At 43.7% G+C, this 59,787-nt stretch overlaps 3 protein-coding genes and 1 non-coding gene across 11 annotated transcripts; 2 read left to right on the top strand and 2 right to left on the bottom strand.

The window, feature by feature from the left end:
* Nucleotides 1-691: 691 nt before the first annotated feature.
* On the bottom strand, nucleotides 692-26,030 carry LOC140899227 (protein CutA homolog). 7 transcript variants are annotated; one of them, XM_073314312.1, is made up of 7 exons: nucleotides 25,704-26,030; nucleotides 22,594-22,991; nucleotides 19,831-19,979; nucleotides 11,689-11,748; nucleotides 9,126-9,171; nucleotides 8,086-8,135; nucleotides 692-1,468 (listed from the first exon to the last, which is right to left on the bottom strand). In XM_073314312.1, the coding sequence occupies exons 2-7, from the start codon at nucleotides 22,675-22,677 to the stop codon at nucleotides 1,426-1,428; spliced, it is 432 nt and encodes a 143-aa protein (XP_073170413.1). In that variant the 5' UTR covers nucleotides 22,678-22,991; nucleotides 25,704-26,030; the 3' UTR covers nucleotides 692-1,425. The 7 variants fall into 7 exon arrangements, with proteins under 7 accessions (XP_073170413.1, XP_073170406.1, XP_073170408.1 ...); XM_073314305.1 differs by having other exon boundaries at nucleotides 692-1,451; XM_073314307.1 differs by lacking the exon at nucleotides 25,704-26,030 and adding an exon at nucleotides 25,374-25,650 and having other exon boundaries at nucleotides 692-1,451; nucleotides 22,594-23,613.
* LOC140899447 (U6 spliceosomal RNA) lies at nucleotides 12,445-12,548 on the top strand. The gene has a single exon (XR_012155332.1). It is a non-coding gene; the product is annotated as a U6 spliceosomal RNA (small nuclear RNA).
* Nucleotides 26,031-26,187: 157 nt separating the features above from the next.
* PSMD5 (proteasome 26S subunit, non-ATPase 5) lies at nucleotides 26,188-38,351 on the top strand. Of its 2 annotated transcripts, XM_073313745.1 has the most exons (10): nucleotides 26,188-26,393; nucleotides 27,487-27,631; nucleotides 27,896-28,009; nucleotides 28,561-28,689; nucleotides 31,172-31,281; nucleotides 31,840-31,982; nucleotides 33,366-33,557; nucleotides 34,417-34,526; nucleotides 35,269-35,409; nucleotides 35,944-38,351. In XM_073313745.1, exons 1-10 carry the CDS (start codon nucleotides 26,221-26,223, stop codon nucleotides 36,199-36,201), a joined length of 1,515 nt encoding a protein of 504 aa, XP_073169846.1. In that variant the 5' UTR covers nucleotides 26,188-26,220; the 3' UTR covers nucleotides 36,202-38,351. The 2 variants fall into 2 exon arrangements, with proteins under 2 accessions (XP_073169846.1, XP_073169847.1); XM_073313746.1 differs by lacking the exon at nucleotides 27,896-28,009.
* A 3,303-nt stretch (nucleotides 38,352-41,654) lies between these two features.
* Nucleotides 41,655-42,761, bottom strand: B3GALT9 (beta-1,3-galactosyltransferase 9). Its single transcript, XM_073313747.1, has one exon. It carries the CDS (start codon nucleotides 42,756-42,758, stop codon nucleotides 41,655-41,657), a length of 1,104 nt encoding a protein of 367 aa, XP_073169848.1. The 5' UTR covers nucleotides 42,759-42,761.
* Nucleotides 42,762-59,787: the final 17,026 nt, after the last annotated feature.

Genomic DNA, 59,787 nt, shown 5'->3' with positions numbered 1-59,787 from the left:
ACTTGACACGGGCCAAGATTTCTTTATTGGCCAAGTTACCTACGCTGCACCAAATAAAGAAACAACATACACGGTGAAAAGGCAGTTTGGTTATTAAAATTCTTGAGCAGATGACCTCAGGGGTTATTAAACACACACACTGGGCATTCTAAAAGCTCCGTCAGTGTCAATATACTTTTCCTAGTACCTGTTTTCTAATAACAAAGGTGAAAGTGTCATTCTTCACTGCTACAAACTGCTCTGAGGTTTCCTTTCTTTGTTCATTACTTTATTAGTTGGGCTGGTAGGATGCTGGATCTCCGTTAGTAACTATGAGTCACTGAACATGGATAGCTAACACTGGGCATTTTTAATAAGTTGGAACAGAATACGTTGTCTTTAAAGATAGCATTACTTTAGCTAACGTGTCCCCTGGGGGCATTTTTCAACTGATCACATACATTGAAATGAACTTACCTATGGAGCTAAGACCCTCCTTTGCTTTTTTGGGGTATTTAGTTGGCTGGTTCATACATTTTTTCTATATTCCCACCCAGGAAAGTTTTATTTTGGAGCTAAGTGGGCATATGAAGGACGGAGAGAGCATATTTGCAAGCTATGTATCCTGCTTAGAGGAATTATTTCTCCACCAGTGACATGCTGCCATCTCTGGGTGAAATGCGTAAATTGCACAACTATTCAGGCTAGGATATAAAGAATTAAGAATTTTATTAAGATGATAAAATAAAAAGAAAACGGTACAGAGTTTAAGCGTAGAAGTTTCTGGTTACCCAGGAATAAGGTACAGATTATCAAGGGGTGCAAAATTAGGTTTAGGATTGGATGGCGTAAGGTATACATAATCTGCCATATCCCCAAGTGGGGGTAAAAGGTTAATGGGTGAAAGTACAGACATTGAGATATGGGGGTATGTTATTCATATAATGGCTATGTTCAGGTGTGGAGTATAATGAGTGGATACGATGATGAGGATGGATTACCCTCATTTGGTGAGATTTAATGTTCAGTGAGTTTATGGTTCCAGTTCATATGGTCCAATGGAAAAAGTCTCTTGGTCCCTTTCTCATAGTTGATGCATGATGTCGTTCTGGCTCACACCTCCTGGTACTGTCAGTGGCTGGGGATGTGTTCGATGTAGACGTCCCTGGACCATCGGATGGTGTCCGAGACCATAAGGCGCCGCATGAGCCGTGCGTAGCGTCGACCGATCCCACAGGTCAGCAGCACACGCTCGTTGCAGGAGTCCCCGACGATAAGGCGTCCATCTGCACCTCGTAGCCCTTTGCTCTCAGGGTGTCGGCCAGGGGGGTGTACTTTTCCAGTTTACGAGCTTGGGCTTCGCAAAAGGCCGGGGTCCTGTTCTCAAAGGAGACCGTGACGTCGACGAGGATGATCTTTTTCTGGGCCTCGGCGGTGACGACAATGTCAGGTCGCAGCTGGCTGTCGGTACACTAATATCCAATTTATTCTACAGGGGGTATTGAGGGAGCCAGAATGTAACAACCAGTTTATTCTAGCAATAAACAGCTGATTAACCTAGGGTTAATCCTACTGTGGCGATAAAGGTAGCTAGAAATTTTTTTTTCAATATGGCATTTTAAAGAGTGTCCATGTATTTGCAGCCAACAGCTCATGAATACATACTTTTGAAATAAAAATAATATACAGGAGTCCAACAGAAGCAGCCGGAGGCATTAGGAAACCCGATGGAACCCATACTGGAATTTGGCTCGGACACTTGGGCTAGAACAAAAAGGGTCGTGGGCTCTTTAATTACAAGTGGTCAGGACCGTGGTTTTATGATTCATCTGAATAGCAGCAGCCCAGCTGTCCCACTATCACTATGAGGGCACATTGACTCAGAGGATGGCATACCACCCGCTGAATTCCCAGCATCGCTCCCCGGGGCGCCAAGGGGCTCTTGGTAGTTCTGTGACCCAGCGTGACCCTGCTTAGCGGTGTGATATCTGACAGGATTCCAGCGGTGCAAGGGGCTGTAGCCAGTATTACTAAATATGCTGTTTGTTTGTGTATTTTCTAGCTGTAAAACAAAGGCCAGCGTGGAAAGACCTGGTTCTCAGCTTGGGGGAATTCAATGTTTATAATCAACAATGACGTGGCATATCCTATTAAAAGAAACAAAAGCCCTGTTTCCTTGTGGTGTGTGAGCTAGAATTCTGTCAGCTGATGAAAAGGAGCAGATTAGAGATGCATTTTTTTCCTATCCTGGATTATCATACTGTATCCTGCATGCTTTATGCATGCAGCATTTTGGAGATGAGGCCTCTGATTTACAGCAGCACTCATGCGCTTTGTACTGTAACGGGATTAGTCTGCATAGCTCTGGTCCAAGAGGCTAAGAAATGTGGAAAGTCCTTTAAACTAGACCATTAGGCAAGAGGACCTTAAAGGGAGCACTGAACTGAACGGAGCTGAGGTATTTTAACCATTAAAGAGCCAGCATTTCACTCTGAGTTTAAAGAGTAAGCTCACACCCAGTTTGGACCCCAGGAGCTGGGGGAGACAGAATTACTCGAGTTTATTTCAGACTGTTTTGTGCTTTTCTTTAACATGTACCTAGGGCACAGGGCAGAGGGCAACTCTTTACAGAGCAGGGATGTAGTTTTGTCCTGAGCTGCTGGCTTGACAGCCCTGGAGTCTGACATCCTCCCGGGCTTTAGAACAGCGGCAGTGGAGGGAGCAGCAATCAGGGCCTCTTGCTCAGGATCGAGGCACCAGCAGAACTGTTCAATCTCCATAGTCCAGTCCATCCTTGACATGCTGTGAGGCTGGCCTGCTGTGTGAATGTGCCATGAGCTCTTCCACTACGTCGCTGCAAAGCTCCTATGTCAGCTAAGTGCCCCAGAGCGTTTCCTCACAGTCAGACTATTAAATGTTTCAGAGTAACAGCCGTGTTAGTCTGTATTCGCAAAAAGAAAAGGAGGACTTGTGGCACCTTAGAGACTAACCAATTTATTAGAGCATAAGCTTTCGTGAGCTACAGCTCACTTCCTCAGATGCATATCGTGGAAACTGTAGCAGGCTTTATATATACACAGAGAATATGAAACAATACCTATTCCCACCCCACTGTCCTGCTGGTAATAGCTTATCTAAAGTGATCATCAGGTGGGCCATTTCCAGCACAAATCCAGGTTTTCTCACCCTCCACCCCCCCACACAAATTCACTCTCCTGCTGGTGATAGCCCATCCAAAGTGACAACTCTTTACACAATGTGCATGACAATCAAGCTGGGCTATTTCCTGCACAAAACCAGGAAATAGCCCAGCTTGATTGTCATGCACATTGTGTAAAGAGTTGTCACTTTGGATGGGCTATCACCAGCAGGAGAGTGAATTTGTGTGGAGGGTGAGAAAACCTGGATTTGTGCTGGAAATGGCCCACCTGATGATCACTTTAGATAAGCTATTACCAGCAGGACAGTGGGGTGGGAATAGGTATTGTTTCATATTCTCTGTGTATATATAAAGCCTGCTGCAGTTTCCACGATATGCATCTGAGGAAGTGAGCTGTAGCTCACGAAAGCTTATGCTCTAATAAATTGGTTAGTCTCTAAGGTGCCACAAGTCCTCCTTTTCTTTTTGAGACTATTAAATGACTCACCCGTTAAAATCTCCCTGCCCTAGGACATTTTATTTCACCATGAAATTCTAAGGCAATTTGCAGGGTTCACGGTACAAATCTGACAAGGTATAGATAGACCTTTGGCTGTGATGTCAAACAGCGATCCTGCTCACTTGTGCTCATTAAACAGCTAATGGCTCCTTTTTTGCAGGAGCAGGGGTGTTATCTAAGTGCTCTGCCAGTATCCCACTAATTGCATTTTGCACTGGAATGTTCACAGGACCTAAAAAATAAACTGATACTAGAAAACAAATAGACCTGGCCAATCTGCCCTTCAACCCCACTAATAATCTCTCTCCCATTTTCAGGTTGCTGGCCATTTCTCTGCAAATTAGCTTTAATTCCGCAGTTTAGCACATCCAGGGCCCATTTAAAACCACAGCAAATTGCCAGAGAAATCTCGAGTGACACCATTTGGTAGGAGCTGTTGCAGGTGATAATGAGCACAGGGAGAGTGATGTCACTACTCCTGGGCACATCTCTCAATTAATTTCAGACCGTGCAAGTTTCCTCCCCCGACTTGCTCTAATATGTTTTTGGCTTCAAGGGAGTGAAGCCCTTCAGGCTCCACACACTTTACTCCAGCTCTGAGCGGGGGATAGCTCTCCTTCAGTGTCTAGAGCCAGGCTTCATTTAAAGTGCTCTTGGACTGGCAGATGCATGCAGCGGTGGTTCCAGTGGTCAGGCATTCTCCAGCGCTGCATCCTTTGCCTCAGCCCTGATAGCATCTGCCAAACAATTCCAGCAAGGCCAGCCCGGTTCTGCTTCCTTAGGGTTAATCTGATTTTAAACACAGCTTCAAGTGACCCAATTTCTGCTCTCATTACAGACCCCTTCCCCTTCCTATTGGCCCCTTGCTCCCTCAGTTTTATCATCCCATGAACTGTCCTCCCACCCCACAGCACGCTGAGGTCTTTGTGTGCTAACTGAATACTTTACATTCAGGGCAGAGACATCAACTGACACCCTGCAAAGTGCTACACCTACCAGCGGCACCACAGGCCTGAGCCAAAGCCCCCTGATGCCAATGGAGAGACTCTCATTGGCTTCAATCGGCTTTAGATCAGCCCCTGCGTGAATTAATAAACCGCTGGCAGAACTGACCAATGGGAGCAAGAGCAGGCCCAGGCTGTAGTTGTCACCCACAGCCAACATTTTGGCAGTACACTGTCCAAGAGTCCTCATCCTTCTCAAAGGGACCCCTCTTTCCTGGTGGCTTCACTGCAAACATTGGCCCACATACTCGAGGGCAAAGCGTGCTGCAGAATCCACCCCCTCCCGCACACACATTTCCCCGGAAGATCAATGTCAGAGCAGGACTGCCCCTCTCGGCCCAACTGGCCTTTTCGTAACCACAAAAGTCTAAGAGCAAACCAGGCATCAGGAGTAAGAAACGCGTCTGTTTCAGACGCATCAATTACTACATAGTGCTCCATAATTTACAAGCCTGTGCCTCTGTTTGCAGTGTTACAGGCTGCCAAGGGAGAAAAAGCGTTTGCTTTAGTCAGAGGGAAGCTTTTGTTGGGACCAGGTATGTCAGTTTGTCTCCTTAGCCTGGCAATGTTGGCACAGGCCTGCACTGGATCCCTGCTGCCTTTAGGCATCCCTATACGCTCTGGGGAGCATTAACTCTTTGTGCTCTTCCCAGAAGCAGTAGGCTATTGTCAGCTGCGTCCCCCAGTCCCACCCCAGTGGGTCCTTGTTTGCGCTGCCCGGGATCCTTTCACAAATGCTCAGTGGGCCACACTCTGAATGGCTGGCTGTTGGTAAACTGCCTCGGCTGCCCTGTCAGGATACAAAGCAACATGTTGCTGCAAATGGTGCTGCACAGCAGGAGATGATGTGAGCTGGTGCATCATGGGATGTTTTGCTGCATCCTGATTTATGTTCATTTGGGCAAGGGGGCAGAGGGCTCGGCAGGACCTTCCCCATCTTTGGTTCCCCTGCTTTGCCGCAACCCTTCTTCAGGGGGCAGACAGACCAATGGTCACCTCTGCTCACCGTCACTGGGGCTGCGTATGCTTCCTCTGCAGTGCAGCCAACCCCTGACAGCCTGTGGACTGGAACTCTGGTCCTTCTCCGTGGATTGTGTTGCTGGGGCCCTGTCATGTGCATTTTCACCCTCTGGTCCTATAAATAGCCAGAGTCTCCCTAGGAGCTCACATCCCACCACACACACCTTTGCAAACTCCACTGTTCACAACTTTGGAACTATTCTTAGACAACATGTGCCCTTTCTCTGCTTCGGGCTCTACTTACGATGTGTAGCTAAATGCTCAGTAGAACTTAGGTTTACACAAATGAGGAGTGTCCGTTAAACTGTATTTCAAGTAGGAGGCAAATTCCAAATCCCAGGCACTTGTGCTACCTACATTCCCTTGGGGTTTTATCACCCTCGGTATGTATGCACCAGTCCCGCCTGCAGTGAGAGAAGACTAGAGCGCCAAAGCAAATGTCCTCTACCCCTGACAGGAAGGAAACGCTGGGTATGTCTGGAGAAGGACAGAATGGTGCATTCCAGCTAGTCATCGGAGACACCTTCTTCAATCCATTTTAAATAGAGGGGGTTTCCTTGGTCTATAGGCAGGCTGATAAATTCAGGAATCTCAAAAGGATGCAGGGATCTAAAATGGAAAACACACACAGCCCCCCAATGGGAGTGGATCAATTCTGCTGTAGGAACAAGCTCAATTTTACTTACAGCCCCAAGAAACGTGAAGCTTTCAGTTCACAGGAGCACCTTTCAAGAAGGGCCTCCAGAGCTTTGCCTCTGACTTCAAAGCAGTTCCGTGGCCCTTCTCTTCAGATCATGTAGATTCAAAATCCATGAGCTTTTTGCTGTGAGTTTGGGGTTTAAGTAAACACAGCATCACAGGGTGACTGGCCCCTTTAAATGAAGGTGGTCCAGCGCCTTTATGCAAGTACAGCTGTTGCCAGTTTGACCAAGAAAGTGGAAGGGGCAGCACCTGTGGGAGGTCCCTGATGGAAGCAATGGTAGGTGGGTAGCAGGTGGACTGCCTGCAGAGCGGTTTGCCAATTGATCTCTCCAAACCGGAGGAAAGGCCAGAGGGCTGGAAAGGACTGAAGGCAGGAGAGCAGCAGCGGGAGTTGCCTGCTGGCTTCCAAGCTGAAGCCAAGCACCAGGGAAGGCTGAAGGCAGGCAATCAGCGGAGCGGCTGACGTCTGCACGTTGGAGAGCTGGAAACAGAAGAGAAGGGGCCGAGGGCCAGGGGAGCAGTGGAAGGGCCTACCTGCTGGTCTTTCTGAGATGAGAGGTTAATGGAACCAGGGAGTGGCGGATGCTCCCCTGATGAAGAGGAACTCCCAGCAGAGAAGCTGAGGGCGGGTAGGCTCCTACTGGGAAGAGTGGAGTGGCACTCCTGCTGGAAGGACTGGGGTGGCCATGCTGGTAGGACAAGAGACGACTGAAGAAGAGCCTGGTGTGGTGGAAGATGCTGGACTATGGTATGTGTTACACTGATGGGCTAGATGTTGGGGGATTCTAAGGACTATATGCAGTGGGTATGATAAATGGATGTGTTTTGCGATGGATTATTTGCACTAGGTTTTGTAACAAATCAGCCCCAAGGAGGGGTGTTATTGAGGTAAGAGGGTCTGTTGCAGAGTCCCTAGGGCCCCAAGAAGGGAGAAGTGGGACAGTACCACTTCCCTTCTTGGGGCTGGCAGGGAAGAGAGGGAATCATTCACACATAGGAATTGCCAGACTGGATCAGACCAGTGGCCCATCTAGCCTGGCATCCTGTCTCCAACCATGGCCAGTATCAGATGCTTCAGAGAAAGATGCAAGAAACCCTGAAGTAGGCAGTTATAGGGTAACCTGCTTTAAGGCAAAGTTTCCTTCTTATCCCCCCATTGTTAGAGGTTGACTTAATCCCTGAAGCATCAGGGTTGATATCCTCTCCAAAGCTCTTATTTATTTACTATGATGACTCTCGATATTCTTGTTATCCATATCAGTGGCTCCATATAATTGAATCTTGATAATTCAGTGATATCTTGGGACCGTGAGTTCCACAGGCTAATTTTTCATGTTGTGAGAAAAATATTTCCTTCAAAGGTATGACTAAGAGCAAACAACTCTGTTTCACCTAGTTTTGCACTGATTCTGTGAATTGCCTATGGCTACAACACAAAAGCTGAACATCTGTCCATGTTGGTGAACCTTAGAGAGTTTTTTTTGAGGTATGTGGACTCCATTTCAACCAGAAACCAGCTGGGTTTTACTTAGTTTTTCATTTTAGTGTGAGCTTTGAATTGATATGGTGTCTGTGATATTTGGCACATGCAGAAGCAGTCCACGAGCTAAACGACTACACATGGGTGTTGGGAGGAAGTAACTGTCCTCTGACTGGTTGAGTTAGAGATGGCAAATTTAGTTTAGGGGGAAAATATCATTTGCAACAGGCAGGAGCCTCACCTGATGTAGTCTGATAATTCACTTATTTTTGACGTCCTTGTTTTCACTAGCTGTAAAAGAAAAAGAAATGAAGTAAAGAGAAATGTAACCCGGGACAGCTGAATTGTTCTCACACCCGATGCGTCCACACTAGTGCTGACAGTATCTACTTTAGTTCTCTTGAGGGAATTAAAGTCACTTAGGAAGTCTCATACCAATATTATGGCATATGCAAATTATTCAGATAACTTTGAGCTAGGGAGATGTCTGAAATACACCAGCACCTTCTGCAGCAGGATGTCTGGCAAATCACTTAATCCTTTTGTGCTTCAGTTTCCCATCTGAGAGACAGTGTGGCTTAGTGGCTAGTGAACTGGACTGGGACTCAGGAGACCTTGGTTCTGTTCCCAGCTTTTTCCATTGGCCTGCTGGGTGACTTTGGACAAGTCACTTCACTGCTCTGTGCCTCAGTTTCCCATCAGTAAAATGGGGGTAATGACAATTACTTCATTTTGTAGAGTGCTTTGAGATCTACTGATGAAAAGCATCATAAAAGAGCTCGGTGTTGTGTGTAAAATGTAATTCCCCTGCCTTGTCTGTTTAGACTGCAAACTCTTCAGAGGAGGGACTCGCTCATTCTGTCTGGAAAGTGCCCAGCACAATGGGGCTGGTGCTTCTAGCCACATACACGCAGGAAAAATGTTGGCTTGACAGCCTCGCTGAGTAAACTAAACGTTGACCCCTCCTTGCCTGCTGCTGTGCCCTGACCTGAATGGAACCTTCCCGAAGTGAGAGTCCAGCCTACTGTGGCTCATTGAGGCCAGGGTCTCTCTGCTGGGGGTTTCTGTGATGCGGACCCCTGTCCTCAAGGAACTGGAGAGAGAACCTCCAAATCCATTTCACACAGTGCTCAGACGGTACCAATTCTTGGCCACTACTGCCCTGAGCTGGAGCTGTCCCCGCAAATCCTCATAATAGTTGAATTAATCGTAGGTGAGTGTCAGAAATGGGACCCCTCTTAAAAACGTGTCTCTACTAGATACACAGGACCAGACACTTACTAGAAGTATTTCAGTGGCTTCTTCTATTTCTCCTTCCCAAAAATACCTAGATGTAAAAGAAGAAGAAAAAAGAAATATAGTAAATGACTGCAGCCCCATTTATACTGACTCGGCATTAAAATCCATTTAAGACAGCGAAGTGCTTTGAGATCTGCTGAAGGAAAATACTCTGTAAGAGCTAGGTATTATTATTGTGTTTTGATTTTTGCCTGTTCAGTGCATGCTACAAGGTCACATTTCTTTATTTTGTTCTGTGTCGTTCTAGAAATGTCACGTTTTCAAATCATTTGCTAGGGATTTGACTGAATAGGGGGAGTCACGAACTCGGCAGATTGCTTGCTGAAAGCTTTCTCCTGTACTCAGTAAGGCCCTGGTCCAGCACAGGTGGACCCTTGCAGCCATGTGGAGCCCCACCGAGGTCAGTGGTGCTCTGTGCTGGCCCAGGGGTCTGCCCAAGCAGAGCGCATTGCAAGTTTGGGAACGAAGTCTGGCTGTTTGGACACGGTAGGGAATGAACGCCTTGGATGAAATTTATGGGCAAAGAGGCTCGCTTCCCAAGCACACTAATGGGCTTTGTAAGCATGTACTAAGGGTAGAGAGTTCAGGGGTAGATTGTCTGCCTGAGCCTCGTGTCTGCAGAGCGAGGAGAAATCTGGCAGCCTGTTGCTGATCCAAGCATGGGGAGAGCCACTGAGGTACCAGGCAACTGTAAGCATTTTAAATGACTTTCATGTCAGAACCCCCTTTGGATGTGACAATCTCAAAAGCAATCACTGCATTTATGAAAAATGAACATTTATCACCCTAGGCAATGTCCGGCTGTTTGCCTGGGACTAGGGCTACACAGGGGAGATGAGGGCTCATCTGTAATGTTGGAGTGGCCGGAGCTACCATGGGTCAGGATTGAGGTGCCCCAGCAGAACTGGGCGGGGGGAAAGATTAGTAGGGGAATCTGAACGTCAGGAATGAGGGGAGTGGGCAGAGCTATGCTGGGGTGTGGACCGACAAGGGAACAGCAAAGTCTGTTGCCAGGGCTGTTTGGGGGGCCCAGGACTGGAATAACGGGGGATGCTATAGGCCAGCAGCTCTGTGTACAGCACATTGCATGGCACCTGCCCATACTAACCAGGGCTATATCGGTGTCTCTTGTAGGAAATCTAGAAAGGAAGTAAAATGATTGCTTGATAGCTGGCTGAACCCTACGTGTTGGCGGCTGGGGAATAACTCTCTGCAGAAATGGCTTTCACCAGGTAAATGATCCCAGCCCCTCTTCTTTCTCACTGACTGACAAAGAGCAAATCTCCTTGATCGCACTCGTGCCCTTTTAGAACAATTCTCTTGGCAGAATGCTGCCATCGTGCCACCCATGTGCCTGGAGCCTCAAGCCAGGAGTCATCTGGAGGCGTCAGAGAGGTTAGTGATCAGCAGCTAGGGGCTCAGTTGGCCTGGGAAGGAGGAGGCTAAAACAGCTGTGTGCGCATATGTGTGACCTGGATCCAGCCTTACACGGATTATCACACATCATTCCAAAAACAGAGAGGAGCTATTCACAGGATGGGTCTGCAGGAGTCGAGTTCAATGGCATCACCCCGATTGAGACTGCCCAGCAAGAGATCGACGTCGGAACAGAGACTCCTCCTGAGATGGGGCTGGTGAGCCCAGGGCTACCGAGGGGTTAGTGGAGTGGGAGAAATGTTAGAGAATTGCACTACTTGGACCAGCTCTGCTTGGAGCGCTGTTGTTCGGCTCTACCAGCCAGCTTAGGAACGGGTGGGTAGGGCCCCAGATAGATTTGTGGCTGGTGGGGAGCTGCGTGGTGCATTTGGGGCCTGATCCAGAGCCCACAGAAGTCTGCCTTGGAGTGGATGGCTTCATTGGGCTTTGGGGCAGGCCCTCAGAGAGGAAGGATGTTCCTGTGGCTAAGGCACTGGAAATGGAAGATCTTTGTGCCAGTCCTGGCTCTGTGTGTGTGACCATGCACTAGTCACCACACCTTTCCATGCTTCAGTTTCCCAGCTGTGAAATGAGGTTATTAATACGCCCCCCCCGCCATTTCTCGAGCTTCATTCTGTAATGACAAGGTTTCCGATCTGTGGGTGGAAGGCCCGGGATGCCTGTGAGTATTGGGGCCAAAGGCTGCCCCTTCCTACCGTCTGAAGACCTCAATTAATATTATAAGTTTAGGTCTCATGAAAGAAGCAACCCACATTACATCATGGTGAAAGACACTAAAATCTTCTTTGTGAAGACTTCTATTCCTAAGTAACCAATAAACAAATGGCCACAGGCAGGCATGTCTTCCATCCACCCCCTATTCTTAATATGCTTAATGCACTGTGGTAGTACAGGGGTCACTCTTATAATCTCCCTGTCTAGCAATTGGAAAGCAGTTCAGCCTTCTACAAATAATTTGGTCTCCCAATTGCATGGTTTCATTGGCCTAATCCTGAGAAGTCCTGAGCCAGTTGTGGGTGCATCAGCACCTCTTGGGTTTGCTATTCCTGGCTTAGGCTTCCATTTGCAGACAAGTATGTCCTTTTGAGGAACGTTCAGTGCAACTCACATAGACGAGGCCTTCGGCAGGATATTCACGCAGGCAGCCAGCTTTTTATCCATAATGGCCCTAAACAGAACAGACAAGGTGAGTCTGTAAATACACGGTGCTTCCTCCACTCCTAGCACCCTCCTCCACCTTGTGCTGGGAAGTTAACCTTGAGCTGTTTCCTCCAGTGACAAGCCTTGACATCAGGCACGAGTTATGATTGTTTAATCAGTTTCCAGCAGAGATTAGCTCAGCCTGGCTCCTACTGGCTCAGCCAGGGGGAGGGTCCCTCCAGGTTGCTGCTGATAGACCCTGAAGATTCCAGCCTCAGTGCTGGCCTGGGGAAAAATGCAGGACTTGTATGACACAGATGGCACTCTCAAACGTTAGCTAATGAAACCTTGCACCATCCCCATGATGTATCAGTCTTATCCCCATTTTACAAGTGGGGAAACTGAGGCTGAGATTAAGAAATGGAGCTGGGATTAGAACAAAGGCGTCCCTGACTCCCAGTCATAAACTCACACCATGAGACTCTGCTTCCTGCATACACAGCAGACTAAAAATCATCAAATGTACTAAAGGTTTAACAACATCGGCCTTTTCATACCAGAAAGTTATTAGAAATCTGAAACCCAAATCCATTCCTTCCTGAAATTTTCCTCCTTTGGTTGTGGACTAGTTTGTTATTGCAGGGCTGCCAGCACGTTACATCTGGGCTGCCAGCAGAAGTGAGCAGAGAAGCAACTGTGGGGGAGGGTAGGAAGAGGGCTAGGAGTACTAGGTCAAATGTTGTGCCTAAAATTGGAATGATACAGAGAAGATTAACATGGCCCCTGCGCAAGGATGACATGCAAATTCGTGAAGCGTTCCATATTAAAAAACAAAACAAAACAAAACACCTCACCAGTGTCTCTTCGCTTTTGGAGAGACCATCAAGCTTGTTTCTTTTGCACCTTCTGCCCTCAAAATTGTGGTAAATGTTTTTTGAAGGCATGGCCCTTTTAGACTTGTAATTTGTTTTCCTTTAACTCTGGCCTGTGTTTTGTACTTAGCGCTATGGCAATGAAAACATTAAACTCCTAGCAATTACACTTGAGTCAAAAATATGACCTCAAAGTTCCGGACGAGGAGGCAGGAGTGACTAAAGAATGAAAGAATAAATCCACCCAGCTGTAGGAATTAACCCTCAGTGGGTTTGAAGGTTAAACCAACCCTGATGTTTGTACACTATTAGCTACTTCAAACAAAATAAAACAAACCTGTTTTGGCTCTGAGCAGGTTAAAAATATCACCCTTACATCCAGATTATGATATATCCTAGGTGGGTTTATGAAACAACCTATATCCCCTAGTGAATCTTTTATCCTTAAAGGAGGATTTCATGTCACAAGCTGTGAAAATACCATGTGTAGATTGAGGACTGTACAACATCACAGGGTGACCTGCCCCAAATGCAACCTAAATCAGCACAGATAGTAACTAACACGTCAGCTGTCTGAAGACGTCCAGGCCACAGTACCAGTATGCAATTTATGTAACGGGTTCAAATCTGGCACCTAACCCATAAAGCAAAGCTATTTAAATAGCCTGGGTTCTCATCTGGATTTTCATAAGCTTCTTTTCACATCTTTATTATTAGACCTGCTTTGTCTGTCTACACAGTCCGCAGCCAGATCCACGAGACAATGGAGGTGGCTTGTACCACCCTCCCTGCCGCAATGCAGGACCACAGACTGGCCTCTCCTCTAGTAGCAGGAAGGAAAAGAGACAGACTGGTGGATGGGGGAGAAAAGCAGCTCCACTGCCTTCTTCCCACAGACGCTGGGAAATCCCCTCCGTGGCACAGCATCGGGCACTGCGGAGGCGAGACACCAGCGTGCAGTTGCTCTCCAGGCCATGCTTCTCTTGGGTCTAGGCTGGTTCCCAGCAGTTACTTCTCCTCTGTGGCTACAAACTCCTGGAGGAACAGGTTGGGTGCAACCACTGCCAAAGAGAGTATGGCAGCACAGCCTTCTGAGGGAGCCATGCCCCAAGGACAGTCAAATAACCTTACCTCTTCCCCAGTGGAACAACATGGGGGAGACTATGAGCAGGTGACCCCAGGATCTGAGTTTTTAGCCTGAATCTCACGCAGCATAGAGTATCTTGCAAGGGGAAAAATGATGCGATCCAGTGACTGGCTGAAACTGACTCAGTGTTGCTATTTAGGTCAAGGTCATATTGTCTTATCTTACTAAGTGATTTGAAGAAGCAGTAACATACTACAGAAGGGGGGACAGTTTTCAAAAGATGCTGCTGATTGCTATAATAATACTTAGCCTTGTTCTCCTCAAGGTGCTTTAAAATACTAATTAATCCTCTTAACCATTTAAAGTAGTTAAGAATTTATCCTTCCTATCTCAAATTTACAGAGGAGGAAGTTGCCCCTGAGAGATTACATGACATACCCCAAACCACACAGGGAGACGCTATTGGAGCTGGGATTAGAACAGAGGAGTTCCTGGGAACTACTCCAGTATTCAGGTGACACCTCTGAAATAGGTGACCATTTCCCAGTAAGTTATATTGCTTTTGTGGAGTCCTCTGCAATAATGCTGAAGGCTAACTTTGGCTCTAATCTAACGAGGAATGTCCCCTGGATTGCAAAAATCTCTTTTAAAACAAAAGAGAGACACAATTTTTATGCAAGATGTTATATTTCACCTTGTTGCAGCAATCAGTTGGCCAGCAGACAGAGCACAAATTAATAAATACCATCCCTGACACAAGTAAGGATGTAAACAAAGCAAAGGTATATTGACTTATGTGCCAAAATACACTGGAGCAGGAAAGTGAAAATCCATTTTTGCCATATGAAAAAGGAAAAACAGGAGGACAAGGTCTGTATCAGCCTTCTAACAGAAAATTGCAAATAGCAGAGAAAGCATAATAATAAGAAACTTCTGATGCTGTCCCTTTAAGGAAACTATTTATGTCCTTCCTGCAGAGATTTGATCCAGAATTCTTGCTACAAATTAGCAGGTTAGAAATTGGTCCCTGTGGAGCACAGACTGAGACAGGGAATGCAATATAACTTCTTGTGAAATGGTATCCATTAGGGAGCCATTTAAACTGTGGCTCATGCACATCTAATGTTTAATGTTCAGTATTTATGCATCCATAAATAGCCATAAAAAGCTTTTCTAGGCGATAATCTGTGTCCAGACCGCATGACACAATTTTTGATGCTTGATTTTCGCAATTGCTGATGAATGTTTAAGTGTTGGTGACTGGCACAAACCAAGAACACTTGGAGATGGAAACATTTCAGAAGACAAAGGGCATTTAAAAATGCATGTTACATAGCAAAATGTTTTGCTTCTTTACAACCCCTCCCCTCCCACAAAAACCTATCCAAAGGCTTAGGTTCCAGCTTTAAAGTGGCTCATTCTAGTTGCAAATGTGTTGTTTAGTTACTTGACAATGTGATTACTGCTTAAAAGAAAACAAAATGTTACACTTTTTATAGATCCTACACAGAAACTAAGCTGTGCACATGCTCTATACCGCTGGGAAGAGCTGGACATAGAGCTAGCTCTTTGAACCTGTATTTCTTTGCTGTTAAACCAGGCTAAGGTTTGAACACAAACAAAGATTTTTTATCTGAATTATGGGCCTGATCCAAACCCCAGGGGTCTTTCATTAACTTCAATGGGCTTTGGTTCAGGCCTTCTTCTAGCTGGCATATTTTATAGCAGTAAAAATTCTAAATGTACACTGATCTATAAGTTATTTTTGTCTACTGCAGGTATTCTATTAACCTCTAAGTTGTATTTTGGTAGCACTACTATTACATTAGCACTGCCCTATCTGTCTGGCACCCTAAGGGACATAGAACAAAGTTTAATGGCAAAAGTTGACAGTGATGGCGATTCCTGGAGATGAGCAGTTTCTGGAGCAAACTTGTATGGCAGCTTGACTGGAAGAGGGGAAAAAATACAGCACAGAAGCATGAGGATATGGTGACATTAACACTTCAGCAGGAACAGATTCTGAGCTGAGGATTTTAATGGCGGAAAGCCAAGCTAACTAGCCCCTTGCAACTGACAGGAAGCGGTTCCTAGTTTGACAGCTATAACATGTCCAGATGTTGGGGACACTGGGGCATGGCCACTAGGTAACTCGGGGGGATGGAAGACCACGAGTGTCGATGAAGCCCCCTCGCACTAGGCCCCGGTGTCCTTGGCCCCCCCTCCTGCCTGGAGGCACTCGCAGCAGCTCTGCGTACTAGGCCCAAGTGTCCTTGGCCCCCCTGCCTGGAGGCACACACAGCAGTTATGCTGAGAATCTGCAACAGTATGTTGCAGAGTCAGACTGCCTGAAACTAAGCAAGGCCAAACAGGGGAGATATGAAAGAACAATGCTGAATAAAGCAGCTTTATGTATAGTTTAACAAATGATACAGGGAATCAGGGAACTAGCTGGGAACTGGATTGGCTGGCTATATGGATACTTGGGGCAGCTTGCTATTGGACAAGTATGCTGGGAAAAAGGATGTATAAAAGCCTGTGTAACTTCCTGCTCTGTTGTGCAGGATTTGAGATTTTATTCTCCCTGTACCTTTTTGCAGCTGCAAATAAACTTTTCTGCTTTTCCACCCCGTTGTGATTATTGGGTGTAGCACACCGGGTAACGAACCAACTCAAGCTGTTGTTCAGCCTCTCTGCACTGGGTGCCGGCAACACAGACATTCCAATTCCTCCATGTCTATTTTAAAAGAGAGATGAGCTGAAAGGATGGTTCCCTAATTATTGGAAGAGGCTCCTTACTGAAAGGGACATGACAATCGCTCAGATATGTTAATTTCAGATTACTACCAGATAACTTGGAAAGTATACTTTTAATTGGTATTAAATGGAGAGGAAAACTGTATAAAGCATGCATGCCACCTCAGCAAGCAGAGGATGGAGAAAGAAGGGATATTAGGGGAAACCACTGTCTTCAGATTCAGTGATGTACAGACAAGCTCTTAGTTTCAACTGTAAACCCCTACTACTTGTAACATGATCTATACAGCTAATGAGAAAACATAGGTTTTTCCCATGGAAAATCTCAACTTTTTGTTGAAAACCTGAACATTTGTAGCCCAAAACAGCCAACAACTAAAGTTTATAGCCAAAGTCCAAAAATGTTCAGGTTTTTGTTTTTGTTTTTTTTTTTGACAAAAAAAAATATTATTATTTTGAGGAAAGCAGATACTTCCTGGGGAAATTTTCATTTTGTCAAACCCAATTTTCCATCAAGAAATGTTTTGACACAAATTTTTCAACCAGTCCTAATGATCTACTAGAGGTGTGAGAGTTTAGGAGGAAAATCAGACATTTTTTTTTCTAAAAGTCTTGGGTCTGAGATTAAGGTCAATAGGGATTATAGTGGTGAGACACAATCAGAACCACATAGAGAATGTGGCTGATACATTACAAGAAAAAAGTTATCAAGCTGATGCAGGTGAAGCATGCCAGATTGAGAGCCCTGGAGACTGCAGCCCTCAGTTAATCCACACAACAGGTAAAGTACCAGGATAAAAAATAAGAGACCAACTTTCAGGCTGCCATGACCACTAACTGATTGGAAGCAAGGAAGAAACATCACCTATGAGAGGTTTACGGGAATCCTTCTACCTTCCTCCAAAGCAGCTGGTATTGGCCACTGTGGGAGACAGAGTATGGGGCTGTATGGCTCCTGGGTCTGATCCTGCAAGGCAGTTCTTATGTGAAAGGGACTGTTCTCTAAAGAGTACCAACAGTGTCCTATGCATTTTACCAATGAGCAGGAGGTCACTGCTGTGCAGAGCTTATAATAATCACTTAATACTGAGGTGTTGTGAGACTTCAAGTTTTTAAAGCACCACAGAAGTGCAAAGTACAATTCCTGGGATATTGTTTGGTCCCCCCCCCGATTAACTGAGATGTAGGGAACACACGAACCCTGTGGGAACTGCAAATATTAATAACAAGGTGAAGATGGGTGGCTGAAAATGGCTGTATACTTCATGCTGGCTTTGGGCTAGATATTTCATGTGTATTTCTGTGTCCCAGCATTAGCGCACATTTGTCTTCATGCTCTAGACAGATGAAATATGAATAAGCAGAACGGTAAAGAAAGATGTGCACCGATACAAGGCAAAACTGGGGGCAGATGGAATATTCAGCTGTAACCCAGTCTTCTCTTCATAAAAGATAATGATCAGCCTGAAATATTTTTGGTTTAGATTATTTGTGAGGTCACCCTCAGAATGCTACAGGGCCTGATCATGCCCTCTGGACCCACAAAACTCAACTTTCCAAATCAGACACAGGCAGAGAAGCAAAATCTCCATTTTGTAAAGACTGGGAGACTTCTACTAAGTATCAATTTTAATAGCAATGCAGGGCACTCAGGTTATAACTTGCTCTAACTGGTGTGCCCCCAAAAGGTATTTGTTTACAGCTGAGCTGTCCTTGAAATCTGAAACCCTTTTCTGCCTTTACAAACACCAATGAAAATACTTGCAAGTGGAGTCTGGGAATAAGTACCTCAGTGAGCAATCTAGGAGAAGGATAAAGACATCCATACTAGCAGCTAAAGGGTTTTGGAAAATAAGCTTTCATCCACAGAGCCATTATCACTTAATCCAAATTCCTCTGAGCTCAACTTTAATTCATTAATACCAAGAAAAATGTGAGCAAAATACATGTAAATCTCAGCAATGGGCATGAACTCCAGGGAGTGATTTATTTCCTCTCCCTTCCCTGGAAGAGAAGGAACAAAGACAGAGAATGTTTGCGGAGCTGCTAATGTGTAGCATTTTCAGAGACTAAATGGTCCTCTCACCAGTAATGCACAGTTATTCTTTTTGTCATACACATGAAGTGGTAACACACTTGATACAGTTGCAGTATTAAGGGTGACACAAAATGCCTTTTGGTAGCCCATTCTTTCCTGAATAGCTGTTTGGGAACACTCTGTTATTAGGGAAGAGAGGCAGAGTTTTTGGCAAGCAGAGAGTTAGCAAGGAACAGAGCTCATAGGAGGTGTTGCAGGAAACTTAACGGTCCACTATAAACATTTCCAGTATTCTGAACAGAGCAGCTATTTAGCCATGTAGCTAGGAATTTTTGAAGTGTTCATCATACAAATCTATGGTATATTAAAAATAAAAAAGATCTAGATGTATTTGAAGCCTTTGCAAAATACATTAGAGTAGGGAGGGGCATTGAGTGGCAGATTTTGTCTCCCCCCTACCCCCCTTTTTTTTGGCCTGGTTTTGTTTTCTTTTCTTTATTTTATTTTATTTATCTTAGGCTTTTATACTGCCATCCATCACTGTAGCATCTGGGCACTTTCTACATAAAGTCAATAGCAATAGCAAAGTCCCTAGTGGACTTCATAGCAGTCTCTGACACTTTATCCTTTCTAGGGTAGCATCTCTGCTTGGGCTATTTTTGTTGGTTTCTGTTTTGGGTTGGTTGGTTAACTGTTACAGGATTTTTTTTTCTGGAGGAGTGTTTGGATAGTTAGGGTGTCAGTGTTGTAAGTGTCATTCTTGCTATGGTGATAAGGCTTTTTGAAAGATGAAAGTTTGGTAACATTTCCTCATGCTCGGGATTGACCTAATCTCACCTGAGAAGTTTGTTCCATAGCCAGATCCCCTTGACCCAGAAAAATTTGCTCTCCACCCTCATGCAGTGTTGCTGAGCTGTGTGATCTGCATTGTCTCAAAGGAGTTCAGCTGTCATGGTGGTTGCTTGATCCATGAATTGCCTTGAGAATTAGGACTGAGGCCTTAAACTGGCATCTGAAACAGACTGGGAGCCAGTGCAGGAATCTGAGAAGAGGCTTGATGTGCTCACATTAGCCTAGGCCTCGAAGGAGGCAGGCAGCTGTATTCTGCACCAGCTAGATAGATATTTTTTTTTTTACAATCTTCCTTTAGAAGGTTGAGTTCCTACTCTACGGAGCTGTTTGTGGGAGAGAGTTAATGCATGAGTGGGAGAGAAAGAGGGTGTCATGTGGAGAAAATGGGAGAAACCCTCCTCCTCCTCAGAAATAACTACTGTAAATGAAACAAAAAACCCATTACTTCATGACAGCCAGCCTTTGAATTATTCAAGCACAACAACAATGAAAGTGACACTGTACCTTGCAATATCCTTTGCAACTTGTTCATTGGGACAGTTAATGAAAGCAATGGAATGGGTTCCCGAGATATAGCTGCCAGTGACTGCAGAGTGCAGCTGAAGACCTAGACTCTTCAGCACGGGGTACATCAGTAAAGACAGAGTTATTACCTAAAGAATGCAAAATACAACAGTCAGAATGCCAGGTCAAGTGTGTCCCTCAAATTTAGGTTGTATTTTAAAGAAACCCCAAGCATGTACAGTATGTATGATCCAAAAATAAAGTATCCATTCTTTGTGTTGCCAGTATTACAATAAAGCTTATTATTGTAGTTCAGAGAAACAATGTTTAAAACAAATAAACATTCCCCAGCAGTGGGTCCAGTCCAACATTAGAGCAGTGGGTTTAGTGCATAAATGGGTCAGTTTCAGAGTCTGGAACAGAACCTAGGAGTCTGGGGCCAGCTGCTTCAGCAAGCATCATGCTCAAAACTTGCATGTACAAAAATATCCACTGGACAATCATAAAAACCATTTCTATTTTTTTTAAAAAACAAGAATAATAAAGTACTTCATTGGTGGGATAAATTACATTCCATCCTTTAAACAAAACCAAGAACAAGCTGAACTGACCTTCAGTATAAACTATTATTTCAGACTTAACACTGAAGGGAAGTAAAGCTCTAAGAGTGGGCCGTTAATATACAAATAAGACAACAATGTATAGTTTGGTTGGCTGATCAGACTATTTGTTTTATGAGAAATTGCACAGTAGAGATTGAAGATAATCAGATTTTTATGCAAGCCTGGTATCCAATTTATTGCAAAAGGAATTGCTGCCTTTCTGTCTCCATTATGGACAAGTACAGCAAAAACATATTTACAGAAGGAAATCATAAATCACTCATACAGTCTTTGCATACGATGGTTGTTATAGGCACTGATTTAAAAGCACCCAAACTGAAACCCAACAGTGTCCACTGTTATCTCAGCTGTGTATTTAATTTTCTAGGTCAAATTCATCCCTGGAATAACTACATCTGATTATAGAGCTACTCCATGGATGAATTTGGTTGTGTGCACACTAAGATTAAAGGAACGTTGCCAACTTACATTTAACTCAGAAAAAGAGACAATTCTGGCATGGGTATTTGCCAAAGTAGAGTAGTGTTTCTATTCCGCTTATTAGGGGAGAAATATATGCTCCCTTCTGTTCAGCATGGCAATCATGAGCCTTCATGAAAGTTATATGTACATCTTATGAGGCTGTCCCAGTGAGCAACATTTGTAAATAAAGAGTAGTACAATGTTTACAATCCTCCTGTTTTTCCCCCAGACAAGAAGTGAGAAATCTGATGCAACAACACAACTGTTGTTTCCTCAGGTTTGTCCAACAAGTGAAGGCCAAACTGGATTGAAACCTTTGGATTTGAAAACTTCTGGGTTGTTAATCTGAATACACCCAAAGCGGTCAATATTTAAAGTGACTTAGATTCAAAAACCACAGCTGTGAGATCCTAAATTCAGTGAGATCACTGAAAAATATGCAATTTTGTTGGTGTTGTGTTGGTCCCAGGATATTAAAGAGACAAGAGGGGTGAGGTAATATCTATTATTGGATCAACTTGTGTTGGTGAGAGACAAGCTTTTGGGCTACACAGAACTCTTCTTCACGTTTGTGTAGCTCAAAAACTTGTCTCTCTCACCAACAGAAGTTGGTCCAATAAATGATATTACCTCACCCACCTTGTCTCTCTAGTATCTTGGGACCCATGGGGCTACACCAACACTCCATGTAATCACTGAAAAATGTGAGACTGGAAAGTTCTGTGTAGCCCAAAAGCTTGTATAACCTAAGTGATGAGATTTTGCAAAATTGCGAATGTCCTGGATTTTGCAAAATCTCATCACTTAGGTTATGCAAAACAAAACCTAGGACTGGTTTTGAGCTGGGTTTCAAATCCCTGTATTCAGTGTTTTTGATAAACAACTCTAGTGTTGACGCATCACTAAAAATGAAACCATCATGGCAGCCTTGAGTAGAGCAAGGATTCCTCAACAATGGTGAAAGAAACTTTTTAAAATTACCTTCCAAACAAATGAGAAGTCTGAAAATGTTCACATGGGAATATTTTCCATGTGTGTGTTTCTTTTCTCAGGTCAATTTTTTGTAAGTCTGTCTGGCCCCTCAGTCTCTACATCTGCATCTCAGTAATCACCCACTAGATTAGATGTCTGGGCATCAGGAATTTATCTATATACAGACTGGCATTTGCATGGGTCTTTTTTCTAAATACTGAAAGCGTAAGTTGTCCTGGGATCTGCATTGTCCCAAGACAGAGAATTTTGTACTCTGCTAAGTGCATCTTTGCAGCTTTCCCACAGATGGGGAGAAGTTTGCTGGAAAATGCACTCAGCTGTGTGCAATTAGTGTCCCGGAAAAATCAATCTGTTATGAAGTACCCAACAAAACAGGAACGAACACATTGACTCGTTTACACTCTGCTCTGCAGCATGTGAGGAGTTGAACGGGGCCTGAGGGGGGGTGTTCAGGTGAGATGCCTCTTGCTCACAGATTCATCTTCCCCCAAGCAGCTCCCCCGGTCTCCTTGCCTGCCATGCTGAGCAGCTGCGTGCCCCAGGGACCAGCGGAAACGATCATTCAAAGTGACATCGCCTTGGCCCGGGCACTGTCCCATACAGTCTCTGCAACCTGCCTGGGCTCACAGCCCTCTGCAGCCCTCCAGGGGTTCACAGCCTGTTGCATCCAAGGGATCCATCTTACCAGCAGCAAAGTGAAGCATCCCGGACGGGTGCAGCTCTGGGCGGCCGGCAGCTGGCAGCGCTGAGTTAGCCAGTCCATCTTCATCCTGCAGTCCAGGGCCAAGGCCGGTGCTGCCAGCCCGTCCCTCCGCCTGCTCAGCCCCAGAGCGCTGCTGGGACCGGTGGCCGCGGCACCAAGGCGGGTCTGGCCGGGAGGGGTGTTTGCAATGGTCACGGAAACTCCTCCTCCTGCTGCTGCTGCCAGGAGGGGCCGGTGCCCGGCTCGTGGGCTACCTGCCGCCCGACCGGGCAAGGCGAGGGCACAGAGCCGCAGGAGCCGCTCTCAGGCAGCCCGAAGGTAGAGCTGGGATTTGCTCGCTTGCGGGAAGGGATCGTGTGCTGCCCGGTCTGTTCCTCGCTCTGCAGAATGCATTACGGGGCCCCCATGTTAGGGCGACTGGATTTCCCAAAGGGAAAACTGGACACCGCCTGGGGCTAGGCTGAGGCCCCGCTCCTTGCCCAGGGCTCGTCCCCGCCTCTCCCGGAGCACGGCTGCCCCTTCCCACCCGGGATTGGCGTCGCTGCTCACCTGAGCCCTGCCTGCCCCACACCCGAGCCCTGCCTCCCCCACCCAGCGGGGCTGGCATCCCTGCTACCCCCCATTCCATTTGTGCTCTTTGAGCAAGTTGGCAAGAGCAAACAGGACAAATGCCCACTTTCCCCAAAAAGTTGGGACGGCCTGGACAGGGTTTATAAAAGGGACTGCCCCCGCCCAAATGGGAGGGATGCTCACCCTACTTAGTGTGGGCCGGGGGCCGCTGGCTCAGGGAATCCTAGAACTGGAAGAGACCTCGAGAGGTCATCTAATCCAGTCCCCTGAATGGTACTGAGGGTGCAAGGGCAGATGTATGCTGCCATTCTTAGACACAGAAGAATCTGATTCCTGGGGAAGCTTTTGATTTGTAGTTTTAGAGACAGATCCCTCATCTTTGGTCATTGGAGACTCCACAGTACTTGCCCTGAGTCTTGGCTACAGTCCATGCTGGGAATAATAAATTGGTTAGTCTCTAAGGTGCCACTAGTACTCCTTTTCTTCCTGCTGGGAAAAGACATTCTGCCCCTTTAAAAATTCCTTTCTGTGGTTTATGTGAGTCACGCTTCCCTGACACTACTCACGTGAGTAAATCAATCCAGGGTTGGATAGTTAATTAATCCTCCAAACGCTCTTGTAATGAAAGTAAGTATTATTATTATTCCATTTAAAAGATGGGGAACTTGACACTGTGACGTTCACTGGACTTGGCCAAAGCCTATTATGCCCATCACTGTGATATCTGAATGTGAGCAGAACTAGGATGTTTTTAGCTCCCGCCTCCCAGAATAAGATATTTGAATATGAAGGAAACAATGTGCTCAAAGTGCACAAACCTAAGAAGCATTTAGAAAGAAAGTCTCTCTAGCTTTTAATGACGTCGTTACCTGTTGACAACCCTGGAGGTTTTAAAAGTTATTTCATGTTACCAATCTCACACACTGTATATCTGCAACCTTTCAGTCAGTTGGGACAATACATCTAGCCTGAATTGTTCCACGTTTATCTCTAGCCAGCTTCACTTTCTCCTTCCCAGGCACAAGCATCAGAAAATGTTTTGGATTTCACGCTGCAAGGGATTGTTTGACATTTAAAAAAAAATAACGTTAAAAGTAATTGAATTTGATTTAAAAAAAAACCTTTCTAATAATAGTTGGCTCTGTAAAACTTTTTTTTCTTAAACACAAAGCTGATTGGAAGAAGCACGTAGTTGTGGCTAAAGGGCAGGAAGTAAACTCTGAGTTCTCCCAGCTCTGCCACTGAATTGCTGGGTGTCCTTGGACAAGTCACTTAACATATGTGTGTGTTTTCTCCATCTGTACACACATATGTTAAGTGACTTGTCCAAGGACACCCAGCAAGTTGGATTCTGGAGCTTAATTTATGAATATTTTAAAGCATTTTGACATCTTCAGATAGCAGGTGCTATAAAAGTGAAAAGTAGTATTAGGCATTTCAGGCCTAAAACTTTTTGACAATGTCCCTTTAAGAATTCAACTGTTCATGAATAGAGACAGTCACACTATCTCAAACCTGCATTATGTTACTGTCAGGTCTCTCAAGCGACTAGAAAATGTATTAATCAGCAGATCATTGCAAACTTCTTAGCACAGCGGTCTAAGTCTAGCTTTAGACCAAAACTTTCTACAATTATAGTACTGTACTGCTAACTATCTCATTCCCGGGCAAAGGATGAGGGCCAGGTTACTCTGCTATTGTTAGTGACCTTTTAGAGATATTTAATATCCTAGATCATTCAAAACCCTTTACAAAATGGAAACATTCAGGTATCCTCTAAGCTTCATTTGCCTGGCCTATTCCTCCTAGATTGAAAGAGGACACATTTTCCTCTTACTCCGACCTCCCCTGCAGGCACAGACCATCCTCAGCACAACGGTACTGTCAGACTTGCAGGGCACACATGTGATAAGGGAGTGTGGAGAGCCTGGATAAGGAAAGTCCGTACCCCTGCACATCACTTTGCAATGGTGCCTAGGACAAGCAAGGCCAATGGGTCTACAACTGCGTAACTCTACTACTCAATCCCCCCCCTCCTCCCCCCAAACAGAGGGCAAGGGAGCAGCTGCGCTGATACTCCACAGTATGGAGGGAGAATTCCCTTCTCCCCCGCCACCCCCAGCCGTGGAGTTTTCCTGCACAGCCGCCGGCTTCGTTATCATCTAATTAGCTCAGCAGCGGATAGATATTACCTTCATTTTACATTCATCAGCACTTATTTGTTTACTGCCCTTGCGCGAAGTGTAAAGAACTGAGTTGAAACAAAAGGCAGCCGGTCTGGCCCCGTGCCTTAAGCGAGATGCGCGGGTCGCGGAGAGCTCGCCTGTCCGAGGCCAGCTGAGGCCCTGGGTGGGGATGGCGCCCCACAGCTCTGCCCGCGCGGCGAGGGAGGCTTGCGGGAAGGAGCGGGCTGGGGAGGCTGCTCCCTGGATACCCAGCGCCCTCGTGTTCGGGTTTATTTTGTGTTTGACGGAGGCAACGCCGAGCAAGGGGGTTACTGGGGCTAAGGGCCTGACTCGTACCGTGGAGGATTAGCAGCGCGGGGCTGGCGTGGTTCAGCCTCCCGAGAAGCCACGGCGGGGCGTTGTGTGACCCCCCCCCCGGCAGCGGCTGCCCGGAGGGTGGGGCACCCGGCCGCAGCCTGGGGTTGGGCCGCTCCCTGGGGCCCGGGCTCGGAGGGGCCCCCCTGCAGCCACCCCTGGGAAGGGGCCAGCACGGCGTGGCGTCACTAACACCCCACAGTGACTGGGGGGGGGGGGGCGGCGAGACGTCTTCGCACGGCCCGGCCCGGCCACCTCCGTCGCCACCCTGGCCCCAGCGGACCACTTCGCCCTGGGCCTGGCCAGGAGGCCACGGGGCGGACTTGCCAGACTAGTCCCGCCCCTCGCCTGACAGCAGCCAACCAGCGAGCGGCGGGAGCCCGCCATTTTGTTTGCAATTGGGCGGACGCGAAAGGAGCCTCTTAGTTACGCCCAGCGTGGTTGCTCGGGGAGTTCTCGCGATACTACTAGTCCCTCCCTCCCGCGGTTGGGTCCCAAGATGGCGGCGGAGGCGCTGGAGCTCCTCGCCCGGGTCTCCCGGCTGGAGGAGCCGCTGGAGGAGCTGCGGGCCTTGCGGGTGGCGGTGCAGGCCCTGCCGCTGAGCGCCCTGCGGGAGCGGGCGCCCGACATCCGCCTCGGAAGCCTCTTCGCTCTGCTCAACGTGAACGACAGGTTCGCGGGGGCGGGGGCGGCCTGGGCGATGGGGGCACCCGGAGGAGGGGCCTGGCGTTCGGGGTGGGCGATGCGGCATCACTGAGGTACGGGGGGCACCTCAGGCTGCCTCCCTGGACCTGGGGCGCTGTGTGGTGGGTGGGGGCGGGGCGGCGCTGTGGGGCAGCGGGGGTCATGGCGGGGGGCGGGGGGGCGCCATGCGAGGTAGGGACCAGGCTGCTGTGACACATGCTGTTGCCGTGGGGGGTGTGTGTGTGTGTGTGCTCTGCTCTGCTCCTCGCTGTCGTGCAGCCTGAGGTGCTGGGTGTCCCTGTGGGATAGGGTCCCACTGCCACAGCCCTGGGATCCTGGGGCTCCCTCTGTTCATGGCTCTGTCCCTGAATCATTGTTTGGCCTGTGGCAAATCTCTTCTCTCTGCCATGGTTTCTCCATCTGTAAAATGGGGACGATACTCCATAAGGAGGTTGGGATTTGGGTTTTTTTTGGGTGGTTATTTGTAAAGCTCATGGAAGGTGCTATTTATTTACCGTGATATAAACTGCGGCAGTTATGGCTGCCAGGAAATAGAATCGGAGCAGTACAAAGTTGTTTTGCAAGTGCATAGGCCTGTAGTAGTAGTAAAATCTAGATTACGCTGCAAAATTTAGAATGGTGACAAAGCTTAGTTGGTGGCAAATAGTTTCAGAGTTGTTGCTCTTTGCCTTAAATTATTAAATTCTGTGGATGGGTAATTCTTTAGCTAATGCTGAGGTCCCCAAACTGTGGGGTGTGCCCCCCTAAGGGGGCATGGCTGAGGCCTGGGCCAGCCCCCATGGGGAGTGCCCTTTGCCGGCTCTGACTCCCAGCCCTGTGCCTGGGGCCCTGTCTGTTGGCCCCATGCCTAGGGCCCCAGTGAGGGCTCTACTCCCAGTCCTGTCCCCAGCTGTGGCCCTAGCCTTGGCCCCCTTACCCCATCCATGTCATTCCCCCCCCCCCCGAGCTGCGGTCCCGCTCCCGGGGTGTCTGTGTGCGGACAGGGGTAAGAGGGGGTGTGACTCTGAAATGTTTTGGGGACCACTGAGCTAAGGGGTGTTTTTCCTTCCCTTTCAAACAGAGAACAGGTTGCTTTATGTGTTTCTATCTTGGAGCGGTTTCTTCAGGCAGTGGATCCATTGTATGTAATTCAAAACTTCAGAGAAGAACTTCAAAAAGGACTCTTTCATCCTGATGATTCAGTTAAACTTCTTACGATAGCCCAGGTATGGATTGTAACTCCTATATTCAAATAGTAAATAGTAGGGTAGATCTTTGACCGGTCTTGGCTAGTTTTAATCTGTTACCACTTTTTTATATTACAGTTTAATTCTTTACCTCCCAGTACCAAAGTAGGACAAAAGCACCATATTGCTACTTGTATATAGATTCTAGTTAGAAATCTTACATAGACTTGCTGAAATTTTTCATGTTGAGGTTTTGCATCTGGTGGAAACAGACTAATACTATATGTTCAACTGAATTTTTAGGTTGGAAGAATAGTTGAAAATTCAGATGCTGTAAGAGAAATTCTCAATAATCCTGAATTATTAAGGCAAATCATTTATTGCATTGGTGGAGAGAAAATAGCTGTAGCTAAAGAGGTAAGTGTTGCAAACAATAAAAGCTTTTTTCTTTTTCACACTAATAGAAAGGTTCAAAGCATTTTATGTTGTATCTATAGTGTCTGAATTAGCAGCCTTGATTATTCTTGGATAATAGAGAAGTGGGGGGTTGGATAGCTCAGGAAACCTGGATCAGCCTTGGGGTAAAACTTCCAAAAGCATCTAAGTGTCTTAGGCTCTGAAGTCACTCTGTGTAAAATCTTCTAACACACCCATGTTGTTGCCATCTGGTAACTCTCGTCTGTGAAGTGAATTGATGGGGTCTCTTGTCTGATTCCTAAAGGATTTGTTCACATCACAGAAACCAGCATAACTAGCACTCTTGCCGGTCTCAGCAGAGAGACCAATAATTTTCAGTCTTCTCCCATTGATAAAGCATAGCTCTAGCTGTCTTATGTATTATTTAACCTATTGGAAAAGAACAATTCAACTGACTCTTCTGATCTTGCTTTTTCATTCTACAATTGGTTCTGCTACGGGGTGTGTGTGTATTTGTCTGTATTACCACAAACCACTGCCTTTATTTGTAGGCTATCAAATCACTGTCGAGAATAGCACAGACTCAAGATGGGCTGGAGGCTTTATTTGCAAGCAGTTTTTTGGTTGACTTGAAAAATGTCATGGCAACAAGTGATGTTGTGCGATACAGAGTATATGAGGTAAGAGCAATGTAGTTCTTGATGTTTAAGTTACAGGGCACCACGACTCTAGTACATTGTAATTCGGAATGGGGTGTTTGTGAGAGGGAACATATCTGTCATTTTTAACTGATTTGCAAACTTCGTACATTTCTGGAGGGAAGAAAGATGGGGTGAGGGTGGGAAAGGAGCACACCATAATTCTTTATGAAATTATGAATCAGTTTTCTTCTCTCCCCTCCCTCCCCAGCCAAAAAAAAAACCAAAAAAACCCCTCAAAGGCTTTTGAAATGGGGTGGGCTGAAGGTCTGAAGGATATTTATGGGCTGTTCTCTATTATATTTTGTTTTTAAATTATGGTGGATGAGGGCCCAGAGCCTAGGATGGACATTTATAGATATTACTATAAATCAAATAAAGACAGGTGCATCTCTTAAAAAAAAAAAAAAAAAACTATATGGGGAGTGCTGATGGTGAATCACTACCATGGGTTAACATGTGAAGCCCTGGTGGAAATGAGTTCGGGGGGTGGGGTGGGGGCAGGCATGTATTTAAGATGGTGAGAGCTAGACACTATGGCTGTCAAGTGACTAAAAACATTAATTGCACTGTTAAACAACAATAGAATACCATTTATTTAAATATTTTTGGATGTTTTCTACATTTTCAAATATATTGACTTCAGTTACAACACCATACAAAGTGTACAGTGCTCACTTTATTTTTGATTACAAATATTTGCACTGTAAAAAAACAAAAATAGTATTTTTCAATTCACCTAATGCAAGTACTGTTGTGCAATCTCTTTATCATGAAAGCTGAATTTACAAATGTAGAATTATGTACAAAAAATAACTGCATTCAAAAATAAAACCAGTGTAAAACTTTGGAACATACAAGTCCACTCAGTCCTACTTCAGCCAATCGCTCAGACAAACGAGTTTGGTTACAATTTGCAGGAGATAATGCTGCTCACATCTTGTTTACAATGTCACCTGAAAGTGAGAACAGGCGGTTGCATGGCACTGTTGTAGCTGGCATCACAAGATATTTATGTGCCAGATGTGCTAAAGATTCATATGTCCCTTCGTGCTTCAACCACCATTCCAGAATACATGTGTCAATGCTGATGATGGGTTCTGCTCAATATCAGTTCAAAGCAGAGTGGACCAACGCATATTCATTTTCATTGTCTGAGTCATATGCCTCCAGCAGAAGGTTGGGTGGTTTGGGTTCTGTAGTTTCCGCATTGGAGTGTTTCTCTTTAAAGACTTCTGAAGCATTCTCTACACCTCCGTCCCTCTCAGATTTTGGAAGGCACTTCAGATTCTTAAACATTGGGTCGAGTGCTGTATATATCCTTAGAAATCTCACATTGACAAAACGCAAAAGGTACCAATCTGTTGTGAAAGTGTTCTTAAAATGAACATGTCCAGCATCGTCCAAGATTGCTATAACATGAAATATATGGCAGAATGTGAGTAAAACTGAATAGGAGACATACAATTCTCCCCCCAAGGAGTTCAGTCACAAATTTAATGAACGCATTATTTTTTTCACAAGCATAATCAGCATAGAAGCATGTCCTCTGGAATAGTAGCTAAAGATTCATATGCCCCTTCATGCTTCAGCCATCTGGCACGTAAATACCTTACAGTGCTGGCTACAGAAGTTCCATGCAAACGCCTGTTCTCACTTTCAGGTGACGTAAATAAGCTGTCAGCCGTATCCCCCGTAAATGTAAACAGACTTGTTTGTCTTAGCAATTGGCTGAACAAGAAGTAGGACTCAGTGGACCTGTAGGCTCTAAAGTTTTACATTGTTTTGTTTTTGAGTGCAGTTATGTAACAAAAAATAATTTACATTTGTAAGTTACTTTCACGATAGAGAGATTGCACTACGGTACTTGTATGAGGTGAACTGAAAGATACTATTATTTTTACAGTGCAAATATTTGCAATAAAAATAATATAAAGTGAGCACTGTACACTTAGTATTTGGTGTTGTAATAGAAATCAATATATTTGAAAATGTAGAAAAACATGCAAAAATGTTTAATTTCAATTGGTATTCTATTGTTTAACAATGTGATCGCAATTTTTTTGAGTTAATTGTGTGAGTTAACTGTGATTAATCGACAGCCCTACTAGATACATTAGAGTAGGTGTATAGCTTCAGGTATGTGGGTGGCAAAGGAGCAGTCACAAAGCTTAAAATGTGTGAGGAAGAGAAAGGAATGGAGAGGCTGGCATTTTTCGCAGAGCAAAGGGAACAAAGCAGGATGCAAGAAGAAATCAAAAACATACTGCAATCTGAAAACTTATTAGTGAAATAAGCTTTTAAAGCAAGATGGGGGTTAATTAGTAATGTTTTCAGGCAAAAATTCTGTTTGAAATATGTAACATATAGGTCTGTATAACTTTATAATCATAATGTGGTATGCAAGCACTCAGTCTTACACAAATGCTTTTATACACCTGCCCTTCCTGTGCTTACTTTTTAGTTAATTGTTGAGATTTCTTCGGTGTCTGCAGATTCTTTGAATTACTGTGCGAACAGTGGACTAATATCTGAGCTAATTGAAGAACTGACTGGAGATGATGTGCTGGTCAGGTATGTTGACAGTGAGATTAAGTACAATCTGCTTTTGAAAACAAATTGTTTTCCAGACAAGGATCCATAAAAAAATATTTAAAAGGCATTGGATTACAACTGTATTCTAATTGGCGAGGGGGAAGAGGGAATCATAACTCTGTTCAAGTTTGTTTTTGTACTGCTAGACAAACACAAGAGGCTATACTGGAGAGAATTAAACACTAACAAAATATTGGTTTAACTAAATTTGAAAGTAAAGTTGATTCTGATTCAGGATTGGGGTCTCACTTTGATTAGCTTAGTTTGATCATTTAATCAGAGATGCATGCAGGGCCTCACCCCACACAAATCAGGTCAATTATTTTTAAAAATTTAGTTGGAAGAAAATTTTAAAAATTTTTTTCTTTGGGTACTATTGCAATATAAATATTAGGAGCATGTTACCTTTAAAATGATAACTTTGAAATATTAAAACATATTTTCTTTATCAATCTTTTGAGATTATCTAGATATTTAGGTTACTTTAAAAAGGATATGAAATAGGCCAGGTGAGCATTTATTCTTTATCTTCTGTAGAGCTACCAGTATAGAGATGGTGACCTCATTGGCATACACTAAGCATGGACGTCAATATCTTGCGCAGCAAGGAATCATTGATAAAATTTCCAATATAATCATTGGGGCAGATTCTGATCCTTTCTCAGGCTTCTATTTGCCAGGTGATGTTATGCATTGATTGTTTCCAGTATTGGGTAATGTTGTCCACCTCTAATGAACTGTTAAACTAAGGGCTTTGAGCTTTTTGTCCTGAGAGGAAATGTGTATTTTTGAAAGTAAGAATGTTATAAATGTATATGTACCTGAAATGTTTATGAATGGTCTAAAACATGATTGCCTTCTTTACATAAGGTCACTGGGAAAAGATAAAAGTTACAGGGTCGCTGTCAGGTATAGTAGGCACACAGTTGAAGCATTGCTGTTGTCTTGCTAAACAAGATATTAAAAGGACCCCAACAACTTGAAACCTAGTCAGTTTAAAAAATGTAAATTCAAAGAAGTTTGAGGTACTCTACTGCCCAGATATGTCTGAAAAACCACAAAAACTAGATTATATTTTTACTATTTTTTAAAATGTAAGTTTCCCCTCTGTTGCTGTATGAAACGCCTGCACAAGCGGGAGAAACTCTGCATCTTATAAAACTTTAGTGTACAGTCAAACACCCCTACCCCCAAACAAACACAAACCCTACCCATACGTTTTCTCTAATATTTCAGTTATAGTAATCTGAAGTGTTACTTGCAGTAAAAGGTCTTTTAAAAAATCTTCTGGTAGAAATCATTTTGTTTCTCTTAAAGTTGGGATATACTTTTTAATAGAAATGTTCTCCTGAACTTATTGAGAGTGAAATATTTTTGTGATTTTTTTTTTTTGAGAATCAGAAAATGAGACTGACTAGTCCTGTTTTCATTGTCCAAGGTGATTGAAATGTAAGGAAACATCATAAAGAGTGGAGAATATGAATGAACTGCATGCTGCTTGAATATTAAGCAATTGCAACTTTGATCTGAAATTCAGGATCAAACCACCTATAAGTGTTTAACTTTTATGTGGAACTTGGTGGTGCTTGGGTCAGCCCATTTATTAGTAGACAGATGTCTATTTCACACACGCAAGGAAGCTGTGCTGTTACAGCTTCAGCAGAGAGGTGATGGATTAAGTGCGTGATGGAAAATGAACTCTCTTACTTCTAGAGCAAAGTTGAAGTATATTGTTGGGGCATGTCTAGGCTGGGATAAGAGGGTTAAAAAAACACCACTTAATCTCTTATCCATGTCTAGATGTCCATTAAGCATGTAGGAGTAGCTTGCACTGCCTCTGCTTGTGCTATACACATTTGTTTTAAAAATACTGGCTTTATCTAGTGGTGTCCTTTCACAGTGATATCACTTTTTTACAGCTGAACAATTTTATCTTCAACACACTTTAATTATGCCATTCGGGTAAAAGTCTTTTGGTATCTTTTCCTGGTTATTGACTTGAAATTATGCCACTGAAGTTATTTTTCCTTTCTGTTGAATGTTTCTTGCTTTCCTTTTGGTAGGATTTGTGAAATTTTTTGGAAATCTGGCTATTGTAGACAGCCCACAGCAGATCTGTGAACAATATCCCGTCTTTATGGAAAAAGTATTTGGAATGGCTGAAGGCCATGACCCAACCATGATTGGAGTGGCTGTGGACACGCTTGCAATCCTGGGATCAAATGTGGAAGGAAAACAGGTTTTACAGAAAGCTGGTTTGCATCAAGTTTTTTCTCTTATATTCTAATAGACAAAGGGGAGCTTACTGAGGGTTTTTCACACTCAGGAGTGGGGAAAGGGACCTTTAAAATATATTTACTTACCAAAGATTTCTATTTGTTTTAATAACTGCAAAGAACCAGGATAATTTCTATGCACAGTCTCTCTTTAACTTTGGTAGGGTGTGGAAGAATAGGGGAAGAGGAAAATACTACTGGCTCTGAAGAGGAGCCTAATATATATATGGCATTACTAGCTGTGATCAAACCATGTTCATGAAACACATGGCAGTGTCAGAGCTGCAGCTTGGGCTGTCAGCTAGAATTCCTCATATTGCAGTGGGCAGCATAATGCAAGTCCACAACAGCACTGTAATTTTAGGAGATGTTCATCTTTCTTCCATGACATGCTTTCTTAAAAAGGACGAGGAAAATAGAGCCATGTAATATACATCTTTTGCCTACAGACATAGATGAATATGTTTTTGTGTGTTTCCTAGTAACATCACTTTGTTTTTGAAGATTATAGGACTTCTTTTAGTACAAGATGAAATAGCTGACCAAAATGGCCCAGAGGATTCGAAATGCGATACAGAACTTTTTTCACTACCAGTTCAAATCTAACCCAGTTTGATGAATATCCATACCAACAGATGGCAGCTATATGTATTGTCAGTATGGTATATCTAGAACTGCTTTTGCTCAGGCTGTGCATCCCAGCGCTCTTCTCTAGCATTTAATTCAGTCTACTGTAATATTAATAACTTGACATAGTACAGAAGTTACTGGAGATTTTATTAGTATGTTGCGAATGTGCATGACAAATGAACATTTCTTAATGTTTTTATTTTCAAAGGGAGTAGATTTGAACATCTGTTAAATAGAATAGGGCACCAAGCAAAGAATCCCCCAGCAGAGCTAAGACTTCGATGTTTGGATGCCATATCATCTCTTCTTTACTTGCCAGTAAGTTGTTTGAAATGTAGAGAAATGATACTATTGCGTGTTTTTGTAGAGGCTAAGGCAAGGTTTCTTAATGGTTTACTGTTTTTGTAATGAACTCTTCAAACTTATTTTTTTAAAAATACTGTATTTGCTAGTGAAGAAGAGTAATGTGGTTTTAATTCATGTAAGTGAAGTGTGTGTGCTTAGCAGATATATGATAACATTTCTGTTAAATAATAGCTGTTTTCAGTGTTCAGAATGAAAAGTTCTGTGAAATTGTCACTTTGCTCAGAATAGGACAACTTTACAGTGAAAAGGAAAGTGCATGTAGTGTAATGCTTGTGGCTTAAAGGGACATTATAAAACTACTTGAAGACCAGAATGTACTAATTAGGTTGTGTAACCCACCCCTTTTAACCTAAATAGAAATGGTTTCAGGATTTGTTTTCATTTGAGTGAAGCATCCTCATTTAAATTTCCCCTGCAGCCTTGTGAATTCCAGCAGCAGTAGTCAAACTCCTAAGAATCCGTTAGAAAATTCTACCCTCCAAACTGAGTGAAATACAAAAAGTGAACTGCATAAGTGGGGGAAAAATAAATTTTGATACTTAAAATTCATGGTTTAAACTGTTGTTGGCTAGGTGGCTTAGTTTTAAATTGATTTTTTCCTTTAATTTTCCTGACTCTCGAACGAATATTAAAAATGCAAAAAGTATTCATCACAATGTTTCTGGCCTCTTTCATACTTTCTCTCCACGTGTAGCCAGACCAGCAAACAGAAGACCTACTAGGAATGACTGAATCCTGGTTTGCTGCATTATCTAGCCAGCCATTGGAACTCTTCAGGAGTATTAGTACTCAGCCATTCCCTGATCTCCACTGTGGGGCTTTACGAGTGTTTACTGTAAGTTTCCTTTTTTTTAATGAGTCCAGAAGTTGTAAATTCCTTTCCTAGTGATAGCATCAGGTTATGTGTGTAAATACTATCTTTGTAGACTGACTTCTGTATACAAATCTATAGTGAGAGAGATTTCAGCTTGTCTTCAGTGTCCAACACTCCTATATCAGACCGAAACCCAAATAGCATCCAAAGTGGGCACCAAACAAGTCTGGTCTGCACTTTATATCCTCTTGTAAACTAAAAAATGAATTAAGTTTTAGCCTCTCCTCATTGTTTGGTGCCACAAAAGTGATGATCCATAATTCACTTACAATCTAAAGGGGAAAAATAACTCTAGAATCTGTGTCTAGTATTAAAATACTACTGCTTGATTGGACATCCACAACATCTTATTCTAGTCTCCATCCTCCGGTTGCCCAGACTGCATATCCGATTTCAGCTGTATTCTTATCCCTGATGATAGCTTAACAATCAGCGTATTGTATTAGCATATTAAAAAAATCCAAACCTGATTATTTTTCTTTTCCTGATGTTTAGGCTATTGCAAACCAACCATGGGCACAGAAACTGATGCTTGACAGTCCAGGATTTGTGGAATATATTGTAGACAGATCTGTGGAACCTGACAAAGCTTCAAAGGATGCCAAATATGAACTGGTTAAGGCCCTTGTAAATTCCAAAACAATAGCTGAAATATTTGGAAACCAATACTACTTAAGGCTGAGGGCATATCTTCATGAAGGTCCTTATTATGTTAAGGCTGTTTCTGCTACTGCTGTGGAAGGGGCAGAATAATATCCACGTCATTGCATTTTTCTTTTTTAGCAATCCAGTGTTATTGGAGCAGTGGTTGGTCCAAAATGGCTCCAGTTTAGGGGCTCTAACCTCATGAAAGAAACTTTAGAAAGCACTTGACTCAGTTGTTTTAATCTGAAAATAACTAGGAGTCAGGAGAGTAATTCTCAAACAACCACAGGGCACAGCATATCTTACTTTAAAGAATCATAGTGTACCTAAATCCGCTTCCTGTACATTTATTATATTATTTTGAAATAGCATTGTCTAATTGACTTGTATAAGCAGTTTAACAGCTGATACGCATTTTGTTTTGCAGAAATTTTTGGTCTTTATTTAAGTTGAGTGTTTGTTTGCTTGGTGATCCCATCGTGTTTTCTCACTGAATCACACTTGAAAAAAGCAGTTTCATAACATCAAATGCTACAGTAGCTTTTTCTTTAGGACATGGCACCTGAATGGAAAGTGTGTTTTTAATTAACTGATCATGGCTATCTGTGGTCTAGTTTATTACAATTACACTAGCTACTTTCAGGGGCTTTCATGCCTACAGGAGATGGTGCAAAAAGAATTTTGTTTTTTTTCCAGTTTGGTTTGCTGGATGTAAGTCTTGTATAAACAGATAGTTCTGAATGTTCTTTACATCTTATGTGGAAGGTGAACATGAAAAATCTTAAATTTATAAAGATACTGTCTGATAAAGTGAGTGTTAAACCAAATTGGAAGCTGGTTTTTTTTTTTTTAAATTTTAAGTTATTTTTAAATTATATCCGAACTTCGTTAATGTTAGTTAGAATAAAAGTGATAAGAGCATAAAACCTTATGTTTAAGGACATAAATTTAGCCATGGAGGAAGTAACTCATGGCTATAGCCCAGGGATTGGCAACCTTTGGCTTGTGGCCCGCCAGGGAAATCTGATAGCGGGCCGGGATGGTTTGTTTACCTGCAGCGTCCGCAGGTTTGGCTGATCACAGCTCCCACTGGCCGTGGTTCGCCGTGCCAGGCTAATGAGGGCTGCAGGAAGTGGTGGCCAGCCTGCAGTGGCCTGGCACGGTGAACCGTGGCCAGTGAGAGCTGTGATCGGCCTAACCTGCAGACGCTGCAGGTGAACAAACCATCCTGGCCCGCCAGCGGATTTCTCTGGCAGGCCGCGTGCCAAAGGTTGCCGATCTCTGCTATATAGCCTATTATAATTTGGTATACCACATAGGTTTTACACATTCTCTGAAGAACAGTTTGACTACTATGGAGGACAGGATTCCAGACTAGATGGGCCGTGTAATGTATTTTGGTCCACAGATCAAGACTATTATATATTTTTTTTTCCTTCTGTCTTATTTTAGACCATGAATTACGTACTATTTTAGTTCCAAGGATGAAAAATAAAATCTGTGGAATACTCGAAAAATGTATTAAATGAAAATTAAGGTAATCACAGGAAGTAGTAAGAAGAATATCCAGTTGGATATCCATACAGAAGTAGCTTGCTCATTTCCCTGTCCCCCAAACCAGGGCAAATGAATAGGATGCCTTGGTTGCACTGCAGCCACCCCTCTGGCTGAGCCAGGGAGAAATGGCGTTGGGGTGCAGAGGAAACAACATCCAGCTGTCTGCTGCCAGATGATTGCTGTGGTGCAGGACCTTTTAATGGTGAGGCTAGGTGCAAGAGGACTTAGAAAAGCTAGAGTGTTAGGGGGAGGAGAGGAAAGGTAATGAGTAATATACTATTTAAATGCAGAATAACTTTTTATGTAACATGTCTGTCACTTATTCTTAGGAACTGGAATTTTAAAAGAGATTCTTTCATTCAAGATTATGCAAATAGTGGCGTATAAATCCTATGCTTGTAGGTGCCCAATAAACACCTTAGATATCATTGCCTCTGCACAGACTATTGGCTAATATTAGCTATGTTTCACTTTTTACGTGGGAGTGGTTAATGACTGTTTTCCATTGGCACAGTGAAGGCACCAAAAATGCCAGAAATCCTGCATGTGGAAAAAATTTAAAATATTAAAAATTGTTGAAAAGAATGTAAATATACCTTCCACTTGGGCTGGCTAGTTTAACTTTATTATGTTAAGTGGTTTTTGTATGCTGGTAGCTATCTGGACAGTGTACTGACATTTCAGTAAACTTTTCTACAATTCACGAGTCTCTTCCTTTATGTGATAAGTGTGAGCACGTGCAGTTGTCACTTATGAAAACTACTGTGTATACCAGTGTTTGGGAACATTGGCTGCATATGCTACATTTGTCTAATACAATCTTTTACAATGCCACAGAGATGTTTTCATGTTTGTGTATTATACACCTTTTTTTTAGGTGAGCTTAACTGAAAGCTACCGCTCACTTTAATTCTGAGCAAAAAGTATATATTTTTTTTCTCCCTTCTGACAAATGCAGAGACTGATCCTTCAGTGAGTTACCACTAGCTACTCAAGCACTGTTCTGTACTCCTTCCTCAAAGCCATGTGGCTTGCATGCTGTTGATAGCCTATAATTTGCACAGATGAGAAATAAAATAACTATTTTTTCTCCTCAGGTGTTAAAGTAGTAGGTGGCAGGTACATAAAGAGAAAAAAAGACCAATGATGCAATCAGAATTCAGGAAAATGACTTGGCAAAATCTCAGAGGTTAAGAGCTTGTCTGCATAGCAACACTCAAAGTTAAACTGAACTAACTAAGGTGTGAATTTAAAATGGATTAGTTAAACTGCATAAGGCCCCACTGTAGAATTAAAATGGCCTTAATTCAGTTTAGTTAGTTCACTTCAAAGTGAAATAAACTAAACTGAATTCAGGTCATTTTAATTCTGACGTTTGTCCATAAAGGGGCTTAATTTTCTGCCATGTCCCCATGTAAATGAGCCCTAAGTAAAGCACAAACTCCCACAGCCTTCTTCTTTCAAATGCTCCAAAGTGAACTTCTGACAGTCCTGCTAGCCAGAGCAACTGCATTGAATTAATAGCTGAGGACTCAATGTGTTCTTTCACACACTCTTTACCTGCTTATTATTAGAACTGTTCAGAAACTGTGTGTGTCTGAAAGGAGAGGGGTCCCCTTTCACCATTGAAAATATCAATGAAAAAAGAATCCATAGAAAACTTTGACTTAATTAAAAAAACAAAAGTTTTTGGCCCAAAGCAGATTTGCATTGAAAAGTGTTTTGACAACGACCCAATTTTCTGTCAAAAAGCAGTTTCAGTGGAATTTTTTTCACCAACTTATCATATAAGACCAATGTAACAAAACTGGCAATTTTAAGTCCAAGATCTGAGTGCAGCTCTTCCCTTAGCTTCACAACTTTTATCCTGCTGCTCTTTGGTCATCGCTAGGACCCTACCAAATTCATGGTCCATTTTGGTCAATTTCATGGTCATAAGATTTTTAAAATAACAAATTTCATGATTTCAGCTATTTAAATCAGAAATTTTGCGGTGTTGTAATTGTAGGGGTCCTGACCCAAAAAGGAGTTGTGAGGGGTCACAAGGTTATTGTAGGGGAAGTTGCGGGACTGCTACCCTTACTTCTGAACTGCTGCTGGCGGCGACACTGACTTCAGGGCTGGGCAGCTGGAGAGCGGCAGATGCTGGCCAAGAGCCCAGGTCTGAAGACAGCGCCACTGCCAGCAGCAGTGCAGAAGTAAAGGTAGCTGGTCTCCCCTGTGAAATCTGTAGAGTACAGGGTAAAAGCACACAAGACCAGATTTCACAGGGGTTCGGGGGAGGGGGAGAGACCAGATTTCATGGTCCATGAATCATCGTTTTACTAGGCTCTTTTGCCACAAATTCCCCAGCTGCTTTGCTTTAAGCATTCTGTTGCTTAGAGCTGCTCTGAGCAAAGTTAGATGACAGCCCCTTAAATGCTTCCTGGAGCTTGTCTACCCTAGCGTTCCCACCAGTAGAGCTGAAAGAGGGAGAGGTATTTTACCAAAAATTTCCCACCATAGCAAACTATTTATGTCTGCAACAGTCTTTGACAAGTTCTTTATCTCGCCTCCTTAAATAAAATCTGAACTCGCTGCTTTCTCATCCTCAATAATCCCCATGCTATCTCATCTGATTTGTTCTCCAGTGTCTTGTTTTATCTAGGCAGAGACCTTCATAATCTGATTCTAAAGTACTGTTTAAACTTAATGGTTTATCTACTTTTTAAAAAACTGATCTGCTTGGATGCCCAGTTTGGCAAAGGTGTAGCTGTCGCAGAGATTCATCTACAAATGATGCATGGGCTAGGATGTGGGAAGATTGTTTTTTCTGTCCATCATAATTCTTGAAATCTGACATTGAGTCTTCTCTGCTAACCAATGGACTATGTATCATTTGCAGTGGTCTTAGATTACGTGGGGCTGGCACAGTTATGAGTTAATTACACTGACTTTCTTTTATGGAAGTGGTGTTACATAAAGTTAAAATCCTTAGTGCCATTTCAATGTTTCTGGTCTTGAATATGATAAGAGCAAAAGTTCAGTGTGTACAATTATATATGGTATAATGAATCTCATTTACTCCAGGAGGATTGGTATAAATACCTAGAGAATTTGATATGGCACTTTTTGCAAACCTGCCAAAAATCTACAATTTGTGTTTCTCTTCACAACAGGAAATAGGCTGTGCCCATCACAGCCATTCCATGGTATACTGTGATCTTGTCAGCAACCATAGGCTGAGCTGGATTGGATCTGGCCAGTACTTGGATGAGAGACTTCCAAAGAGAATTTAAGGCTTTACAGGAAGTGGTGGCAGACATTAGGTGACATTCTTACTGCTGATTCAATGCTGACCCGCATATTCCAACATAATGTAGTACAGGGCTGCTATAGGCCATGTCTTCTGAATGAAATATAAACTGAGGTCATGACTGCTTGTGATCATTAAATACAAGGCAGTTCTACTAGGACAGTTAGGTTGGGTTTCCTGTGTAAAATCTGCTTATCAAGCTGTTTCCCTGGTAATTTCAACTGGATGCTCTGTTCTTCATTCCTGTCCTACACTGTTAAGTGGATGCAGAGGTAGCTACATTTTCACTGGAGAGTGATACGATTCCTTTGGGATTGAATGATGCATCACTCAGTCAAATTGGATCAAAACTACAAAAGTAGTTGCATAGAGGGGCAAACAACTGGACAACATGAAAAAACAGCCAATTCTTTAAAACAGCTTTTACTTAGAGAATAAGAATTGCATGCAGTTCTACATCCTTTATGTGAAAAAAGGCACATCCAGTGCACTCCTTATCATAAATTAAATCACTGAATTCAAACACAGATCCTTGTTTAGCATCAGGAATATTCACTGTCAGAACAGGGTGGGGTTGGGGGGAGCTTTCACATTTAAAAACTAACTTTGAGAGGAAATGTTCAAGGCAAAAGGTCAGATGAACTTTCTAACAGGGAAGATGACAGGTAAAGGTGTAAGTACAGTTTCTTCACATAGAGAAGTTAAAATCTTAATTGGTAAAATGCAAAGCCTCCTTTTTTATTGTTTCTATGTTAAAATGTTTAAACTTGTCAAAGTAGGTCAGTACTCTGCAGGACACCAGCCCATAATAAGTTTCCAGTAAAGTGCAGTCTTTCCCATCGCTTATCTCCCTCCATTCTTTAAATAGCTCATCTTTCATTTCAGAAGAGGTGAAAATGAATTTGTAGCAACATCGATTGTATCTAATGTGCTTTTTCCCAGAAAATCTAGAATTTTGAATGGGTATGATGCCAGCATTCTTAGCACAGATTCCAACAAAGACGTCAGGAGGAACAAAAACTGGTGTTTCCCTGGCAACAACGTATATCTTCCGAGCAACATCCTGGGAAATGACAAAAGCCGTTCCACTACAGTAATCTGGGTAATACTCTTCTTGATATTGACTGAGAGAAATGAAGCTCTGGCTTTGAGGGTCTCTGTCAGGCATATCTTGATGAATGACTCTTCCAATGTAAATATCCTCAAGATGTGTTCTTAAGCTAAGCAAATATTCAGCCAAACTTGGAATGTTGACAAACATTTCTTCTTCGGTTTTGAGAACAAACCTTGCAGTGGAACAGAATGTTACAGTCCACTCCATGCTCATCACAATCTTCAGTGTCTGATTCTCAAAAGAATCAAGGAAGTTTCCTTCAATGATATCTCCATGCTTTTGAGACTCTTCACTGATGTCTAACTGGATGGTTTCTGAAGCTGGCTTTCCTAAAGCAAACAAAATAAGCACAGCATACCCCCTGATGCCTGTCACATTCCCCCATGTTAGTCTGATCAGGTTACGCCTTGTCCTGTTTTCTGGGCTGCTGCACACAACAACAAGCAGAAATACCTCTTGATCTGAGCAGACCTCTGAACTGCTGATGATGTAAGACTTGGACATATTGGTCTTTAGGGGATCCATGTCTAATTTCCTGGCCTTCTCCCTGATTTTGAGAATTTTCATGTCAGTGTAGGTGACAGGTAGCGAATGTAGAAAGTATTCCTCCAGTAAATCTCCTCCAAACAGCAAAGCATGGAAGAGCATGATGTTGAATATAATAAAACACCAGTGGTGTGTCCGAAGTCTGCAGAACATCACCTGGAGAAGAGATGGACATTCACTTCTACCTCTAACTGATTCTAAAGGTAGTTATTTCAGAAGATACTGGCTAGTGTGGAGCCAGGACAGCCTGGTTCTGTTTCCCTGCTCTGCTATTTTGGACAAATTACTCTTTCCTCTTTGGTCCTTACTTTCCTCATTTGTGAAATAGAGAATGATGCCCACATTTTGTGAAGGGCTAAAAGATCCATGGATGAAAAGTGTGATAATAAGCCCATTAGTCTGTCAGGCCTACTTTGTTCAGCATATGGAAATGCAACATATAATAACATGCTAATATTTTTCTGAATTTGGTCTAACTTATTGGTGTCAGTGTTCCTAATGACCCAAGAGATTTCACAGCATGCTCCAGCATGAGTTGGATAATTTTAAAAGCTTTATGCAGCAGTCTTTGACATTTAAATGCCCATAACTTGAATTATTGTGAACTAAAGAGGAAAGTCTGTGTGACTTGTTAATTACAGAGACTCGTTCTCATTCAGAATGCCAGAAATTAGAGTTGGAAGAAATTGATCATTTCATCTAGATGATCTCCATACTATGTAGGACTGTGTCCTGTTGTATGTCTGTTAATGTTTTTGCCTGGCCTCATTTTAAATATCCTAGGGGATGGGACTTCTGCTATTTACCTGGGGAACGTCATTTATCGTTTTAGACTTCCACCTCTTAGTTTAACACAATTGTACAAGCCATAGTTAGTAGATATGGACTTGCTTTTTCATGCTTTTTTTGTAGTCATGATTTCTAGCATAAATAACTAAAATTAACCGACTTTCCAGTTACTTTACTATTGGCATGTTCATTAGTAAGTGGGATGGAGTCAGTGCAGTCCTATTGCAGCTGATGACCCACGGTAACATTTTCAATTCTAAATGGTCTCCTCCCGCACCATGTACTGTAGCTAAACGATAGAAAGCACTTACCTGCATGGTACCAGTAAATTCTGTGTGCTGTCAGGATCACTGGAGCCTTTTTAGGTGAATTTTTTTTTTTTTACATTTATAAGCAATATTGCCACGTCTGAAACTGAAGAGGCAGAGTTGTATGTAGGTCTGTCAGGCTAAGGTTACCTGCTAGTAACCAGATCCACTGCACCCTTTATTTCCCCTGACTGTGAAAGGAAATACAATCCAGGACAATCTGCATGTTGCAGCTGCATAAAACCCAAAGTAATTAGAATTCTAGCCATTCCCTTTATTAATTTCTGATACACAGAGGGAGGGGGGACCTGAATAGAAATATATTTGCCCTCTAAAAGGCACACCCTTTCTAAAGGAATAAAGTAACACTGATATTAACACTGTAAAGCAGATCAGGCTACACTAGTACTAATACAATAAAGTTGTGTTATATATGCCCAACTTGTGTGGGTTTTGTGTTTAGAGGAAGTCATTTGTAGGTGATTATTCTGCTGCAATTTCTGTGATCAATACTGGGTCTGTGGAGGATGAGTTCATGAAAGGCCCATGCCTCTGTTCACACAGAGCTGTGGATCTGCATTATGAAAATCCTTTTATGTTGGTGCTAGATTCTGTAAAAAAATAAAAAGCTGATGTTGTCAATAAGATTTGCCCACCTGCTTTCTAAGCTTTATTCCGTGTAGTTGTTCCTGCAGAGCAAAACCTATGAAAGAAAGGGACCAACTTCCTAGTTTAAGACAATGCAAGCACAGCTTAATGTTGCAGTTATCTTTTCTTACTTGGTGAAGAAGTTCTCAATTCCTGTCGTTCCTGGGCTCTGGAGCCTTTGACATTAATGTCCACGTGTAGCTGTGGCTTCTGTTCTTGTCCTACCACCTGGTGGTGTGATCCTGTCCTACTTCACAGGCTGGGCTGGGCCGGTGCTTGGATGACACCTCTAATGCACAGTGCAGCTGGTGACTGAGAAGATGGTGAATAATACTGAGCCTTTGTCCAGAGTGGTGTTCAGGGGGCTCTGCTGCAGGTGCTGTTTGATAAGACAGAGAAATGGAACCTTGGCTGTTCGTGCTCATTGTATGATGCTTTTTCACAAGGGTAACAATATTCAACCTTGTATCCTGGTGATAGCCCAACTTAGGGTGCCATAATTTCCTCTGCAACATCTCTCTTTTTCTCAGCCCTGCATCTTGGGGATGTTTAGCATGGATATGAGCTTTACGTAGCTTGCGCTGGCTAGTGCAGGCTTTGTACATCCTATAAAGGCCAGCAGGTACTGTTTCTAACTATAAGCCAAATTCTACACCCCCATGCATGGATGCAGTTCCTAATGAAGACAATGGGAGCTGCATCAGTAGACGGAATTAGACTTTAAATAATTAACTCCCCAACGATACTCAACGGTACCATTTCTTGGTAATGCCACGTGAACAAAATGAAATGGGATTTTCCAGCTCAAGCTGCTCCTGAGAGAGGAGAAACCCAAACAGAGAAATGAACCACCCTATTTTTCTTTCCTTGGCTGCTCTTAACTCTCTAACCATCTAGTTTGCTTCAAACCTTCCAGAAACTTGAGTCCTTCCCATGGCATTAGATTTTGCTTAAAGCATAAACTAGGCACCAGCACCCTTGTCTATGCTGGTCCACTCTTGGCATGTCCTTGGTGTTAATTTTTACCTTTGCTTTGAGTACTGCTTGGTGGAGGGATTCTTTTGATCAGTCTCTTCTGTGTGTTCCTCCAGCTTCCCAAGGGCACACCTACACATGCGGAAAATAATGTCTGAAATTTGGGGTGGATTTTGATTTGATAGAATGGAAAACTTCCCGCAACATTAACTGCGCAGAAACTAGCATCTCTTCCCTCATCTCCTCCAGTTTCTGGAATCTAAGATAATTGCCTTCGTGAGCACCACAGACGTACATTACTTACTGCTCTCCTTGCAATTCAGGTGCCAATGCATTGGTATCTCAGAATACGGTCCTGCCATGGTTGTGAAAGTGCAGAAAAAGAACTGTGATGTGATTTGAGACATGATCAGCAGAGGGCAGTGTTTCATAATGCAGAGCAGAAAGGCTGTCTCAATGGAAAGCAAAGGTAAGTCCACAGCCATACCTGAGGCTGGACTAACACCCAAGGCTGGAGATAAGGGAAAGTGAAGTGGAGCTGTACTACCTGGGTCAGAGAATGTGGGAGCGCGTCAGGCTGTGAAACCCAGGGTTTGGCTCATGGGAAGATGGGAATATAAGGGCCCTAGTCAAGTCAGCATAACTGGGATTGCTGCAGAGGGAACGGTAAAGGACCATGAGGATGTGTCTGCAACTGCAATTAAAAGCATTCAGCTGGCCTGTGTCGGCTGACTCCAGCTTGCAGGGCGTGGGCTAAGGGGCTGTTTAATCGCAGTGTAGATGTTTGGGCTCGGACTGGAGCCTGGACTCTAGGACCCTGTGAGAAAGGACCATGAGATCACCCAGTCTGGCCTCCCTGTAGAGCACAGGCCATGAAATTTCATGCACTTACCCTTGTATTGAGCCCAATAACTTGTGTCTATCCCAAGTATAACATGTATGCTCTCCAAGTGAATGTATGCATGCTGACCCATCAGCCGATGGACAAAGGATCTTTTAAGATGCAAAATCAAAGTTCTTGTAACTTGTAGCCTTTAAAAGTCCAGTGGTCTTTTTGTAAGAGCGGGGATGTTAATGTAGTGTACCGCTTAAATGCCAGAGCAGTTGTTATATTCTGCCAAACTAAAATTCATTCTGGAGTTCCAATTCAATAGGACTCTCTTTGCTTTTTGTCCTAAACAGTCATGTAATGTTGCTGTGTCCTGTTAAACAACTGCTGTGTCCCACCCCAGAAGAGGTTGCATTTCATTGATGCCTTCAGTGATTCCTGAGTATATAGTGTCTGAAGAATGAGTGTAACAGAGCCTTTGCTTTATTAATCTCAGCATGGCATACAGGCACTGCTGAAGTTTACTGGGATGCACAACAACCAGGAATTAGAAGAGTCCATGTGGCAAGCTGTCAGGTTTCCTTCCCCACTCTGAACTCTGGGGTACAGATGTGGGGATCTGCATGAAAGACCCCCTAAGCTTATTCTTACCAGCTTAGGTTAAAACTTCCCCAAGGCACAGATTCCTTTCTTGCCTTGGGATCGCTGCCACCAGCAAGTGATTTAACAAACTATTAGGAAAAGGACCACTTGGAGTCTTATTCCCCCAAGCCCTTACACCCCTTTTCCTGGGAAGGCTTGAGCATATATCCTCACCAATTGGTTACAAAAGGACTACAGACCCAAATGCCTGGGTCTTAGAACAATGGAAAAATCAGGTTCTTAAAAAAAAAAAAAATTAAAGAGAAAAAGGTAAAAGAATCACCTCTGTAAACTTAGGCTGGTAGTTAACCTTACAGAGTAGCAGAAAATTCAAAGAGCTCAGAGGAACCCCCTCTAGCCTTAGTTTCAAAGTTACAACAAAACAGGGATAAAACTCCCTCTAGCAAAGGGAAAAGTTGAGAGAACCAAGATAAACTAATACGCCTTGCCTGGCTGTTACTTACAAGTTTGAAATATGAGAGACTTGTTCAGAAAGATTTGGAGAACACTGATTGATGTCTGGTCCCTCTTAGTCCCAAGAGCGAACAGCCACAGAAACAAAGAACCCAAAACCTCTTCCCCCCCCCCCCATTTGAAAGTATCTTTTGTCTCCATTGGTTCCTTTGGTCAGGTGCCAACCAGGTTACCTGAGCTTCATAACCCCTCACAGGTAAGGAGGAATTTAGGCTACCCCTATGGTTATGACACAAGCACTGAAGGCATCTGCAGGGGTGACAGCTGAGTCTGGCAACGCTCCTGAAGTGGTGAAAGAAAGCCATCACCACCACTCGATCCACAAGGGATTTGCCGGGCAATTTAAAAGTAGAAAAGGACTTCCAGGTTCCCAGCAGCCAGGCCCCTGAAAGGTACTAGGGAAGTGGAGCAGAGGGCAGCCAAAGATCTGGGCAAAGAGGAACCTGAATCGTTGCGTGTAGGAGGCACAAGTTGGGAGTTTTGCATTAATTAAATGAAACTAAAATCCTTCCAAACTGACATGTCGCCTTTTAAAAATATAGCTTCTCCTAGCCAGCGTACGTACTGCTTTGCTGTTGGGTTGCTTATGAGCTCTGGACTGTGTGCACTGCTTTGTTGTTGTTGGGTTGTTTGTGAGCATTCAGCTCCACAAATTGGTCAAAAAACCAACAAACCTGAAGACACCGTACAGCCTTTTCTCAGGGGGCAGGAAGCATGTTGTTAACCTAGTGCATGAAGGGTCATCATCCATCTAGGAATCTGGTGCCAATCAGAAGGCCGCTAGACTTAGAACAAAAGTGGCTTCTACTCCCACCTCCCTAGGGTTTGGTGTCTTGTATTAGATGGGGGTTTCTTTAAATATATAATCATCACAAGTCCTGTTACTGTGGAGAGCCTCTTGCCCTGGGCTTGGAAGAGGGTCAGCTGGGGTATGCGCTGTCGTCAGGGGTACGCGAGAAAAATCCTGTAATGGCGGACAACGCATCGTCTTCTCCTTTACAGACTTTTTTCTTTTCTGTTTTTCATAGGTATATTATGATCCTATCTTAGATTGGGGTACACAGTAGACTACATGTTTTGGAAGAGATATGAAGCCTAAGAAGTTTGAAAACCACTGTCCTAGAAACTACATTGTGGAGGACATTCCAGTGCAGATCAGATATTTCTGCCTATGCTGATGTGGCTTTTGGTGCTGTATTTGGGGCATCTCCCTGGCTTCTACGGTTCATAGCACTTTGCAAATATTTACCCTCACCATGTCCCCTGGGAGGTAGGTCAACAGTATCCCTTGTTATATAGACGGGGAAACTCTGACTGAGGGTGACTTGCCTAAGTCTGCCCGGTAAGTCGGTGTCAGAGCCAGGATTAGCAGTTAGTAATTCCTGGAGTCTAGTCCTGTGCTCAGTCCTACTAGAGCATCTCTCTAGATAAATCTTTAGTGACACACCGAAGTGCAGCTGTAGCAGGCTGCCTCTCTGCTGTCCCCTCTACTCACAGACATCCCTGTGTTACATCTCCCCAGGTTAAACACCATTGGGATTGTATCCAAAGCCTTTAGCAAAGGTCAGGTTTCCCTCCCCCTCCCCTCCACCCTTTTGGGGGTATTTTTTAAATGGTCCGTCTCTTTTGCAACCATTTCTGAGACTGGGAGGGGAAAACTAACGATGGAAAAAGCTGAGACAGGCTCCAGCCTACAGTACTTCTCGCTGGTGCCCTGTTTACGATGGCCTGGATGGGCCATCAGGCGTAAGAGAGAATTGATACAGAGATGGGTTTTCCCTGCCCTCCCTTGTTGGCTTTGATTTGACTTGACTGTAGATCACTGGTGCGCAGTGACTCTGATCACTTCAATGCATCCGTGCATAGGCTTCAAGTTTGGCCTATTAGCCAAATCCAACAGTAGCACCCTGGAAAGCCTGCAAGGAAGGATGGGCAAGACCTTTGCTTCCTTCATGCTAATGGTGGGGGAATATCGAGTTGGGCAGGGCAACGAACGCTTACTGTGCCCTTGATTCCCACTGTTGCTACCTGAGCCACTCAGACGGCTCAACACCATCCCTCCTGATTTGGTCCCACGAATGGAATGGCTCGGAGAGAATGCCTGGGCCTCTTGGAATGTGGAAGAGATCTTTTCCCACAGGTGCTCTGTTTTTTTTTTTTTGGGTGTGCTCAGAAGCCTTGATGATTTGTACTTTCCAACAGCTGCACGGGGTCCTGTGGTGTTGACAGCAGTGCCCTCGTCATTTAAGGTTATGACGAGCACAGGCAAATGGAGGTGGGGCTGTAATGACATGCCCAGTGTTAACAGTCTTAAAAAAAATACCTACAGCTTGTGAAATGTGTTTTTATGTTGTAACAAGCTGTGCTGATTGCTTGCTTGATCTCCCCAAAAGGGAATGATTCCTTCATAGTTCCCCCGTTGTTGATTGCTATTTAATTAGGCCTAGTATGTATTTAGTCTAGGAGTGGGGTGAGGCAAGGTTTGCAGGGGAGAAGAAGAGTGAAAAATGGAAAGTGTTTTAAATTAGGGGATGTCTTTCTAGTGCTTGTAAATGCAAGAAACTGAACAGGGGAGGAAGGAGTCTTCAAAGCACTGTCCAAATATTAACTAGTTAATCCCCAGAAAATCTCAGTCAGGTGAACACGTCTGTATTGCTGTCCCCGTTTATAGATTGGGAAACCAAGGCACAGAGGTCCAGTTATACTCAGTAAAGTGAGTGTAACCACGCCCCCACTCTTACTCCTCTGATCTGTTTCCTGGGAACATTCGATCAGACCTGCTGACTTCACCAATTAAAAAGAAATAAGGCAAGGAGGGAGTTATGCCTGTTGTCCCTACAGAGATACAAAGCTTCAGGTGAGAGAGCAGGATTCTGTTCTGGCTCATGCATCCTCAAGGGACTGGTCTGAGTATGCAGCAGTCAGTGTCACAAGTAGGCTAAGAACTCTAGAGTTGCTGGCTCCTAGCCCGAAACTGATCACACTCCTGTCTGTTTCTCAAGATCTATGGATGCAACATGCAAAGCACAGCCTAAGGGCTTAGTAGCCTTATTTAATATTAATAAGGATTCTATATCTTGCCCAATTCTGGGTAGAGCATTCAGGCAGCGAGTAGGGTACCATGGTGCAGAGTTAAAATAGTAATTGTCTTCCCACCTTCAGCTGCATAGAGCAGGCTCCTGACTTGCCCTCTTTGCAGATTATATGGGCGGATACTGCCATGCCCAGACTCTGGGGGAGTCTCTTACCGTTCTGCATGAATATGGACTGAAATTGTCCAAGAGACGTCAGTGTAGCTGCGATGGACTTGCACAAGCTAATGGAAGGGTTTCTTGAGGATCTGGGTAAGTTTAGGATCACCTGCTCCTCCACAAGATTCCTTCCCCACTCTGAACTCTAGGGTACAGATGTGGGGACCTGCATGAAAACCTCCTAAGCTTACTTTTACCAGCTTAGGTTAAAACTTCCCCAAGGTACAAAATTATTTTACCCTTGGATTTCCACTGCCACCACCAAACTTTATCTGGGTTTACTGGGAAACGTGGCTTGGACACATCTTTCCCCCCAAAATCCTCCCAACCCTTGCACCCCACTTCCTGGGGAAGGTTTGGTAAAAATCCTCACCAATTTGCATAGGTGACCACAGACCCAAACCCTTGGATCTTAGAACAATGAAAAAGCATTCAGTTTTCTTACAAGAAGACTTTTAATAGAAGTAAAGGAATCACCTCTGTAAAATCAGGATGGTAAATATCTTGCAGGGTAATTAAATTCAAAACATAGAGAATCCCTCTAGGCAAAACCTTAAGTTACAAAAAAGACACACAGACAGGAATAGTCATTCTATTCAGCACAGCTCTTCTCTCAGCTATTTAAAGAAATCATAATCTAACACATAGCTAGCTAGATTACTTACTAAATTCTAAGACTCCATTCCTGTTCTGTCCCTGGCAAAAGCATCATACAGACAGACACAGACCCTTTGTTTTTCTCCCTCCTCCCAGCTTTTGAAGACAAGTATCTTGTCTCCTCATTGGTCATTTTGGTCAGGTGCCAGTGAGGTTACCTTTAGCTTCTTAACCCTTTACAGGTAAGAGGATTTTTCCTATGGCCAGGAGGGATTTTAAAGAGGTTTACCCTTCCCTTTATATTTGTGACAATTCCCTGCTACAATGTTTTTCCCCTTCAAACTAGTAATGCTTTCTGGTATTCGGTCTCTGATCCTTTCAACATGTTTTGACTGTCACTGGTGGTGAGCTCAGGAACAGCAATAATACTCCCAGACCATCAGGGTCGGGCGGTGGTCAGATGGGAGGCAGACTGGAGTAGGAAGTGACCCAGGGAAGCTGAACACCACATGAAGATAGGTGAGCAGCCGAGTCAGCTTCACAGGGCCCTGGGTTGGAACCCAGTGGAGTAGGGAGGGCCCACTTTCACCTGGTTCCCCTGTTCCTTGGACTGCTGCTGCCCTGGACTACTGCCACTAGGTGGAACAGTCACTATAGTGAACCATGACCACTAGGCGAGAGCCCCTTGCAACCCCCTCGGTCACAAGTGTCTAGAGGATCTGGGTCCACAGCACCAAACTGCCACAGCACTTGATAAGAGAGACTACTGTGACCCTCCCAGTCCTACCTGTGCTTCACTGATATCCCTGCAAGCAGCATTTCCTATTGCCAGTCCGTCACTTCAGTGCTGCCAGCCAGCCAGCCCACGTTGTTTTCCTCTTGACTCTTAGTGGTTTAATTGAATTAATTACAATTTAAAACTACTTTAGAGCAGACGATTTCTTACAGCGAGAGGGCATAGGCTCCCAAACATGGCTCTGATCGGGGTAAATTTCCTTAAACTCTACTAGCAAAGTTCTCTCTCAGGGATAGCCGAGGCAGTGGGGAGGGAGGCTAGATGCAATTAAAACACAGTACAGAGGAGGTGGGGGGGAAGATACTAAAGTACCTGAGCCAAACCAGGTAGGCAGTGCTCCCCACTGAGGAGCTGCTGGCGACCAGAACTGCATGGGAATGTCCCTAACACAAGGAGTGGAGGTGGAGCCTGGATGAAATGAATGTGTGCTTTAAGCCATGTCTGAAAGATGGCACCCCCAGTAACTCAGTGCCCCTTCATGTGCAGGCCCACTGGGGTCAGCACGGGCTCAGAGCAGAGCGACCAATCCAATTTCCTGCCCGTAAAATGTAAAACTCGTAAAGTAAATGGCTCCTTCCCTGCTGCTTGGACCCAACCAGTGATCAGGGCTTCAGAAATCCCTGAGTGTAGCTCAGCTGAATCAGAATGTGATGTTCCTGTCCCATTTAGGAGGCAATGGGAAGCCTACAAGCTGAGTGTTTCCCTTTTGAAATGCACTGGTGACCTCAAACCTCCTACTAACCTTTTAACTACTCTCTCCATTTTGCAATATATCATGTTCTCTAAAGCTTTGGCTGATCTGTTCTGATGCCAATCATACAGTCCAGTGATAACTTGCTTTGCACGTGTCTGCTTCTAAACAGCCTGATGTAGCTCGTCTGGAAATTCCCCTAGATTTTTAGGGCTTTTAGCTTCTGGAATCTATTTGCTGGAATTCAAATCGATGACCCTCATAAACAGAAGGTTGAAGCACCAAGTATCGTGTTCTGTAGTAGCTGAGTAGAGATAATTCCATGCCATTTAATTTTATCTTCATTTTTGTCCTTTAAGAGGTTTTGGATATATTCACTGCGGTTTTACACTTCTTGGGATATAAAGCTAGGGTGACCAGATGTCCCGTTTTTAAAGGGACAGTCCTGTTTTGTGGGACTTTTTCTTATATAGGCACCTATTACCTCCCACCCCCTGTGCCAGTTTTTCACAGTTGCTATCCGGTCACCCTAAAAAGCCCGTCATCTGTACTGACATATCTTAGCTCTTAGGGCAATGAGTCAAACTGATTGTATCTAACTTGTCACCATTGGGTATTGAACCCCACCATGACTTTCCTCTAGAATTAGGGTTACCAAATAGCAACCGTCAAAAAATGGGACGAGGGTGAGGGGTAATAGGTGCCTATATAAGAAAAAGTCCCCAAAACTGGACTGTCCCTTTAAAAATGGGACATCTGGTCACCCTATCTAGAATCTTATCTCAGCCCTACTTAGGGCAGCAGGAACGTTCTTTCTCTGTCTTTGAAGTGGAGATAATATTCTGCAGTTGCACAATGCATATCATCAGAGGGCTTCAAAGCATACTACAAACTTTACTTAAGCCTTCCAGATATGTTGCGCACCCCATTTTACAGGTGGTAGGACACTGAGGCTCGGAGAGGATAAATGACTTCTCCAAATCCATAAAAGGAGGCCGTGGTAGTGCTAGGATTAGAACCCAGGAGTCTCCATTCCTAGCCCTGTGACCTAACCACACTTACTCAATTTCCATAGCAGCCGTCAGAAAATTTTTTCTTTGGGACTAATTGCAGCCAAAGGGCAAAATACAACCCCCCAGCAGGGTGAAAGTCCATCACAAGTGAGTTTTAATAGGAAACTTACTCTGAACAACGCATCACAGTGGGTAGAGCAAATGTCGCATCTCATTTGCTGCATTGGTAAAGTCTTCATCCTGCTTCTGAGAGTTTTTCCATTGATGGGAAGAGGGTCAGACTCTGTTGTGACATCTTGTGGAGATTCTGCTCAGTAATTCATAAGCTACATGCTACCTACAGTAGCTACTGTGGGGAGGGGTTGGGGAAGAGAAGAACATGAGTGTCCCAATATAGTGTCCTGTCCATAAAGATACTAACAGCACGAGAAGAAGTGGGTTCATGCTAGACTTGGTCAGGAATTTTTTAATGCAACTTTTTAAATAAAAAATGCCAGTTTGTTGAAACTCAAATTTTTCACAGGAAATAGTCAGATTTGATTAATTTCTCAACTTGGAAATTTTTACATTTTTTTCTCTTTAAATTGTCAAATCGTCTTGTTTCAATATTTTCAAAACGAAAAATTCCAGTTTTCTGGTTCAAAATGAGTTTTTTAATTTTGAAATGTAACCTAGTTACAGTAAAACAAAATATAAAAATTGGTCAAAATCCAAACAAAACTTTTTGATTATTTTGAACCAAATTGTGGGTTTTTTTTAATTTTTGATTTGTGAAAAATTTTGAGATTGACTTCTTGACCCAATTTGGGATCAGAAATTTTTTTGAAATATATTTGAAAAATGTTGTGGGATGGGAGAACCATTTCCCACCCAGTTGCTGTTGATACCACACAATGAGCTATGCAGATAAACAGGATCCTGGATCAGAACCATCTCTAATCTTTTAGTTTTGACTGATAAAATTGTGCAAAACCATAACTTGGCATCCTCTGCTAGTGCGAGTGGTATACGGGAGTAACTCCACCAGAGTCAGTGTGGTCACATTGGTGTGAGCCCTATCATGTTGGGGGTTGCAGTGGAGTACAATCCAATGTCTGTGGGTGCGGGAAGTGATGAGGTCTTCTGTATTAGCACTTCAAAAATGCTCCTAGTTCAGAGTGATTTGTGATTGTGCTTCTTGGAAAACAGTAAGGAAAGAATATATTTGTCTTGGTACATAGAAAATTAGGTGACTTAGCAAATTTTCATCCTTTAATATTCATTCAGTTCCAAGGATTCTTGAGTCTCCTGTACTGGGCGACTCGGTGTATGCAAATGTTTGCACATTTCATTCTTTACCGGTTTGCATTTTGTATGTGTTTCACCCTGGGTTGGGCAGCAAATGTGTCTTGAGGGTTATTCCTTTAAATGGTGTCTCTCTCTTTGCATGTTATAGTCTTGGAATCAAGAATTCCCGAAGTTCTAGCACCCTGACAGTGGATGTTTAACAGGGCATGTTTGCAAGTGTTACCTCAGTGGTCACATCACCGGTCACTTCTAGTCTGATCATCCTTCGAGGTGCTGAAAGCCCTCAACTCAGACCATTGATGTCAAGCTGAAATAAGCCAATTTAAGCCATTCTGTCTTTCATTTTATGCAATGTATTAAGCCTCATTCAGTTCTCCCCTGCACCTGACTTGCTTAAAGGAGAGAAGAAATAATTGCAGAGCTTGGTTAAGAACTAAATTAATGGCAAATGAGGAAAGTAGTTGGGATGGATACTGTTGCTGCTTGATAGGTATTTGCTCACCATGACTTTGGGCATCTATCTTCCTGGGATAGGAGGACATCTGGTTTTGTTGCAAAGGGGAACAATGGATTGAATGGAATTTCAGTGCAGTCACATGCTCTATGGTCTGAAGCATGCAAAGTATTCCTATTTTTGGCTTGTGGATTGACATACAAGTCTCTAGGCTCCATCTGGACTAGATGTGGTCAGCCCAACCCTCTTCTTTGTGCTAGGAGCTCCTTCAGTGCACAGGGATGGGTGTGTATGAAGACAAAGGGTGAGTACCGTGGATTTTATGAAAGGCTAATGTGGGAGAGGAGCACCCAATTTGTATATTATTAATTTGACTTCAATACTTGTCTTTAAAGCAGCCATAACCCTTCTGCCCCCGCCCCCAGTAATCTTCTTCTCTTCTGACCCCACTTACTACAGTTCTGCACATTCAAAGGCACTGCTGTTTTAGCGATAGTAGAATAAACTCATCTGGAGTAAATCTGAAGCCACTCACACTCTTTGAAAGTTTGTCTTGGGTTTCAGAGTAACAGCCGTGTTAGTCTGTATTCGCAAAAAGAAAAGGAGGACTTGTGGCACCTTAGAGACTAACCAATTTATTTGAGCATAAGCTTTCGTGAGCTACAGCTCACTTCATCGGATGCATACTGTGGAAACTGCAGAAGACATTATATACACAGAGACCATGAAACAATACCTCCTCCCACTCCACTCTCCTGCTGGTAATAGCTTATCTAAAGTGATCATCGAGTTGGGCCATTTCCAGCACAAATCCAGGTTTTCTCACCCTCCGCCCCCGCCCCCACAAACTCACTCTCCTGCTGGTAATAGCCCATCCAAAGTGACCACTCTCTTTAAAAAGCTATTACCAGTAGGAGAGTGAGTTTGTTTGTGTGGTTTTTGGAGGGGGGCGGGGGTGTGTGTGTGTGAGAGAACCTGGATTTGTGCTGGAAATGGCCCACCTTGATTATCATACACATTTTAAAGAGAGTGGTCACTTTGGATGGGCTATTACCAGCAGGAGAGTGAGTTTGTGTGTGGGGGGGCGGAGGGTGAGAAAACCTGGATTTGTGCTGGAAATGGCCCAACTTGATGATCACTTTAGATAAGCTATTACCAGCAGGAGAGTAGTGCCTGCAGGGCTAAACCCCAACATTGTCTCCATTTGGATTGTGAGCTCATAAGGGAAGGGACCTGATGCAGCCATTTGCACTGTCAGGCACCCAGTATAGTTCTGGGCATGTAAAAATAAGCATCATCTCAACTGTGGGTGCATTCAGAGGGGATCTGGCTTTGGAGCTCCCCAAATTCTGGGGTGATTTTGGATCCAGAGCTCAACTGTGGATCTAAAGCTCAGGTAGGTCAGTCCTGTGTCTAACTTCTGTAAGCACTGAATGTGTTACCTATAGGTTTCAGAGTAACAGCCGTGTTAGTCTGTATTCGCAAAAAGAAAAGGAGGACTTGTGGCACCTTAGAGACTAACCAATTTATTTGAGCATGAGCTTTCGTGAGCTACAGCTCACTTCATCGGATGCATGCCGTGGAAACTGCAGCAGACTTTATATACACACAGAGAAGCAGCAGGAGAGTGAATTTGTGTGGGGGGGTGGAGGGTGAGAGAACCTGGATTTGTGCTGGAAATGGCCCAACTTGATGATCACTTTAGATAAGCTATTACCAGCAGGACAGTGGGGTGGGAGGAGGTATTGTTTTATGATCTCTGTATGTATATAAAGTCTGCTGCAGTTTCCACGGTATGCATCCGATGAAGTGAGCTGTAGCTCACAAAAGCTCATGCTCAAATAAATTGGTTAGTCTCTAAGGTGCCACAAGTACTCCTTTTCTTTTTACCTATAGGTCTTCATGCTGCTTACCTAACTGCGAGGCAACACTTATGTGCAATTAGTGTGCCCATGGAGTTGGTTTGCAGGTGAGGTTGCCTATTTAGGAACTTCAGGAGTGGGCTTGTGATATTGCCTCCATGTTGCTTAACTGTTGTGTTTTTCTTGATTGATGTAACAAATAATCCCCCAATAGGTGGGTAAATGTCCAGATCTCTGCAGACAGAGGAACTGTAACATCTCTTGGGGAGATATTTTAATCCTAAATGAAGGACCATAAAGAACAGGGTTTCAGGAAGATACTCTCTCCCCATCTAGCTAATTCTTCTGCTCTATGAGTTGTCTGTGTCCCAGGTTCTAGAATGGAGAGATGGCTCATAGCGCAAAAGGGTATGGAAAGTTTATTAATATAACATTTCCCCTTGGCTTTCTGAGAAGAGGCAAAGTGTGTGCAGCAGCTATATTGTTTCAATGAAGGTTCACTTTAAAGTGGAGATTGCCTAGTTCTAAATATTATTTACATCTGGGTTGGAATGGCAGCACCTAATAGCTCAAGCTTAAAAACATTCATATTTGTTAGAGGAGTTTCTCTTTGTACCTTGGCAAGCTGGCAATCAGCATGAAAAGTGTCCATTAAATTCTGTCGCTAAAAATAAGCAGCTAATCGGAAAATCTTTTCCCATTTAAACAAAAAAAAATTCTGAAAACCTCTACTCCTCCTTGCAGAAGTTCCAACCCCCTGCCAAACTACATATTGACCAAATGAAGAGTAGCATTCAAAACCATTTCCATTAAAAAAAATATTGGCACTGTAACTTACGTATTTATAAAACATTAATAATCAAGCTCATGACTGCATCTTCCCGGTTGCAATTGGTTCCAGTTATGCTCAGTGTGGTGGTTGCAATACTCAGTGGTGAAATAATTTATTTTAAATTGCCTTGCGATTGTAGTAATCGTTCCAATCAGTCACTGCAATAGTAATTTAATAACCCAAGCGAAGATGCTGCTTCAGGCCTCTCAATAATCAGCTGCTGATGGCCCATCAGAAAATGCTGTAGATGTAAAAATTCAATAAACTGACGACGCTTCCTACCTGTCTTTGAATTGTCCCTGGCTGTACAGATGGGAGCCAGAATAACAGTCAGCAAAACGCACCCCAAAGCTCCAGATCAAAGCAGTATTATTGCCTCTATGCTTTTCCCCATCTGAGGCATCAGTAAATATTTAATTTGGGAAAGAGAATTTTAGTGTTTGGAGTTCTTATGGGATGGTTTATCTTCCTGGGTGATAATATACCCATCCCTATGACACCTATGAATGACAGCAACACCTTTGGGAGCCAGTGAGGTCTCTTTGATGACGCTAAATTTTAAAGCTGTGCACGGGGAGCCTAGATACCGTGGCGATGGGCATGTTCTAAATGCAGAAAGCTAGGTGACCAAGAAGTCAAGCTGTGCATTCAGAAATGGAGAACAGTAGCACCTGCCGCTGTACCCGTGGCTCTTTCTCAAAGCTGAACGATGATGCTAGGGATCTACAGCTCCTATTGCTCCCACATTGAGCTCTTAGAATGTGGCGATTCTGTTGATCTAAATAGTCTGGCTGAGCTACTCAGTTAGAAACCTGAGGAAGAGCAGAAATGAGTGCTGAAGGGTAAAATAACTGTGTTCTAAGTATGATACAAGTGGTGTTGGCTTCTGAGGATTAGATAGTTTTGAAATCTCCCATGCAAATCCAGGGTTCAGACTAATGGAGTATGCAACACGCGTGCTTTTTATAACAATAACATCTTGCTTTTCAGCTTGCAAAAGTGAAAAGCCTTTAGTGTTAATGGAAAGACTTTGATCCCATTAAGATTAATGGAAACGAGAGGGAACTTTAATCTGTGAAATGGACAAAAGTCAAGCCAGTCTGGAGCCTGAACAATCTCGATTCCCACAAGTTAACTAAAGGCCTGAGACATGTGGTGGTTCTTAGGATTAGGGGAAGTGGAAACAATGTCTCCTAGAATGCTGCTCCTGCAAAATGGGATTTTGATGTAATATTTGAAAGCTGTTTTGCCTCAGGCAGGAAGGTGTTAGCTGCGTTATGTAATTGCCCTGGAACTCTAAAGCCTTTACTCTGTTTCGCTTTATTTCTGTGACTGAGTTAGCATCCACTAACGACAGATGGGTAGGCCGTTAATATGCTGCGGTGTTGGAGCAATCCCTTTGCACCTCGGGTATGTCTACACTGCACCTTTTTATCTATTTGTATTACAATAGTGCTTAGAGCACTCAGCTGAGATTGGGGGCCCACATGTATGCACATAGTAATAGACAGTCCGTGCTCCAAAGAATTGACAATTGAAAGAGACAAGACAGACAAAGTGGGGGGGGGGGGGAGAAAGGGCTATTGCCATTTACCCATGGGGAGCTGAGCCACAGAGAAACTAAGCGACTTCCCAAAGTCACACAGGGAGTATAGATCATTAAAAATCAATAAATTTTCCCCTGTAGTGCTTACAGCCCAAACTTTGCAGCATGTTGCTAGTGGATAAGAACCA

Source organism: Lepidochelys kempii, chromosome 16, assembly GCF_965140265.1.
Source record: "Lepidochelys kempii isolate rLepKem1 chromosome 16, rLepKem1.hap2, whole genome shotgun sequence".
In the NCBI taxonomy this organism is placed as follows: domain Eukaryota; kingdom Metazoa; phylum Chordata; order Testudines; family Cheloniidae; genus Lepidochelys; species Lepidochelys kempii.
This window is presented reverse-complemented; position numbering and strand designations above follow the sequence as displayed.

Excerpts from the sequence above, each read along its gene's own strand:
- PSMD5 (XM_073313745.1), top strand. The coding sequence starts at position 26,221 with ATGGCGGCGGAGGCGCTGGAGCTCCTCGCCCGGGTCTCCCGGCTGGAG. Across the intron at positions 33,558-34,416 it reads ACAGGTTTTACAGAAAGCTG|GGAGTAGATTTGAACATCTG; the intron begins GTTTGCATCAAG and ends TTATTTTCAAAG. Across the intron at positions 34,527-35,268 it reads CATCTCTTCTTTACTTGCCA|CCAGACCAGCAAACAGAAGA; the intron begins GTAAGTTGTTTG and ends CTCCACGTGTAG.
- B3GALT9 (XM_073313747.1), bottom strand. The coding sequence starts at position 42,758 with ATGTTCTGCAGACTTCGGACACACCACTGGTGTTTTATTATATTCAAC.
- LOC140899227 (XM_073314305.1), bottom strand. The coding sequence starts at position 22,677 with ATGAAGATGGACTGGCTAACTCAGCGCTGCCAGCTGCCGGCCGCCCAG. Across the intron at positions 8,136-9,125 it reads AAGCCACTGAAATACTTCTA|CTAGTGAAAACAAGGACGTC; the intron begins GTAAGTGTCTGG and ends TTTCTTTTACAG. Across the intron at positions 1,452-8,085 it reads GAATTATCAGACTACATCAG|TGTACCGACAGCCAGCTGCG; the intron begins GTGAGGCTCCTG and ends ATTGGATATTAG.